Here is a 69707-nt window from a genome sequence, read left to right as displayed (position 1 = left end):
TCGTGTTACGATTATTGCGCGGATGCAGTCTTCTAATAAAGACAACACCCGTCCCATCGCGTGCACCCGTCTTTATCTCTGTCTTCCGCCTCCACGACGTTTAACGCCCGCGAGCTCGCAGGAAGTACACGTTCCTCCGTGTTTCTTCGCTTCGCGGAAAATCGATATAGCAAATAGCCCCCTCGCGACCTACACCTTCGCGTGCCACCGCTGATTGGAATGGTTGAAAATGGGATCGTTGATGAAATTTGAGGGGAAAATACGAAGGGGAGAATGAAAGTCCTCGGTGAGAAGCTATTTATCAGGAGGAATCGATAGGTTTTGAGTAGGTGCTACAAGAACTTTCATAATAATGAGACTGAATCGTCGGTATTTGAGCTTTTTGTTACAAAATTATTCAGAAAGCGATAAAAAGTTAGACTACTTTACATCGAGAATGAAAAATTATTTTAAAAAAATTTCACTTTTCTCGTGATTTCACTGATTATATTGCGAGTTTTTGTATATTTGTCAGATGTTTAAAAACACAAAAGTGCACAGAATGCGTTCACGCAAACCTACATAAAATATTCGAAATATTTAATATTTATTATATTTATAATATTTAGTGAATGCGAGTTCCATTCTTTCCTTTTCTTTTTTTTTTTCTTTTTTTTGCATTTATAAGGTACGAATTTGTGTAATAATTGTTTTTTAACAATGCGTACATATTTCTAGCGCACTTATTATTTTTTTAACAATAACTGTAAAACATAGAAAGAATGCTCTCCGCTTTTAAAATTCAATCAATATTAATAGAAAAGTCAATGGTAAGGCAGAGATGATACATGTGAAAAATTAATTTTTATGAGTCACACGATATATAAGAAATGCTAGTTACATTTGAATGTTCTGCTCGCTTGAACACCCGGTATATGAGAATTTTAGGGAGTAACTAAACGGGTGTTACTAGTACACTCTAGTAAAAATTCCTGCACAACTTTACGAACACACCTTTTAATTTTTTGAAAAATTCACAGATTATTTGTCAATGTTCTAAAAAAATTTAGAGATAAAATAAATGTTAAGTCACAAAAATTGACGTTATTACTATATGTGGGAAAAAATATAATGTTGAGAAAGTTTATTAAGATAATCTTGTTGAGTCATATTAAATTAACTTTTTAAGATATTTTTGCAACAACTATAAGAAAAAGAATAATCAGGCATAATATAATGTCTATCCTTAGTTTTTCGACAGCTCTAAATATTAGATAGACCAGATTCAAACTCTTTGGAGTAGTTTCCTCTCTATAATGTACTTTTATGGTATAAATGGGAATTTTGGCTTGATAAAAGCACATCCCTGATGTAATAAGGATTTGTGATAAGAACTGTCAAAATATTAAGATATTGACTTAAAAGTGTTTATAATTTTTACATAATGGACTTTCAGTAATCACAAAGTCACGTGAGTATAGTTCTGTTTTTCATTATAATAGTACCAATTATACTGATTTTTGAGTATTGCAATGTTGCAAAGTGTGATCTTAGTTAATAAATTAGTGATAAAAATATATTAAGATAAGTTCAATTTTTAATACTTTACAATAAAAATTTATCTCTTAATGTTGTAATTAATATTAGAATATTAGTTACTCTATTTACTCTGTCTGATTTTCAATTTTCAACAAATGTCTAGGATTTCATCAAAGGAGTACTTTACCCCGGCATTTATAATGTCATCTGTACAGCGGGCTTTTACTCAGAAATTGAGTAAACAGCATGCAGCTGATGTTAGACGTCAGATTGCTACCTCTACCTCGTATTCACGTGATCTGTCAAAGAGTGGCAGTTCATTTTCAGGCTTTTCTTCCACGGTACATCCCAAAATGCAATTTGTCTACATAAGTTGTGATTCACACAGTAATGTAATTAATAAAAATATTTTAAAGATGTCACTGTGTGAGGTGTTAGAGCCTCTAGACTATGAAGAATTTTTGGCTCAACATCAGTCAGTTCTTGACCGTGATCCTCTTAAATCAATATTAGATTTCCCACCTGGGGATGTTGAATTAAAAGTTGTGAAAAGAAAAATTAAAACGGAGGAGCCAGTTGTGCCTCATGAATCTATGTAAAATTTTGTTTTGTCTTATAACTAATAAAACCACTGTTTTTGGTATTCACATTAATTCTATTAAATCTTTTAGGGATACGGTATCTCCTTACGTCAGAAGATGTATTGAAAGTTTTACTTCAGATTGGGTAATAGTACATAGAAAATATAAACGTAGAGTTTCTCCCATAGCGAGAGACAGGCTTCTTCAAGATACTCCAAGACAAGATTTTGAGGTGCTCGAGTAAAGATAAAATACATATGTATGCCATACAATTGAGAAACACATTTAAATCAAATATAAAATAGGTGGATCAAGAGGATACAAATGGTTCAGGATCACCAAATGAAGAAGAGGATTTATCTAATTGTGGAGACACACCGAGAGGATCCTGGGCAAGTTTGGATTTAAGGCATTCACAACATGATCCTCTTCTTCCAAGTTTGCTGGACAGAGTTTGTCCAGAGACCATTGATCAAATGAATGAACAAAAACGATCAGAAGATCGTCAAGTAAGTACTATGTTTATATGTGCATGTGATAAGATTTTGGTAATTTTATTCTTTATATTAACATTAACGTGATATTAATTTTAGGAAGCATTATTCCCACTGTATGCACCTCCAGCTTCTCCAGATGATGAATGGCAGGAGATTGGTATAGCGCCAGAACCTACAGAACCTTTCTCACACAAAATTCTTGTGAAGTGTCTCCAACTGAAATTGGAATTGGAGGTTGAACCTATTTTTGCAAGTTTAGCTTTATATGATGCCAAAGAAAAGAAGAAGGTATTTGAAGATGGCAAATTTTAGAAGATATACAACACTTTCTTTTCTTAATATGTTTTGAATCTACAGGTATCCGAAAACTTTTATGTAGATATGAATTCAGAAGGTTTAAAGAGAATGCTTGGTGGTCATATTGCGTACAGTGATGCCAGCACCTTGGCGAGAAGCTGTGTTATGAGTATCAGCAAGCCTAGTCCAGACTTATTTTTAGTTGTTAGACTTGAGAAAGTATTACAAGGTGATATCTCAGAATGTGCTGAACCTTATTTACGGGAAGATAAAAATAAAGAAAAAGTAATCACACAATCCACAGATTGTTAAATTCTAAATATAGCGGATATGGAAATTAAATTAAAAAAATTAAATTCAAAATAGGTGAGAGCAGCTGCTGCAGCTGCTTGTGAGCGTTTGGGTCGATACAGAATGCCACTTGCGTGGACTGCCATTCACATTTCTGGCGTAATAGGAGGTGGTGGAGATACAGATAGCACAGGAAGTGCTGGGTCTTTGGACAGGAAATCAGGCGGATTAGAACAGTGGCGTAAAAAAGTGGAACCACCTGCTAGAAGAGGATCGTTAGAAAGAAGAAGTTCGGATAAAAGACGTAGCTGGTCGCCGGACGACTTTGCAAATTGTCTTGATACATTTAGGTATATATTTTTACAATTTAACTACAATTATTTTATACACAAATGTTTAATGTTCTTACATTCTAAATTACGCGTCTAATTTTTCAGACCCATCACATTGACTGTTTCAAGCTTCTTTAAACAAGAAAGTGAACGACTAAGAGACGAAGATTTATACAAACTTCTAGTCGAACTACGAAGACCTGGTTCTAACTTGAAACGACTAAAATGCCTACCAGGTATATTGAAACTGGATCTTAGCCCTAGGCCCGAAGAATTGCCCAGGTGCTTGGATCCTGATCTGAGAAGGCTAATGCCATATCCTGACGAAAAGAGTCGACCAGTTAAAGAGATACTTGAATTTCCAAGCGAAGTCATTTCGCCAGATTTAACGTACCGCAATCTTCTATACATTTATCCAAAAGAAGCAAATTTCAGTTCAAGAACTGGTTCTGCACGAAACATCGCCGTGAGAATTCAACTCATGGGTGGCGAACAGGAGGCTGATGCGCTCACGGCCATTTTCGGAAGATCATCCTGTCCCGAAATGACTCACGAGTGCTTCACATCTGTCTCCTATCACAATAAGAATCCAAACTTTTACGACGAAGTGAAAATCCGACTTCCCGCTGATTTGAGTGCAAAGCATCATTTGCTGTTTACGTTTTATCATATCAGTTGTCAAAAGAAGGTAGAACAACCGAACGTCGAGACTGCTGTAGCGTACACATGGCTGCCACTTTTGAGAGATGGGCATCTACAATCAGGCGAATTCAGTCTACCGGCAATGCTGGACCCACCGCCAGCAAACTACTCGTACATTGCACCCGATGTTCTTTTGCCCGGTACAAGATGGGTGGACGCTCACAGAGGTGTCTTTACCGTAATTCTGGAACCAGTCTCCAGTGTTCATCCCCAAGACAAATACATTGACAGATTCCTATCGCTGTGTGGTTTCTTGGAAACCGGCCAAGTGCCCCCACGCATCGGCGAAGCGGGAATGGAATCGGAATTAAAATCAGCTTTACTGGAATTGGCAAGAGCATCGCATTCTGCTCTAGTACGATCGCTACCTCAATTGTTGGATCAATTAATATCCCTATTGGTTCGACCGCCAACATTACCATCCCAGCCACTGAACGTGGCAGCTACGGTGTTCGAGGCTATAGGTTTGTTGGTACGAAATATTACCAATCTGCCTGATGGTCAATTAGATGCTCACGGGAGACACGCCCTTCTGGCTACCTACGTCGCTTATCAATGCTCTTTACCACGAATGACGCACGCTCCTGGCATCGTGCGGGCTCAGAGCAATCCTGACTTACCTCTAGAAGATCTAGAAATGGAGGTGCATTCCAGAGGGTTGGATCGAACTGCCTCGATGCGACAAGAATCACCTTCCATAAATAGCCAGCCTACCAGAAGACTTCTGCACGAAGAGCTGGCGTTGCACTGGGTTGTATCTACAGGACAGGCCCGAGAATTGGCTGTTACATATTCTTGGTTCTTCTTAGAATTGATCGTTCGTTCTATGGTTGTAACATTATCGGAAATAGGGATGTTGGAGGCTCCGCGAAAGTCCAGGTTCTCCCCGCAATTCTGCGACGACATCGCTACACTCACTGCGGCGTTAACATCAGAAGTGATTTCACGTTGCGGAAAGGAGAACAGAGTGCCTAATAATCTGACCTCGAGCCTGGGCAATTTTCTTTCTGATCTACTGTCGGTGATGGATAGAGGATTCGTTTTGTCCTTGGTTCGTGCTGCCTGTTGCTCTCTGTCAGATGCCTCTATGCACATTCCAGATTCAGCAGCACTTTACGCGCTGAAATTAGACCTCGTACGAACAATATGCTCTCACGAGCATTACGTGGCATTGAATCTGCCGTTTGGAACCGGATACACGTCGGGATCCGCACCAGCTTCACCCAGCCCGTCGACTGGTAGCTCTGGTAGCCTAATATCTACTTTAGTACCGGGAGATCGAGCCAGATTTTCCGAACTCAGTCAAGAATTTCGACAGCAACACTTTTTGGTAGGAATTGTTTTATCTGATTTGTCGAACACTCTAGAGATACCGAATCCTATGCTTCAAAACAAAGCCATTGGGACCATCCGACATCTAATGGCGTGCCATGACGTTGATTCGCGATATTCCGATCCTGCCGCGAAAGCCAGAGTCGCCGCTCTCTATCTACCACTTCTGAACATTATAATGGATGCCCTACCGCAGCTCTATCACTGGGATTCGAAGGACAAGAGTGTTTATCCCGATGAGTCTGGTTCTATTACACAGTCTGTGGCTTTAGCTATAGCGGGTGGAGTTTCCGCGGAGACGGCAGGAACTCAGTGTAGAGTTTCTTTGAGTTCAGAGGCTACGAGACATCTCTTAATGTGTGTCTTGTGGGTGCTCAAGGGATTGGAACAGTCTGCCTTAGCACAGTGGTGCTCGGAGTTAAGCTCCAGGCGTATACTGTGTCTCCTTCAAGTTCTCAACATTGCCACTGCGGCTTTTGAATACAAAGGGAAAAAAGCGTTGAAGAGACTACCACCGCAGGCTGCGGCCACAAGCGATATTCGATCTAGATTGGAGGATGTGATTCTTGGTCAGGGAAGTGCCAGAAGCGAGATGATGTTGAGAAGAAAGGAAAGAATGAGCGGGGACAAACTTAGATGGCGTAAAGATCAGATGCCTTACAGGTAGGAAAACGTTAGTACGAAAATTTAAAGAAATTGAATAATTTTGTGACTAATTTCTTCCCGTTTAAGATCTTGCGAACAATCGGAGGGAAGAGCTGTGGAGCAAGATGCTCATATAGAAGGTGCCTTAGCAGCGGAAGCCTCTTTAGTGGTTCTGGACACTTTGGAAACAGTTGTCCAGGCTGATGGAGGAGGAGGTGGCATATCTGTTCACTTATGCAACATTTTTACACATTTTGTACGTGTATGTTTATAAAATTTTTATGTTCTGTAGGTGCAGTTGTAGGAGCTGTATTAAAAGTGCTTTTGAGAGCATTAGCAAGAAATCAGAGCACATCCGTGCTACAACACATGTTTAACACTCAGCGAGCTTTGGTATTCAAGTATCACAGTGCTCTGTTTGATGAGGAAAGCGAAAGATGCGGCGATCTGTGTTTGACATTACTCACTAGATGCAGTTCACCTTTAAGTGCTATCCGCAGTCATGCTGCTGCCAGTCTTTATCTATTAATGAGGCAAAATTTCGAAATTGGCAATGTAAATATCTCAGTAGTAGACTGATAGATCTATGACAATTTACTTTGTAAATGAACCAACTCATTTAATATTTTTAGAACTTTGCCAGAGTTAAAATGCAAGTCACGACGTCCTTATCAGCCCTTGTCGGAAGAGGAAGGGCTCCTAGCGAAGGAGCACTCAGAAGAGCGTTGAAAACAGTACTGGTGTATGCTGAGAGAGATACAGAACTAGCAGACACAAGTTTCCCAGAACAAGTGAAGGATCTTTTGTTTAATCTGCACATGATACTGTCCGATACTGTCAAAATGAAGGAATTCCAGGAGGATCCAGAAATGCTTTTAGACCTTATGTACAGGTAATTACTTTTAGATCAGAAAGTACTAACAAAATATGAGATACAAAGAACACTGAATCAAAAATAATAACAATTTTACAGAATTGCAAAGGGATATCAAGGTTCACCAGATCTTAGACTCACATGGCTGGCAAATATGGCTCAACAGCACATGGAAAGAAAAAATCACACAGAGGCAGCTATGTGTTTAGTGCATAGTGCTGCTTTGGTAGCAGAATATTTACACCTTTTGGAGCCAGGAGGTGGAGGACGGCCAGTAGGAGCAGTTGCTTTAGCTCCTGTTACTCCAAATGCATTAGAAGAGAGTGCAGTAGGTGATGACGTACTGGCAAGAAGAGAGGAAGGTTTATGTTTAGGACCAGACTTCTCAGAAAGTGGTTTAGCTGGTTTGCTGGAACATGCTGCCAGCTCTTTTCATACAGCTGGAATGTATGAAGCCATCCCTGACGTGTACAAGGTGTTGCTTCCAATAGCAGAAGCTGCACACGATTATAAAAAACTGGCCAATATTCATGGGTATAATGTTTCTCATACTTTGAGGAATTTAATATGAAAATTTATCAATTTATATGTTGACTTGCGATTCTTTCTGATTTCAGGAAACTTCATGAAGCATACACACGAGTAGAACAACTAGCGGGAAAACGAGTATTTGGAACGTATTTTCGAGTGGGATTCTATGGTGGCCGTTTTGGTGATCTTGCTGGTGAGGAGTTTGTTTACAAAGAACCTACTCTGACGAAGTTACCAGAGATATTTTCAAGACTCGAAAACTTCTATGCTGAACGATTTGGCGCGGAGAACATTGTGATAATAAAAGATTCGAACCCTGTGGATTCCAGTAAGTTAGAACCGGATAAAGCGTATGTCCAGATTACATATGTGGAGCCGTATTTCGAGCCACATGAACTCAGGCATAGACCAACTATTTTTCATAGGAATTTTAATATTAGTAAGTATACTATTCTAAAGAACATTCAGTAATTTCCTAATAAATTAATTTTTCCTTTATCCTGCCGTCTTAAATTATGTTTAGAACGATTTGTATATGCAACGCCATTTACACCTGGTGGTAAGGCTCATGGAGAATTGAGAGAACAATGCAAACGTAAAACCATTCTGACAGTAGCTACGCATTTTCCTTACTTAAAGACAAGAATTCGCGTGGTTGCTAGAAAGCAAATAGTTTTAAGTCCAATTGAAGTTGCAATTGAAGACATACAAAAGAAAACTGCAGAGGTGTGTATGTGTTCTTGAGAGATGATGTAGCTTTATTTTTATAAATCAACTACGTTTATATAAATCGATTGAATCAGGTTGCAGCAGCCACTGCTCAAGAACCACCTGATGCAAAGATGCTGCAAATGGTTCTTCAAGGTTGCATTGGAACAACAGTTAATCAAGGTCCTGCAGAGGTTGCAGTTGTGTTTCTTTCTGGATTAAGGGAACAAAATGCACAGCCCACTAGGCTGCAACATAAATTACGCCTATGTTTCAAGGATTTCTCGAAGAAATGTCTGGATGCTTTGAGGAGAAATAAAAATCTGATTGGACCAGATCAAAGAGACTATCAAAGAGAATTGGAAAGAAATTACCAAAGATTAACGGAAAGACTTTCACCTCTTATTGCATGGAGGTATGAAAAATTTAATTGGAATAATTAATAGCTTAGTCTACCTTTTGTGATGTGTTTATTTTTCTTGTTTCTTTGTTACAGTGGGCCTTCATTAGCAACTCAACAAAGCATGCCATCAACTTCACCACGTTGGTAAAGTGACTGAATGCTACTGATTAACATTTGCCAAAGATCAGTGATACAAGTATTTAATGTTCAAAAAATATCAGCATGTGCTTTTATATAGGTATATATATATTGTATTTACATTCATTCATTTTTATAATGATGAAGCATTTTGACCTGCTATACAGAATGTCTGTCTTTGACAGTTTAAAAATATAAGACAATTTAATACTACGTTCATATGTAAAGTAAAATTAAGACTATATTGAAAATAATTACTAGTCGAGTAATTAGAAAAAGACAACTTGTTTGATATATCAGACTTTTTGATAATAATAAGATGATAGTATTATTTCTCATAAGAATAGTTAATTCTTTTAAACAGATGAAATGAACACATGGAAATTGAAATTTTGTTTTTTACACTCTTTTATATACAGTGCTTTTTTCGCTTTACGTGACCATAGCTAATCTAGGTAAGCAAAAATGTCAATACTAAAAAGTTATAAAAATTATTTTCTATGCCTTTTCAATAATAATGTAAATGAATATTATTTTCAACTATCTGACATATACAGTCAATTTTCTAATTACATAAATGAATTGATTAATTATATTTATATTTTGCATTGCAATGCATAACATACTGCTTAGAGTATAAAAGATAAATGTCTATTTATGTATTTAGCTATTAAAGATGCTGTGATTTTTGAATTAAACATGTAATTATCAGAATTGCAGAAACTTATAATAATAGCAGAGCTTTTACCAAAAAGATTTGTTTTGTTTCGAATAAATTTATTTATTAAATATGATTTATAGCTTTATACAAAGTTACTTTGGTTTGTGATTGATATTTTATCATGTTTTAGTTCTTTTATGACAATAATCTGATTATTGAAATTTTTACTCTGACAAATCTATCATTAAAAGTTTCTTCAAACATTTTTGGAACAGCAGAACTGTTTGGTTCAATTTTAGGAATGAAGAATGGGAAGTCTTGATATAATTGACAAATATGCTTTTTACAATGCTTTGACTTTTAAGCTATATAAGCTTCTAGTTGAAAACACAGGCAATCTTATTGTTTAGTTAGATTAATGTATAATTCATTAAATTACAAATTAATTAATGTTTGGTGATAATTTATATGTATACGTGCATACATACATATATGTTGGTAGTATGATTTCGCAAATTAAGAAATGAGATTGAAAAACAAAAGAATTCGCATATATCGTTTCGATAAAAATTATTTCACGTAATTAAGAGGCTGCTTAATTGGCGAAGCTTCTTCAAATATTACAAAATTATATTTTAAAAAATCGTTACTTACAGTGAGGCAATGCACGTTATATTCATACGAAGTAATTTAGCGAAACTGCCGTGAATGTAAACTTTTGTATGTTACAGAATATTTAAAATATATATCCATTTTGTACTTCGCTATTTTTGAAGTTTTTCTATTTCTATACACAAATAACAAACGTAATATAACTCGCGGAGAAACTCCCGTTGCAACGATTTCAAAACGCGGTGAATTAACCAAGATGGCGCTGATGGTTTCAGTTAGGATTGGTTATGGAGAAAAATTATTAAATAATAATGATGGAGAAACAAGAAAACGAAAAAAGACGAGGAGAACATTTATTTTATATTTTCTCAATAAAAAAAATAATTATACATGATACATGTGCCCTTTTTAGTATATACGTATCGCGAAGATTCAAATTTGAAAATGTGCGGGAAAACGCTGGCGATTTGAAAACAGTATAAATAGTCCCGTTCAAACTAGAACGTAGATTACTCTTGTTTGTATCCCATTGTTCGTTTAACGAAACTCGTTAAACAATAGTGATTCGATAAACAAAAAAATAGATAAATAAATAAATGAAAGAGGAAGAAACCAGTATTGGAAAACGAAAATCGCGTGTTAATTATCGAAACGTTGCAATTTACGTGTTTTTCTTTCATCAAAGGTAACCATTCATTATCGAAGGTTGATAGTCTTTATACTCTGGATACATTTGAAGCGAACCGTTGCTCTAAATTAAACGTTCAAATCCGATTTTCGGCTTAATCCCTTTGTCCGAAACAAAAGGTTTGCTAGTAGATAAAGATATCACGAGTTCAAAGGGGTACTTAATTAACACACACACACACACTTAAGTATTGCTAATTGCCGAATATCACAACGAGCACACGTTTGAAAATAGTCCCGTATTTTACATTTTGAAATTATCATTTGCAATTAACATATCGATTAACGTTTCATTACATTCCACTTGCGAATAAAATTACTGACTGTATTTCAAATAAAATAATTATCGATCCCGGTAATAATCGAGGTTTTGCAATTAAATTTAGAAAAAATGTTATTTTCTACTAAAAATTTCTTACAACACTCGCTGTCCTTACAAGCGAAGAAAATTCCAAAAAAAAAACTGCAATCACAGAGAGAAACTTAACTGGAATTTTCCTCAGATTTTTCACAGAATCGTTCGAAAATCACGACACGAATGGATTTATTATTGCACGACGCACGAAGGGAAAACACAAAGAAGAAAACGGTCACGGAAAAATTGCTCGAGCGATTTCGGGAAAAAATAATATTCTCTCGGACGAGCCCACTCGTGGGGAATTCAGTCGCATAACCGGCAGGCTCTAAACGGCGTATCGTCGGTCGCTAATCTGTCTAATCTGTCTCCGAAATGAAATAGTTGCGATTCTTTCAATGGCGTTCCCCGTCCTCGCGGCGCGTTTAAGTGGCTGGAAACACTTGACCCCCGTGTCTCGATAAAGGGGATGGTGGACGAGTAGTTTAAGCAAGGGGGATCGCGTTCGAGGGACAAAGTGACTGTCGAAGATACGATCGTCCTTCCCTTTAATCGGCCACGGCAACATGCTGGCTGACCTTTGATCCGGCACCCTCGCGCGCACAAGAAATGTTTAATGAATCCACGCAAAATTCCTGATGCTTTGCTGCGCTTGTTAACGCGTTCATCGCGTTACAGATGCGTCGGTTTGATCGGCTTTCGTGCATCGTAAATGACAAGGCGTAAATCGTGTGCATTTTCAGGATGAAATTGACCGCGAACTTGAGAATATTTGAGAAGACAGAGAAACAAAATGATCCGTTTCATCAGAATTCAAGGGGAAAAAGAAGATTCTCTTTCGAGAATCATCTCGAGACTTTATCGCATTAAATATATCGTGCACAGATAATCTGCGTACATGTAGGTACAGAAAAGATAGAGACTTGTCTGAGAGAAAAATTCGTGGACGGAGAACGTTACGCGATATTACGCGATAACGTAGGTCCGCGTTGTTGCTCCCTCGTCGCTTTTTGATTCACCTACGTGCCTCTACGATCCCTCCAGTTCTCCGAAAGTGGGGGATGTAGAAGAAAGAGCGGCAGGGAGTGGTGACTTTTATTACCTCGTCTGATGTTATGAATGCGAGCTGTACGCAACCCCTCTGCGTATATCCCCCGTTCTACCAAAGCGGTTATGCTTTTTACGACATGTATATTCGTGGTCGCGATTAGCGACGGCTATAAACGGCGAGAAACTCCACTTTCTGGAAAATGCCTAATAATGGCACAACCGTACATACAAATATATGAAGAAAGCAATAAGAAATAATAATTCCGTTGGAAATAATTTCAATAAAATTCAATAATTTTGTGGAGTATTTCAATTTTTCCAGAGATGGTATTACTTTTCTCAAAGAGGGTGTAACTGAACAGCACGAGATACAAGAGCGCGTTGTAACGATAGTCCAATTTTTGAGGCTGGCATTGCAAAATCTCCTTGCTCGCGAAAACCTTCAATCTTGTTTTCGGGAACGTGAGCGATCCTGCTTGTTCGTAGCTGCCACTAGGAAGCGTCTGAATGAGATTGCATCGTTATTGAAGCTTCTCGCGCGGTGGCGGGACCCGTGATCGAAGTTATGATGTATGGTTGTCGGGTTTCAGAGATGCAGGTGCAGTTGGACGGCGTCGACGACTAATCGTAGCGGAAATATTTGTATGCTTCTCGGCCCCTTAATAACAGAAGCATCGGTCATGCTGTTCGGTGACGGTGGACAACGAATCTCGGAAGAATATTGCAATTTGTCGCTTCGTTGTACGATAAATTAAACACAGGGGGCCACTTGTTATCGCATCTACAACGTTAATTGGAGCGGGGCCACTGTTGCCTCTTCCACGATCGTTGAACGACGCGCAATAATCTTCCGCTTTGCGGATTTTATGCTGCGTCTTCCTCTTCTTCCACTTCTTAATTGCTTCTTTCTGCTACTCCGTGTAAATTGATTCAATTAATTTGCGTATCGCTGTTTGCGAGCCCTGAGTTTGCTTTCGCGGGAAGCTTTCAAGCCCGAGACGAGCAGCTTGTCCGCTGTCGCGAGTTAGAAATTGCCATTGAAAGAAATTTGCCGAGGTAAGCAAATCTCTCTGCAGCGAGAGTTACGAAACAACCGTCCAATTGCGGCGAGATAACGAAACGCGAAGCGTGCAAAGTAAAATGATTGAATGATTGTTCGCTTATGCCCATTACAGATTCAGTCACTGGTTCGATATGAATCTAACGCGGCTTGCTCGCATGTTTCGCGCGTAGGAATGTTCTTTGATCGTACCGACATATTCCACGATCACGGCCTCCTACGCAGCGCTGCAATTATTCCCTTTGCCGTTTGAAAAATTCGTAATAAACGAAATATTAGGGAGCCGTATCTTTCGCGATATTATGCGGATCTCTGAAATTTCCCTTTGAAAACGTACGGATATAAAATGATTCATCAAATGTCGGATTCTTTATCGTTTCAAGCCCGAGTCTTCGAGAAGAAAATTTAAACAAAAAGCCTGTGAATATTCGAATTCAATTCGGGATGGTTCTCTCGTGTTCAAATAAAAATCCAAATCGCATATTCGCAGTAAATTTCTTGCCACGTCGAAATCTCGTCGAAGTTTACGCGGCATCAGTTCCCCTTGTCAAATCAAAGAACAAACGAATACCGAAAGAAAGAAAAAGAGATCGTCCACTGGTTTGGCCGGTCAGCTCGTTTCTCTCCTGAAAACGAGATCTACATGTACACGGACGCGCTTATACAGACAGACAGACAGACAGACAGAAAGAGAGAGATAGAGATAGAGAGAGAGAGAGAGCAGGGCTAGGGTCGCCAGGGCTAATTGAAATCGGAGGAAACCGCTCGTGACGTTCCCCGCGGCCGGCCGCGACGAAGCGGCAACACAAATTTTATTACGGCGCGCCTTTATCCACTTCGTTAGATACCACTTTGTTTATCATTCGCGGATATTAAAATCGTCCCGGTGTTCCGTAAACGTGAGCCGCACACCCCCGCGAGACGCGTGCGTGCGTGGACCGATTTCCATAAATCCACGCGATATTTCTTTCTTTCCTTCTTTTTTTTTTCTTTTTTTTTTTTAATTTTCCGTTCTCCCTTTTGGGATCCGCCAACCTTCTCTGACCAAAGTTCTTTTTATTTGGAGTACTCGCTCGCCGCTCGCCGGGACGAATTCGAGATTAAAATCCACGCTCGCTAAGGATTTCAACGTTCGAGCGAACAGAACTCTGCTCTCTTTTTCATCGAGCCGTGCGCCCGCCGCGCGGAATTATTACACGGCATTTTTTCGCTAATTGCCGCGCCATGGACGCTCGAGCGTCCTCGAGCGGCGGAAAACGATTGAAAACCGGGCCGGTGGAGATCGATGTAACAGCGGAATTATGTCAAAGCGCAGCTCCGAAGCGCGTTATTAAACGTGGATTTTTAAATCGGCCACGAGCACCCGACCAATCCCGATCAAATATTTGTAATTTTATTAGGCTCGATGGGGTAACGGCTCGAGCGCCGCTCGATTCAATCATTATAACGAACGATTTTTCGATATTTCGTCTGTCTAGTCCCGCGACAGGGATATTTAAATGTTTTATCTGAAGTAAAAAAGAAAAAGAAAAAAGATCACGTTTGTTATTATTTCTTCTTGCAGGGTATAATTTAATCGAGCAATTTAATCGAGGAAGGATAAAGGAGAAGATGAAGGTATTAGTTACGTAATTTACAGCGGGCAAAATAATTAAAATAGCGGTAAAATTAGAATATCCATCTGATTGCTAATTAACTGAACAACGTTACATACGTAGTGCTCTACACGCGAAGGTCTAACCGCCGCTCTAACCACTCACCAGGAAATTACCGATCGCCAACCGGTAATCGTCATCGACCCTCTTTAACTTTATCCGTTTAACTTTCTCGCGTCATTTGGAGCACCTTCGTGTGCAGTCTTCCGTCGTACAGCCGTGTCATTAAAAATATAAAACGCAAAATGTAAAAATCAAAATCAACCAATCCGCCGCTTTTGTCCGCACAAAATCCTCTACGTTTTCCAAAAAATTGCCGAAGCGAAGGACACAAGAGAATCATAGGATGTATCGTAGCGTAGCTCGGGAGGAGGGGGGGAAAAAAAAGCATATGCACCCTCCACGTGTTGGTGTACGCGTATGTGAAAGAGAGGGAGAGAGGAGAGAGAGATTCCGGGCAGTAACCAGTCGGAAAGCAGGAGGAAGAAAGGAACGATCGTGAGAAAGAGGAAGAGCGATACGAGGTGGCCGGAAAGAGAAGCGACGTTTAGCCAGACGGGGGTGGAAGAGGAAAGGAGACAGTTTAGCAGGGATAGGGGGTGAGACCCCACAAAGGCAGTGGGGCTCTTTTGATTCGCGAGCTAATTGGAATGCCGCGGATGCCAACGACGATGGAACACCGTGGGTTGGGTTACCCCCTCTGCACGGGGGTGGTGGGTTTCAGGGGGTTCTTGGAAGTACCGGTGTAACCCCAGGGATAGGCGGAGCTTATATCTAGCGCCGAGGGGGTGTAGCTCGAGATATCGAGGCTTATCACCTCCGCCGCTCTTTTCTCTCCCTCTTTGTTGCTTTCTCGCGCGGCGAATATCTGCCGGCGTCGTGATTCCTTCCGCGAAATAATCTTGCTTCTATCACACCTGCGATACCATTCGATACACCTGACTCTCCTATACGTAACGTAATGGTTTGTCCTAGGCTGTCAGTATCATTGCGAAATAGATCGCGTCTTCTTTCTCTTGACCATTTTTTTTTTTTTTTTTTTTTTTTTTTTTACCATTTTCTGTTCAATGTCGTAAAAGTAAAATCTGTGAAAAGTTTCACGGATTGTTTCACAAATATTTCAAAAGCAAAATTTGAACGCTGGACGCGCTTCAGGAACGTGAAATTTCTTACTTACCGTCGACTTACCACCGATCGAAGGAATTAACCGACGACTCTATTAACGATCATTGTCTAATGGAGACAAGAACGATGTATCGAACGAAAGCCGATTTGACAAACAGATTAGACGACGGAATATTTCTCGTTCCCGATCGATATCGCCAATGTTTCCAGCTTGATAGCGAAGTCCGTACGATTCTCCATCGAAGGTTTGCTTTCTTTGTGGCCCTTTGACATGGGTCGACGGCTAATTTATCATGCCGACAAAAGGGCTGCACGTAACGAGCGAATATTAGTTACCAACGTCACCCGCGTCAGATTTTTCCATCACGGAATTTCGTTGCTCGATGGAAACGCGATGTCCCCCGCGACGATTACAATTTTCTGCTCGTTTCACTGACGGCTGACGTTCGATTTGCTTACGCTACTTGGCTTCGTGAATCAGAAGAGAGAAAGAGAGAGAGAGAGGCAGACAGACAGATAGATAGATAGATAGATAGAGAGATTTCACTTTAATAACTTTTACAATTTAAAAATGTCTTTGGACATTACCCATTCTTAATTTTTTTTTAATGAATTTTAAATTGCTCAACTCTTTTTAACGAAACTTTTCGATGCTTTTACCGCGCAACAACGTAATTCGACTTATTGTTTAATTAAATTTGATCGACAAGTATTTAAAAAATAGTACTTCAATTAGAAAACAATATGAAATTCAATACTTCTACTTTTATTCTGTCACGTAGTTAAATTTCCAATTTAGATTAAAATAATCGGTTCGATCAAATGTTTCAAATTTGAGAAAATTATTAATGACTTTTTATTTTCTTTAAATATTTTACTTCCTTGCATAAATTTGAAACCATACGCGACGTTTAATTTCCTGGCGTTTGATCCACCGAAACAAGAAACAAAAAAAAAAAAAAAAAAAAAAAAAAGAAATAGACTGAAAGGCACAAGAGATACAGAAATATTCCTAGTTTAAAATACCTTGGTAATTTTTCTCTTTTTCTTTTTTTTAAACCTCGAGAAAGGTTAGCGATAAATGTTTTCAGTGTAAACTTCGATTTAAGATGCACTCTGGATCTGTATAGGTAGTCTGGAGCAGTGGTGCTCGAGCTGGGTATTTCAGCATTTTTCAGCGTCGCTCTTTGCGCCGGGTAGGAAAGTGAGCGCACGCGTATTTCTGGCGAACAGTGGGCAGACGTTGGTGAATGGAGGATTCTTAAATTAAATCGTCAATCTTGACGCGAATGTCGTGGCCTTTTCGTCGCTCGCAACGAGACCGAGAGAAAAGAAAGAGAGATGAACTCTCCCTCTCGTTGTACACCGTTTCGTTTCGTTTCGTTTCTTTCGTTTCGTTTCGTTTGAGCATCACCAACTTGTCGAGCCTTTAGAAATTGTTTCACTGACACTCGTCTCGGAAAACGCATTCAATTCTCGTCAGGGGAATAGGGAGCTTTTTTTTCTTTTTTTTCTTTTTCCTTTTCGACGTTTATGCCTGCCGGCTAGGCTATCGCCGTATATAATTATGTTGGAGATTATTGGTCGTCATTTAAAAATACTTATCACACGTTCAACGCGAGAACGCTTCGTTGTGCTTTTAGTTTTATTTTAATCAGTTGTTTACGGTCAACGTGCAATTAAACATCGCGCAATTTTACTAGAGATTTCAAATTGAAGAGTTTAGGTTTGATTATCGAATTTTTTTTTCTTTTTCGTCGAATGGGAGAGAATGGACGAATGAAATTTTTAGACGAATTTCTGAGTAATATTTATTTAGTATATTCCGTGTATGTGTGTGTGTATATATATATATATATATATATATATACACGAAACAGCTTTTAGTTTATTTAAGTTACGAATGGATATCGGGCCGATCCCCATTCGAAATAGATTTTTAGCAGGGCGAGAACTCGATTTTATTTACATTTGTATTTTCGCCTCGTTCGCCGATGCCGAGATTTCAATTTCCCGAAAAACATCATTTTTCGAATTGCGTGACAGTATTCCTTCGTCCGGGATGTTTTGAAAAATATCTGCAAATCACTTGCACATATTCACGAATTCCCTTTTAATTAAAAATATCACGATCGTTAAAGACACGCATATTTTTTTTAATATTACGTTTTCGCATATAGGTTTTTAATATACATTTTCAACGTTTCATAAAAATTCAGTGTTTCAGTATCGAAAAAGAGAAAAAGAAAGATACGTGCAACATTGAGAGGAAACACAGTAGCTGCTGCTGTTAAGAATAAACTGTAAACAATTTTTTAAACGTTTTGAAATCTCGGGGGAAAAAAGTCCGAATCCACCTAGCGATAGAAATATTTTTGTCTGCTCTTTGCGCGTGTTTAGCCTGTTGCCAACTTAAAAATATTAAATTTAATTGTGCAACGCGGTTAGTGAAGTAATTTACTCGTGCGACGTTTTTGTTCGTTTCGTTCTTTTTTTTTTTTCTCTCAGCCTTATATAGAAGAGTTTTCAGTGATCTCGCAAATCAAACGAATAAAACGAGAACGTTCGTTGTTGAATTAATAAATTAATAACTAATTAATAAACTTAATTTAAGCTTGGAAGTTAGAATTGTTGGACAGTGCGAGGTTGAGAAAAAACATTTATGGAACCGACGAACACGATTGAAGAGAAAGAAATTAGAAGCGTATAGATATTTTGCTGGGAATATGATCTAACTTGAAAACGCGAGACTGTCGGGGGAAATTTGATATTCTAGCAAAATAACACAATCGAATTGATGTTAAATTCATTTCGCTTATTCCGACCTTGTTTTCCTATTGAAAACGCTCGAACCGTGCCAAACGTGTTTCAAAATTGTGTTTTCGATAATCGCTGAACGAATGAAAAGCACGTTCGATGTATACCTATCTGCCATTCATTTATATCGTATTGTTCGCTAATGAGAAATCCAGCAAATGCAGCAAAATTACAAACGTAAATCGATTGTTCGACATTATCGATTAAATTGTAGCCCGCAGAGAAACATTTTTCGCCAATTCGATGTCTTTTCCTTTCCAAATTATTCCTTTCTTAATTCGTTTAGTTGATGAAAATGATCAGAAAATAAATCAAACTTGTTGGTTTGTTTATTTTCACGCAAAATCAATCGATGGTTATTAAAAAATTACTCTGCAATTTATCATCTCGTTCCTGTCGAGTAAAAAAAGAAAGAGAAAAAGTGAAAAAAGAAGATTTATATGTATATTTTTGTCGGGAAATTTAGACGTGGACTTTCCATGCAAAATCAACGAGAATCGTTAAAATATTATTAAAATCTGTCCGTCTCTCTTTCCGTTCCGCCGAAAAGAAACAAAAAAAAAAAAAAAAAAGAAAAAAACGAGCGAGTCGCGGCTTTGAGGGAAAAACTAGTTTCCTCGTCCGGTTTTCCCGGACTTTCACCGCAATAAATAATATCCGCTCTCGTCGCTCTCCGATATAATAAAGATATTAAGTTTAATTGAACAAAGCACGGTGTTCCAGCGGCGGTCAGAGAGCGACAGAGTTTCCGCGCGTTATTAATATTTAAACAAAAGCCCCGGGCGAAAGCGACCGCCTTTGTGGCTCGACAAAAAGCTGCGGCCCGCTCCTACCGCCGCGAATAAAATCGCGAGAAGAGCGTAAGACACGCCGCTAATTAATTAGTACCAATTGCTGCACGGAGAAAAACGAATCAGAACGATTGTTGTTCCTTTGAGAATTTCTTACCCTCGCCGTTCTTAACTCGGGAACCAGTCTGTTCCCGGTATGTACTTTTCCCATTGCTTTCAATTCTTCAATTGTCATTTGAATTTTTATTTTTTGGTCGAGTCGTAGGAAACCTCTTTAAATTAAAAAAGAAAAAAAAAAAAAAAACAGCAGTGTGCAAAGTTTTTTCAATTTCAGATGGCAGGATCATCCTTCTACTCTACGAAAGTCTACGGAGATCAATGTGTGAGAAATGCTACGAGGACAAGGTAAAGTAGACTGGGGCTCGGTGCACAGATTCGAGGTTTTATTCTCCTTGCAAACACGTACGCGTACATGTACACAGAATCGGTGGGTGTCTCGTATATACAGTCGATTTCGTGCCAAGGGAACGGTGACATTGCCATTTAGAAGATCGTCGAACACCGAAGACTTAAAGCAAAAACAGTTTTCGCCTGAGGGACACGTTCAAACTCTAATCAACTTCACCTAATGCGTATGTACATTGTGCAACTAGCGTTAATCTCGGACGAATAAGTACAGCGTAACATCTACAAGACCCGAGAGGACAGTTACAAAAATATATATTACACAACCAGTAGTAGGGAGGGGAACGATCGAATTAGGAGCGAATTTCTTCATTTTTTTTTTCTTTTTTTTCTTTTATTCTCTGCTCTACGATTATCCTCTCTCACGGATACGTTGCTCTCGTGGATGAGTTACAACGAAATGGACTTCTGTTTCTACCTTGTTCGACACACACATCCTTAAACAGTGATACAGGGACGAATTCCTTATCCGAAAATAGTCGCGAGAATCGTCTGGAAACGAGGGAACAATCTTCTTCGATCCTGAAACGTTGCTAGAATGTTCGTGGGATGCTTCAACGACTGAATTCTCGACTCGACTCGTGAGTTTCTTTTTTTGTCTTTTATCGAGTTCAATAGTTTCTGTAGTTTTGCTTGGTCTTTCGGAGAATCCGGTCGAGACCGTTCTCATTCGACGTATCGAGGAAGTGTTCGCGCGGTGCCGCGAGAAGTGTGCAACAACCTGTTCGAATTTTCCGTAGACCTGTCTGCAGGTTTTCTGCTTTGGTACCTCGACGGGGATCGCGAATAATCGCTTGAGAATTTCTCCTGGCTTTGCTCCGGGAGCTCGTAGAACGTCGGTGACTTTGTCTCGCGGGATCTGCGCGATTTCATGGCGTACGCAGACGACGGCGTGTCGACGATGCCGCTGGGATCGTTCGAGCCGTGGCTCACGTTGCAGCGGCCGCAGAACGTTTGTTCGTAGTTTTCCGGTTCGTCGCCTGAAAGCAGCAGGCATTCGCCGGTTTTTATTTACTTACAAACAAATGAAAAGAAATAGGAACGAGAAGAGAAGTTCTGAAACATCTAAAAGACGCAAAAGTCAACTAGCAGAAGAAGAATCTTACCAATTGGTCCCTTGATAGGAATACTCGCGCAATACTCGTCGAATCTACAGGTATTCTTAAAAGGCGGTACGTTCTTGCTGCTGGACAGGCTACCGCAACGATCGCACCTTCTCGTTCTATTCAACTCCGACTCCATCAGCCGGTCCACATTCGGTTTCGTACTGGCTCGTCGGTTCGACTGCATCGACGTCGCGACGTCGTCGTATCGATCAGGTTCGTTTCTCGGCGACGACCATCGACGATAGTCCGCAGGTTGCCGCCTCAGCGACGTTCGGACGAAATCTTCTTCTGATAAGGGCTCGGTTTCCTCGGGCTCGGCCACGCTGTGGTAATACCTAGCCGCAACTACGTTTCAAAAAACGCGATCTCCCGTCTCGAGACAAGAGTCTTCGAGTTGTCTCTCTGCTCGTTTGAACGTTTGATTGCCAACGACAGTGCTCTTTGCAAAATAGTTTAAACTTCGATCGATCTTGAATTGAGAGTGAAATTTCTGACTTTACCTGGAGGGTGGAGGACGATTTTGTACAGTAGACACACGTTGCTGGCAATGGAATTGCCACGTATCCGGCTCCGGCTGCTCCGCGCCTCTCCAGCGCTGTTGCTTCGTCAACAATGCCTCCGGTTTAGATCTTCTCTGACTGCGAGACCTGCGAGTCTGCGGTGACCTGTCGGACTCATCGTCTATTTCGTCTGTTTCGTCGAATCCTTCTCGCTCCTCGTAGTCCCTGTTCAAGAATTCAGCTAGCACCTCGCGATCGTCCTCTGTCAAAGAAAATTCCAAATTTCGTAAATCTCCTCTTTGTTTTTACTGGTACGCGCCATCGCGAGAACTTATTTATCTTATTAGAAATAAAACCTGCGACTTCCTCCACGACGTCTTCCACCACATGGCCCGTAAGGTCACCCAATTTGTCGTCGGTGAATTTGAAACTGTCGATGTTGCGCAGCTCATCGTCGTAGTGGGTGTTCCTCGTCGACGAAACGTTGAAGGAGTATCCAGAGCAGTGTTTATCCCGGTTGGGTTTATAGCGAGAGACGTCTCTCTGGAGATACGGCGCGTCGTCGCTGTCGTGAATCGACGTGTTCTTTTGTGGCTTGTAACAACAGGTCGGCGAGGAATAGTAGCTCGAGGACAATTCCGGATTCCTTAAGAAGATTTCTATGAGAATAGTGATGTGTCGAACTTTTTCGTAAAAGTCGTTGCAACACGATCAGCCGTTCAGTTGTCGGAAAAGGGATTTACAAAGAAATTTCCACGATGAAGTTTGAAATCAAAATTAAGTCGACTCGAGATACTCACTTGCTGCTCTTGCTAACCAGAAAGGACTGACTCTTTTTCTGCGTATGCTTTCGACACGAATCAGGGTGATCCCTTGCGTCGAGATACGAGTGGGCTACGCACTTGGATTTGCGACTGTCTACTTGTTTCATCGTTCAAATTTCAACGTCTCCGTCCACGGCGTCCGAGAAGAAAAATCGCCGAACGGTAATACTGCCACTTAACACTTATCGGACGATAATTCACATGTCTCGTTTGAAAAATCGTGTGATGGCGTTTCGATGCAACGCCAAATATCGAAACGGCAAAAGACGAGTCGATCGATCGTGTCTTCCTTTCAAATCGGACGTGCAACGTTTGACCTCGCGAATACCAACGAAATCGAATTTCCTCCTTGGATCACGTCGAACGTATCTTTATTTTGATTAGAACCTTCGTTTAGAACCACACGAATCTCATTCCCCGTTCAATATCCTCGTCGATCAAGATCTACGAGATCTTTCTCCGTTTGAAACTACCAACGGTTCTACCTTGTTGTTGCAATCTTGCCCGTCACACGTGTCTCGCGATCACCGATCGAGTCTCTCAGTCGTCGCGAAAGAATCAGAAGCTCGTCGAAGGTAACGAACAAGGTGAGAATCCCTCTGGGAGATGGCGGGAGCGCGTCGGAGAGGATCGTCCCTGGGCAAAATCGTCGACCAAGCCAAGCGCCTCGCCGAGCGCGAGCAGCCGAACGTTTCTAGGATCGAAAGATGGAAGAAGCAAGGGGAAAACGAGGAAACGAAGTGGCGCTTCTCGATCGAGGAACGCGGACTCCTTTCACCATTTGTCGGTCTCGTTGCTGTCCTCGTGCTCTAGCGAAGAGTTCATCGACCGCTGGAACTCGTGCACCCGTTGGCTCTGCTGCTCGTGATGATGCTTCCGCCACTTGATACGCCGGTTTTGGAACCACACTTTCACCTGTGCCTCGGTCAGCCTGAGTGCGTGCGCCAGGTACAACCTCTCCGGCCCGACCATGTACTGTTGTCGGGCAAATTCTCCCTCCAGCCGTTCCAGCTGCTCCGCCGTGAAGATCGTACGCACCCTCTTCAGCTTGCCGCCGCCGCCGCCGCCGGAACACGAGCTCGCACCGCCGTTTTTCGTCCCGCCTTCCTGACCTACGATCCCGATACCATTCAACACTTCACATTCCACGACATCTCTCTCTATATTGCGGAAATTTTTTTTAATTTTCTTAAAGAAGCTCGGCGTCACCTTCGTCTTGCCTGATCTCTACGATTCAACTTTTCTTTAGAAAATAAAAAACAGAATGTATTCTTTTCGAGGTGCAAGCTCGTATAGGTTATCGAGAACGTCAGATCCAAGATTCGTGCTTTGAAATCTCTGAGTAAAGACAATTCGAGGTGCAAAGGAACGATACAAAGTGCTCGACGACGTTTAATTTAATGGAAAAAAAAATCACCGAGACTTTTGATATTCCTCGACTACATTCGAGGTTAACGAGAATTTTGCGACTCGCGAGACGTTTGCATTTGTTTTCAAGGGGAATGTACGTGAAGTTGGAGGCAGGACTGATCTACGAACAACCAATTAATCCAACGATTCCACGCGAAATTCTTATCGCTGCCGATCTTAGAAAGACTCATGCAACATGCAACCACCTTACGAAAGCAAGCGGAAATCCAGTTTCCAAGTACCCTGATGCTTCCTGTACTGTTGCTGCTGGCTCCGTTTCTCCCTCGAGTTGTTCCTCAATCCGAGGATCGCGTCGATGGTGAACGACTTGGCCTGTTGCTGCTGCTGCTGCTGCGAGTGCTGCATTTGCGTGATAGAGTGCGGATGTGGCAGCTGCGTGGACAAATTCTGGGCGGAGAGGTCAGTTCCCAACAGATGCGACCGTCTCATACGTTCCAACGCGATAGCCTCCAAATCCTGATTCCTCGGCTGCATCTGCATGCCCTTCAACTCGCCGTGCTCCAAGATCGGCGGATTTTCCAGCAATCCAGCTCCACCCCGAAGTCTCTCCAGCGCGAAATTGCCAATGTGACTGTCCCTCATCCTGTCCAACGACAGATTGAACTCCTTCATGCGATCGAGGCTGTAGTTCTTCAGCAATCCAAAGTCCTTGATGTCCTTCTCCGACACGGCAAAGTTCAAATCCTTACCGTACCTGTCGAGAGACAACGTCGCCTGAGCGTTCTTCTGCCTGTTCTCGCGAAGATTGAACAGCAAGTCCTTGGCCGTCGGGCCGTTCTTGGTCCTGCAGAGGTTAGCCGTATCCAGGGATTCGTCGTTCTCGCTCGATCTGTCCAAGTGATAGGCCATCTCGTTCAAACCGCCGGTCACGTAGCTGAAATCCTTGCCCTTGTTCAGAGGCAACGGCAGATTTCGGTTGCTACTTTCGAACTCGTCGAACGACGAACGAATGGAGGTACGGCCAGGCTCGGCCAGGCCCAGGTGAAAGTCCTTGGGCTCGATCGGAGGATCTTCCTTCGACTTCTCCACAGACAGATTCAGCTCCTTGATACGCTCGTAGTCCTGGAACGCTCTCAACTGGCTCTCCGAGTGACTGCTCTCGCTCCTGCAGTCGGACAGATCCTCGACGGTCAGTCTTCCCGACGGGTCGTTCGGCTCCATACTCTCCTGTCCAAGACACTGCTGTTTTTATGCGCCTCCAAGTTCAACGTCTTTAAATCAAACTTCAGTGTCCAACTGCTCTCATGTCAAACAGCGTCTCTGTCGATTGTCTCGACATTCGCCAGAGATTTTACGTTGGTGAACCACGCCACGAATCGTCCATATTTCTCGAAATCGGTCCAAAGATTTTCAGGTCTTGTCGCTCGTACCTGCTTGCCAATAAATTTTTCCTATCCACCACGTTCACGTTCACGTCCACGTCCACGTCCACGTCCACGTCACAGAGAGGCAACACGATCGCAGAACCGTACCGACATCACTGAGCGTGCGAACGATCCCGACTATCGGGGTTTGCTGGCGAAACGCGACATCGACAAACACACACGGGAGAGAAGGGCGAAAACACGAGGAGCCGAACTGGAACGACGACGAGGGATGGCCTCGAAGGATGGCCTCGCCGCGCTGGCGCTGCACGGCGTCCCAGGATAATGATGTCAGGCACGAGGATCACCGCTATCAGAGAGGGTTGGCGAGCAGGACTAAGGATATCCGGCTAATGATCCCGTACGTGACGAGGGGGGTATTCACCCGGCGGTATCCAGCACCCTTCCCCCCCCTCCCCTCTCCCCCACCCCGGCACCCCCGCACACCGTTCGCCACTCCGTTCGGCAATCAGTCCGACGTTGTGTTTCACCTCCGCAACCCCCAAATGGACCGCAGAATACCCCCCTCGCCACGGTCAATATTTTTTCATTCGACCAAGCTGGCCGAGGCCGGGGTTGCTCGAGGAATCCCCATTGGTCGAACGCTGCCATCACCATACATCCGGGCCACGCCTACCGGCAACAACGTGGGGGTTATTTGCGGGGAGTCTGTTACTTTTTTTCCACCCTCCAACCATCCACCCTCAAACTCATCCACCTGCAACAGAAGCAGCGGAAGCCAGCTCGAACAGCAGCACCAGCAGCTCTCAAGGCCCGCGTTATACCCTGTTCTTCTTCTAGCTACTGTTCCTAGGCCTTTTCACCTACCACCCTCCCATTAATAAGCTTTCATCCCCCGTGTACAGCGGATCCGTCTCATCCTCTCTCTGACTCGCTCGTCACACGGATATAACCGGCTATAACCAGGACGGTGGTGGCGAGGAACGGTTGTCGTAGGGGTGAGCGGGGTGAGCGAGTGTCTCTGCGCGTCTTCTGTTCGGTGGCTCGATTGTCTGTGTTCGTCGACGATGTCATCCGCGTCTAAGACGTTCCCGGTAATTAGGTGGTCGCGTTCTAATGATGATGAGGTCGTTTAATTTTGTCCCGGTGATCTTTCTTACCTCTGACTAGCAGGATTGAGACAGCCTGAGAGACGTTGCCGACGAGGATTCACTCGGGTGGTTGATTCCTCCGGCACGACGATTATTTTTTTTCTTTTTATTTTATTACTTTTGTCTCTATTTTTTTTTTTTTTTTTTTTTTTTCTTAGGCAAAGATGGCTGCCAAATTCCAAGATTTAACAGAGAGCTGTGCGGCTGAGAGAATTTTTTCACCTAATTTCCTGAATAAACATTGAGTTTGGCGATCTCTTTGATTTGAGAAGATATTGCTCTACATGTGAACATCTATCTACAGCGTGCGTAGATTCTTCAAGGGCTGGATTCGCCTAATTGCTCCTTTCTAGCCTGAAACTTCATCCGCAATCCCCTCATTAGAGGTTGACGGGTATGCGGGAATTTCAGTGCCTCGGAAAACCTCTAAGGAGCTTAAGCTCAAGGGCAAGAGCTTAATTACGACAAGGTTTTATGTCGTCTCTCGACTTCTCTCTCCTCTCTGTCATTGTTTCATTGCCTTTTTTTTTTTTTTTTTTTTTTTTTTTTTCTTTTGCCTTACGTCAGATACAACGTAGCATACACAAGCATCATATATACGACACATACGATTAACTAGTCAAAGAGGTTGCGATTAAACGATCTGATTAAAAAGCTACGCTTTTCACGTTCTAATGAACGCAAAGTGTTCAGCCACTGCGAAAAGTTTCATTATAAGGCTAAGATCGTGCTATAAATCCGAAATTTACTCGAGCCGTGTCTCGCATATTTTAGAAACCGAACAACAGACCCGCGGAATTGCGTCGTACATCTCCTTGCGACGCCAAGTTTTCATCCACCGGCTCGAGTTGTTGAAGAACCGTCGTAAATCTGAAATTGGTTAATCGTATTCTCAAGTACGATCGTCCCAAGTGATACAACTCTTCAGCCAGCCATATTATCGATACGATAATGTAGTAATTTTGTAAATTTCATCCACCCTTGGAAGATTCCTTACGTTCTTCGCAAGTAAATTTATTCTTCCGCCAAGCAACGGGAAATTTGAGAGAAAAGTGAGAGAAAAGGGTAGGGAAATTACGTCGTTACACCCTGCCATCGCCGTACAATTTCACGACGGTATAATTTCATTTCGATAATAACGCGGCCCATCTTTTCGTACTTCGTACCCCACTTGCCAAGACGACGACATTCCGCCCGTTTCCCAAGTTTTTAGCCCCCTCTGCGCTACGCTTGGAGCTAGTGATTATTAGCTTTCGACCGGAAGAGACCAGAGACACGGAGATCGAATGAGATCGGCGACAAATGTTTAAATTAAAGGATGTTGCGCGCGCGCGCGCGCGCACACACTCACGCTCGCGTGTGTGCGAGCGAACGAGCGAGCGCCAACATCCACGACGACGGCGGGGGGGGGGGGGGGTTGGAAAGAATTTCTATTGAAGCTCCGATAACCCACCCTCTTCGTGAGCCCGGCCAAATGACTTGCGACTCACCCTTATTACAGGCGGAAATTTATCACGGAAATTTCGGAGAGTATTTTACCCGGATAATTGCTCCGCTTTATAAGAACCACCCTTACGAGCCAATATAGAAGACGAAGACGACGATCCGGCGAGCCTCGTGTTCCACAGCCCCGACGAAATTTCCCTTCGTCTTTAATTAGTCTTCTCGCGCTACCACGCTTGGAAAAATGAACACGCTCGGATGAACGAGTGATTTCATCTTGGGGATTATGGAGCTGTTCCTCCTCCCAGGGGAGAGGAATAGACGATTCTTCGTAAAATTTTTCGTAGGTCAACGCGCCAGACTTTCCGCCAAAGACGGGAGAAAGAGAAATTGGTTATCGATTTTGGGTCGAGTAACTTTGAAGTATATATATATGTATATATATAAATTTCTTTCCGACGAGCAAATCGACGACAAGTCTCGACAGCCGGCGCATAAACGCGCGACATCATCGAGTAATGACGATTAAATGGACTCGGCGTGGGTTCTCGTCGATCAATCTCTCAGTTACGCACCGGCTTCTCGATCATCGTCAGGATCATTAATAAACCAAACGAGCTATTGGCAAATTGGCCCCCCCCCCCCTTCACTCGAAAATCGCTTCGCGTACGCGCGTAAAGTCCGCAAATATGCACGCGCCCTCCTACGTCCTAGTCCGTTGTAGTCTGCTATACCCTCTGCCATAGTCCGCCTTCTGTTTTCTCCTGTTCGATGTAGATGTCACAGATGAAAGAGAGAGAGAGAGAGAGAGAGAGAGAGGGCGCAGTCTCCGTTTGCCTGGTGCTCTTCGGCATATTCTGCTGCCTTATCCCTGTCCCCTTTGCCCCTTCGCGGCTTCTCATTCCACGCGTGATATTAAAGCCAGGGCAATTAGCGGTGGAGGGGTTGCTGGAGGAGAGGGTGGAGGCTGAGGACGACGACAGTTTCAGCCTGTTCTTGCAGTCAGGGATGCACGTCCGTGGTGGGGCTGTCTTGGATATGATTGGCTGTCAGACGGGGTTAATCCCGGGTCCGGCCACACCCCGCCGCGTCTCAATCCACCCCCGGTGGTGGCGATTTTGCGGCGCGGATGGCCGCGGAGGCGTGCGGCGCGCGCGGTCCGCGTCTTCCGAGACAGGGATCCCCAACGGATTGATTGAGATGTTCGTCCGTGGCGACCCGGTCGCCGAGAGGGAAATCTTGATGGACTCGCCAAGGAAACATTGAACGTAAGCCTTCCTCCCCCTCCAACGCCGATGGGGTTGAGGTAAACGAGGAGTAAGTCGCGTGTATCTCGCTGGCCTCTCGATTATCGACTCTTTGTCTTTGGAGAATCATGCGGCCTCGCTCGTGTGTTTTGTTCAAATTACGCAGGTATTTCGGGATACAGATTTAGATTAGGCGACGTCTCACAATTCGACGTGAGATCATTACGTTCGTGAGCCGTTCGTCAGATAGGTTTTATCGCGAAGATTTTGTAGACTTTGAATGTTTTCTTTCTCCCGCTTCTTTGAGCAAATTTAACAAGAGGTCACGGGTAATATGACAACTATTGAAAATTGTGAAAATTCGCGGGGGAAAAACGTTAAATGGGAAGTGTGCGTAATGAATGTGACGGCGCGAGAAGAAAAGGAAAATGGAGAAAGAGAGAGGAAATGGAATCCAGGAACGCAAGGGCGCTTGATGAACAGGAAAATGAGGATTTTTCGTTCGAAAGATCAAAGGGGAGTAATAACGTCGTAAAGTTAGTTTCTTACGTTAATACTGTACAGAGATAATTGCGATTTCCAGTCGTGAATGAGTCTTCGTTTTCTGTCTACCGCTGGATTTCATCGTTTAGACGTTTAACACGTCAACTTCTTCATTTTTTATTACAATATTGGGCAATATTCTGTTACCATTTTTCAAGTATTTTGCAAAAATATCGAAAAATCGTTCTTTTCCTAGTCGTGATAAGAGATTACACTGATTACAATATTTCCCCTTCAGCCAGCGTATGCGTGCCGTCACGTCCAATTGCAGGTAATTGCTGTCCATTATTTCCTTCAAATAGTGGAACTCTGTTCAATGCTTCAACCTCTGCAAACCGTGACGCATTTGGTCGTTGTTCCTCGGCGTCTCTCGTCCGAGCTCACACATTGCGAGCAAGTATATTTTCACGAGTGACAGTCTCTGCAGGATGTTCGACTGGAAATTGTTCAAGCCGATTGCTCGATCAAAGACGGTGCACAACGCCCACGAAAATACTTGGATCAGGGTGATTCCAAAAATTTTCTACCAGAGGGTTACGCCAATGTGAGTACCATTAAATTTCTGCTACGAGAGAACCTTTGCCACAATATATCAACGCTAACGATGAGGCAAGACAAACGAGAAAGGAAACATCAAAAAATAGAAAAAATAAAATCAAGTTCACTTTTGGAGAATCTTTTTTTTTTTTAATTTTGTTTTGGTTCCTTTTTTTTCAACAATTTTCTTTCTCACCTTTTGTGGGCAAACAATTTATTTTATTTCATTTTGTTGATAAAAATTTCTCTACTGCAGAAAAAAGAGATAAAATAAAATAAAATGAAATAAAATATTGCACAATTTAAATATTTTTTCGCCACGCAACTTTTGCACATCTGTGATCTGGCAAAAATTGTGCAAAACATCCCAATCGTTCAACGATCATGGATGAACGTTTGATTGAATTTTCCATTCTGTTCGAAAATAAAAATTCTCTGGAAATTCCAGTTATGCTTAATTCTAGTTGTGCTAGCGAATGAAAAAATGGTTCTTTGGAACGTGATTCCTCAAGGATCGTCGTTAACAATAATTTATGTCTTAATTGTCGGTTACGTTCAATGTGATTTCGGTGATGTCACGATTGTTATTGCTGTTAATACAGAATCACGCTTTGATACACGCGATCGTATCAGCGTATTTTAGCAGCGTTGGAAGGTCGGAATCGCAGTATCATACTCCGGGGAATCACGTATATCTGCTCGTTCTTTAATTATGCATTTATGTATCTCTCAATTGTGAAGTGCATCGCAGTGGAAAAAATAGTGCGATGCAGAGTGAAAAATTCACAACGGGGGGAGAAATAATGACGACGCAAGTCGTTTCCATTTCAATCGTTGTAAAAGCAGCGTTTTTCCCATGTATGATCTCAGACTTAATATTCTAAGATTCATATGCAACGTGGTTGCACATCTACATCTTAGAATAGACAGACGTACACTATCCTTCAAAAGTATATGAATTGTTTGATACGGAATAATATAAATAATACAATTTATCTATTATATATAAAGTCTATGTATGAGAATATAAAACATTCGCTCGAATGTATGAATCACGTTTAAAAAATTAAATACTGTCACTGATAAATGTGGCACTGTACAGGAATTTCTCAAGCATGGAAACGTTCATACTTTGAATCGAATAAAATATATTTTGAATCTCTTGAGGAATGATAGAAACAGTCTTTGAAAAATGTGTTCAGAATTAAAGTAAAATCTACAAGTTAAAGCAAACGTCTAAGAAAACGTTCCTGTTCAACGTTTCACTTGTTTTTAAACTATCTTTGAAATAAACAGTTTTTAATTTCCTTCAAGATGACAATTTGTAGTTCGTTCGAGGGAAAATTGATGGGGCAAAAATAGGGGAATCTACAGCCAATAGTGGTTCGGGGAAAGTGACGAGTGCCCCTTCTCCAAGTAGAACAACCAACTATAGTACATACATACTTACTTCCATTCGGAGAATATTTAACGTGGCTGGAGCTCAGTTCTACGGTTTCGCGCGCGCCATTCGCACGAGTCACGTTGTACGCTAAACTCTAAAGAATTGTAGCGATATATAAATGAAACTCTCGTGTCCGAAAGTAGACATGAAGTCTTTGGCACTCGTCACTTGACTCTGATCGTGAACTTAAAACGAAAAATCTTTGAACGAAATACATTGCAAGCATTCGCAAAGTTGCACTTCATTCTCGTCCACCGCAAAAGAATGTTTGCCATTTTTGAAAAGTTGAAGCGTCGTCGTAAAAAGTCATCGAAACGGCTGTCTGTCAAATCGACCGAGCTTAAAGACCGAATTTCGAAACGCGAGAGAACGAAGGAGACGAGGACGTGTAAAAACAATGTCGAATCAACCGAGATTAAGAACAGAGTTTCAGGATACAAGGGGACAAGGGAAGAAAATGGTAGAAATTATGTCCCTTCCGAGTCAGCCGAGATTAAAAACAGAATTGCAGAACGCGAGGAAGCGAAGGACACGCAAGCGTATAAGGAGAGATACTTGACGAATAAAAATTTGTCGATAATAACTGACGACGAGTCTGATTCGTCTACGGGGAGAGCCTTTGTCGCGATAAAGTCGAGAGAGAGGAGACTCGAGAGGAGCAGTTTGGACGAATATGTAATCGTGGGTGTCGAGGAAAAGCCCGTGACCTTGAGCAAGAAAAGCGCGACCGATAACAGTGATTCGGAAAGCGTGAAGACGAGAACTGAGTCAGGAAGCAACTGCTGCCCAAAGTGTGGTAACAGCACGTGGTACGCTGCGTTCAAGCGAAAAGTTTTGAGAACGAATAAGATTTCTCCTTGTGTGATAACAGGGTGAGTGTGTCATTTACTTTGTACGAATATAAAAGATTCATTAATGAGATAAAAATAAATATAAAATAAATTGGTAGAAATAAATAAAATTCGAAGCGCATGAATGAACCATGGCAACTTGGTTCGATAAAAACAAGACCTGTTGTTACGTGCCCCCGAGTCGTATCAACCATTAAATCCATTTTCTTCTTTACGGATCCATAACAGATCTAGATGCATGCACGAACGTATCGATTATAATTATATAATTTATAGTCGAAGATGTTCCAATATTATATTGCAACGAGTTATTAAAAACTATTAGTTATTGATATTTCAATATTTTCGTTCTTTTCGAGCCATGTCACGCAATATGTGTCAATTTTAAAAAAAATTATACGCTGATTCTAATTATCAAAGTGTCAAAGTCTCGACTAGTCACAATCCGACTAGATGTGGTCAACACGGCTGTGATCTATAGCATGTATGACGAACGAGGATTCGCTATTCGTTACCACGGACGCACAAAGGCTAGTCGAAGAGGTCACGATCGTCGGATGGTCATCGTCTTTATCCACCGATAATAGATAACGCGCCAGAAGAGAAATGGACGGATGTGACCGACGATAATGCACTTCTCACGGTTAGGAAACACGGTGCACGTGGCAAGGGAGTTTAAAGACCCGCTGGAAAAGCCGGCAGTTGTTGTTTATGCGGGGAAACGAGCGTGGTTGAGTCACTCTGAGTAAATGACAGCAAGGTGTAACGCTTGCGTGCCCACCATCGCACGAAAAGATAGCCCGAAACGATAGCTGAATAGACTGTACGACGTGGGGAATACTTAATTCCAATTGTTTACGTTCGTTCGATCGACGAGAATTTCGAGACCACCTGTACGACATGATCGATAATAAACGCGCATACAGTTTCGATTCTCTCGTCGCTTTAGCGGCGAGTTTAGTGATTCAGTGATTCTTCTAGAGAATCTTTCATTCTTATGCACGAATACGCACGAGACAGTGCCACGCTCAGAAATAACCATTCTCGCATCATGCGTGCCGATAATACGAAACGCCGTACGCGCACAATAGTTTCTAATTACGTATTACCCAAGGGCCCTGTCCGAACTTCATTCAGCTCTAAGTACACGGTACGTGAGTCGAGTGGGCTGTGTGCGCGACAGGATCTTGCGCAGAACGTGCGTAATGGACTTCCTGCGTGCATCGAACCTGAACACTGGCACCGGTTCTCTGCGTCCTGGCACTGAACACGGCTTTTTCATCTTTCTAGAAACGATTGTTTTTGCGCGAGACGCGAGACGCGGATCACTGACCGACTGATTCTCCGTTTCACTCGCTTGGCTTTCGATTGTCCGACTGAACGACAACGAGGAAATAATTGAAATCGACAACGACGTTGCGATGTTATCTGGTCAAGATTAGACGACAAGATGATTTGGAGCTGCGTTTTTCAGATGAAAGAAAGTATGAAAGTAAACAGACGTCCAATAATATTTAATATTGGAGAGTAGATATGATATTTAATGTATCTGTCCATCGATTACAGATTTGTAATTCGTTTAATCCAGCGCCGGTAGTAAGAAATGTTTTCGTACACTCCCGACGCTACGGCGCAATGGTGACCGAAAGAAACGACACCGTAAATTTTGTTCCCACTCACCAGCGGCCCTCCAGAGTCACCGTAACAAGAATCTTTCCCGCGTGCCCCGTAGCAGAGATGGTGCTCTTTCTTCACGAGCATCTTATATTCTGGAACTTCGTTCACGCACCATTCGTACGGCGTGTAGTGAACGTAGACTCCCATTAGAAGATCGCTTACTGTTGCCTGGGGGGGAAAGTTTCGATCGCTCGACAATCTACTGACTTATAAATTCGCAAATTTATAAATTTTAGAATGACTCGAGAGTTTAGAAACACGATGGATTTACAACGTTGAAAACGATGACTCGTAAATTCTTTAAATCCTCCCGAATCTGCGAGTCGTGGAAATCGAGAATTTTCAACATTTTAAACGATTTAAATTCAAGCTCTCGCGAGCTGAAGGAGCGTCGAAATTATAAATCTAAACTGGAAACTACCGAGCATGACGATTAGAGAGAAAGATACTCACGACGCTTCGATTGTTGGTGTGACCCCAGCCACAAACGTACAGTGTTCGAGGTGGTCTGCTGGATTCTCTTGGCAATCGAGCCGCTCGAACAGTGCTCGAGAATCGAAAGGGGGGTCGTATTTCGAACAGCGCTATATCGTGATACGGCACGTTCAATTCCGAATACTCGTACGCGGTGCCGTTGTACGCGTGTATCTTTGTTAATTTGTGCAGCGATCCTCCTCGATAAAGTTTGCTCGAGCCGGCTCGAACGAAGTAACCTGTTGTTCTCTCTGAAGCTCTGAAAAAAATGTTCGTTCAAATTATTGTATGGGAAACGTGGAAACTTTTTTAATAACAAACTCACAAACAATGAAGAGCGGTGATGCCCCATTTCCGGGACAAGATACTAGCGCCGCACACAAGTCCGTCGAAACTGTGCAAAGAGAGCTGGAACAATGCTTTTACTATCTCGAAAAATATTTGCTCGATTAATTGCACTAACCATGAATGGTCGATGTTTTATACCAACGGGACGACCTCCGATGATTCTTCCAAAAGTTGTGTTACAAAATACGTCTCCTATATTTCCTGCAATAGCAAGGGTGTCTGGAAATATGGACAAAAGTTATTGATTGCTAACGTTCGAGAAAATAGTAATCTTTTGAATAGATGAAATAAAATTAAAAAAAGGATATTCACAAGTTAGGAAGAAAATAGTGGATATTCCGTGCATTTCTGTCAGCAGTTTCACCGACTGTGTTTAATAAATCTATGTGGCATACAGGATGCTTTCTATCTTCGGAAGCTATAAATGTCGTCCATTTTGCTTATATATCGTCGAAAATTATTGCTATCTACAAGTAGAGAGATTGGATAAGTCGGAAGGTTAGAGTAAATGGTTCAACTCCTCCAAGTGATAACAATTTTTAAAAAATATCATCTCATATCGTTGGAAGAGCTTCAGATTCGAAAAACTCTGATTCTTTTAAACAAAGATTCACACGTTTGCCAATAATTGACGAGGACAAGGGAAATAAATATATTTGTCGTGTTAGAGATCGAAAAATTTCTATTTATTACATTCACCCGTTACTTTCTATCTCTCATTACATTCGCGTAACGTAGAATTAGATTACTTGGAATTTTTATTGTGTTTGCGCTTTCGTTCAAAAATGGCCGAGTTTCTATCCAAGAGAAGATAATCACGCGAAATCAAATCGACAATTTCATCGTATTCCGCGGCAACCAATGATCTACGTTCACGGTTCCACTCGTCGTCAAACTCTGAAGAAGTTTGATCGTTCGTAGAGTGGCCGAGGCAGTACAACGAGGAAACGAAACCGATAGTTTCCATAAATATCATGACTAAAAGAAGATTGTTTGCAATACAGGTCAGCGTGTTTTTGTTGCTCGCGTTCCGATGTCTGGTTAGGTGATTCATCGATTCTATCAGACTGTTCATAGAGCTGTCCACATCCTTTATCATCTCTGCGAAACGAAACATTTATATATTTCATATCTGTACGTCCTGCGTATAAAATTAGAATTTTATCTCTCTATGAAGTCATTCAGGAACAGACGCATCATGTTTCTATTAGAAAATAACGATTCGTTGTTTCGGGAATAAATCGATAAAATATCCGGACAAGATATATAAATTGTAGTAACCTGATCTTGGACGAGTTGCTCTTGCAACAAGCTCCTGCATATTTTCGGAATTCGAATTTTCGTCGCTATTCCACTCGACTTGCGACGTGCTCGTGTCTGACGAGCTCGGCTCCTTTCCACTGAAACTCCCGCCGTTGTGAAGCTCCAGCAGTTTGGTCATCCAGTCCATCAGACTAGACAGAATCCTCACGTGACTCTGCCAAGCTTCCGTCAAAGTATCCTTCATCCCCTCGGCGAAGAATTTTTCAAAATCGATTGCCGAGTGGTGCATTTTGTTTATCGCTCCAAACGTTCTTACCAACGCTCCCCTTTTGTACAGTTTCAACGCCTTCGAGATTTCCCCGTGCCTGTGGCAGAGGATTTGACAATTCATTGAACAACTTCTTTCCAATTCCACCTGACTGTTGAGTCTCTTGAAATATTCCAAATTCGCTGCAACCTAGCTAAACGAAATTAAATCAAAATTCAGTGTAAACTGATACTGACTTCACCATTGCTCTTCTGTCCCTGTGCACAGACTTCGAAAGTCTTTTCAATTTCCTCTGGCCATCCTCGTAAATCCGAACGTATTGGCACAACTCGTCGACGAATCTTTGTCCCAGTTCGCTTTTCGACAGCGTGTCGCCGAGATCGCCGGCAGCGCGATAAAAGGGAGATCCCTTGGATATTTTTTTACCCAGCATCTTTTCAAACACGTACCTCGCCTTCCTCTCGATTCTCATCGGTATTTTCCGATCAGTGTGACAAGAAACCATCGTCTCCCCGTACTTGTCTACCAGGATCTTGCAGTCGCTCAAGCTTCGAATCGCCCTTGTCCACGATTTCACGTCGGAATTGCGCGTTCCCGCGCTCGATGGTTGTCTCGAGCTGTTCGCACATTCGTCGAACCGTTGCAACTCACGGACGCAATCGTTGAAATCGATTCCCTCGTTCAACATCGAAAGACAAAGATACACGTGCCAGGACTTTTGTCGCGGATGATTTTTAAGGAGATTCGCCTGCGAAGTGTTTCTCGCGGTAATTTTCAAAGTTTCAACGGTGGCTTTCGGCGATTGTTTCGCCAGGCGGAAGATCGCTCGATTTAGGCTTAAAGACGATGCTCCGTGCTTCCTCGTGTCCATCATTTCCAGGAGACATTGAAACAGTCTATCGCTATAGTCGGCTATATCGTGCACTACACCAAGGAATTTGAAGCCGTTGGCTTGCCTGCTTAGCTGCTGGAATTGTGTCAATGATTCAATTCGTGAATTTCCGTGAGAATTAATTTGCAAACGTTCGCGTTCGTGGAGATCTCTACAGAGATTTTTCACAAAATCTTGTACAAACCTTGCTTCCTTCCCGGGAAGTCGCGTTTCCTTCCTCAATATACAAACCAGTCGATGATCTAATTTCATTAATCACGTTCCCCAAGTCGCGTATCATGTACACGCTCTGCAACAGCGATTCAGAATACCAGTCGTCGGACATCGGAGCCGCGTTCGAGCTTTTTTCGTATCGTCGAACGGTATTAATCAGCCCAACGTCATGGGCGAGTTGCACGAGTCTTTCTCTTATGCTCTTGCATATTTCTCGAACAGTCGACAGCAGATTGTACGAGTTGGACGACTTAGACTTTAGCGCGGCCGGTTCCTCCGTAACTTCCGACATCTTTGAAAAGAAATTCCGAATCGTTCTTTCCAAACGGCGCACTTGGCTGGGATTGACCAAGACAAAATTGTTCGGATCTGTCCGAGCATCGTGCAGAACTGGCGAATCATTTCGAGCAACGTGCTCGGAAACTGAGAAACGTGCAGCTAGACCTGTGCGTGAAATTACGAAACTTCTACTAGAAAATCTTTAAATTTATATATATATATATATATAATATAGTTTATATATAATTATTATTATATGAGATATATAATATTATTAATATTTTAATATATTAAGTTTATATATAATTATTATTATATAATATAATATTATAATTATAATTATTACATAATATATATTATAATATTATATATAATTATATTATAATATAAAATATAATATATATAATATTATTAATATTTTAATATATTAAGTTTATATATATATATATATATAATATATAGTTTATACATAATAATTATTATATAATATGATATAATTATAATTATTACATAATATATATTATAATATTATAATTATAATTATTATAATATTATATTAATGATATATATATTATTAATATTTTAATATATTAAATTTATATATATTGTTAAGTTGAAGCTATTTCGAAAAAAGAAGGGAAATCTCTGTTTCTTCAAAGACTTACTTAAAAACACGAGAAACGAAATTAGCTTGAAAATCATGGTGAGAATAAGGTAAGTACTTGCCAGCAACATCGTTTCTTCTTCACTCTTTTATACTCTAGTACTCTGGTATAATGTTTTCGACAGGTAGAGCGTGCGATACACACTCTCGATAACTAATATGAAATATTGCGCTGTTCCCAAGCATATTGCAGATTAAAACTTCTTAAACCATACGCATGTGTCCTCGCATTGACAGCTTTTATGAATTTCGAATGAAATATTACCGAATGAGCGAAACGTGTAAAGATAAGCAATAGGAAACGAGATTTATAATGTTGAAAATAGGATCGAGGACACGCCGAGTAAAAATTCAAAGATCTCTACTTAAACTTCCTTCAATTTTTTCTTCTGTTATTCAACGATACAATATTATTCAATCGCAGAACTTTTAAGAATTGTGTGTAGAATCGGGATGTCAGAATTATCTGTTATTGACGCACCATGCTAATGACACTCGACGAAACGAAATCTAAAATCATCTCTCGGTTATTTAAATCATTCTTGGCAACTTTACAACCTCCTTTGATATATATATATATATATATGCACCTGCCACGCGAACTGCATGATGTCATTACGATGACAATTCTCATCTCTGAACGTTGACTCACCGATCTGTTTATTCGAGAATCGTGGCGCCATCGGGAGTACCGGGACCAAGATCTGGCACCAAGGTGAACAAATCTCAGTTTCCACGAAAGCACAATGCTCGTGCGTGAAACGTGCACTTGTTCTTCTGCCTTCAGATACCTATACAGAGTATCTTACATCTCGTAACAATTTGAAAGATAAAAAAGGAGATCGCAAACGTGATCAGATATGAAAGAAGAAGCGCTATCAGCCAGTGATTAGAATCTAGAGGATGTTATCGATGCGTGGCCCGTGCGCATCCGCCATCTAGCGGCTGGAAGGGAAGCACCGATGAATGGCAAGAGTCAAGGCGTGTTCGCGACAAGTGCTGGCTGCTTTCAGCTGACCTACCGGCGTTAACTCGTCGTTGTTCGCTGGAATTTCTGGCAATACTCGTCGAACGTTGTGTGACTTTAGCGATGAGCGACCCGTAACTTTCGCACGAGTGCCGCAAAAGTGACGTTTCGTCAACGAGAGAGAAAGAAAGAGAAAGACAGAGAGAGAGAGAGAGAGAGAGCTAGTTTTATCGATTAAGGAAGGAGTGAATTTCACCTGGGGCGTGAAGAACGTACCTGCCAGAGAATGGACGAGGAGGCGATGTGGAAAGATTTCTATCACAAGATCGTCGTGGAGAAGGAGACAAAGGAGAAGGAGCAGCAAGAGGATTCGGAGCACGAGATAAGGTAGAGAGAAAAAGAGGAACCTCCGCAATCGACGTCTCGTATAGACTGGAAATTACAATATTAATTTTTTTTTTTTTGTATGTTTTTGTACGTTTGTACGGATGTTTAACACGCTGTTTGTGCTACTAACCGAGACATGGGACTCGAAGAATATATTAATACTGTATCTACACACGTGTTATATCTCTTCTACTTGTCATATTGTTGTGACGTATCTTTGCGCATCATTTGCAACTACATGCAGCTTCTTTCTTTAATGAAATTAATTACACAGCTGTTTAAAACGCAACGTCAATTCCTCTGACTCGAGTTGCTTCGTTTAACATTCCAAGGCGAGAGTGAAAGCGCAAGAATGAGAATTTCTACGATACGGGCAAAGTGTGTCATCGAGTAACCAGTCACTTTTTCGCAAAACTGTAACCGTCTTTGAAACAAGACGATTTGAAAAAAAAAAAACAATTTCGTTCGATCAAAAAGTATTCAGATGCAAATAACGAAGACGCTTGTTTAAATAGACATTGTGTACACGTCAATCTTCTGAATCATTGCGATTACCAACGCTAAAGTGTAATAGATAAAAATATATGAGATGACTTAACGACTTGTTTGTCATCTGTGGTCCCAGTCTTATCGTTTTTCGAAAGAAATTAGGCTTGACTGCCGTATTTGTAGACGCCTCCCTCCGCGACAGAATGCCACGCGCGAGCCGTTGTTGCCGCGATTTCGTCGCGGGAGCACAATCGCTCGTTGGAATGACAGAAACGCTCGTACGTGCCGCATACGAGCGAGCTATTATTAAAACCAAAGTAACGCGCGTTCTCCGGAACACATGCGAGGAAATTGCTTCTGCTCCGGGTCGCGCGAATGCGCAACGAGTCATGGAGATCTGTGGCTCAAGGTCGCGCGCTGGTAGCCACCGAAAATTCATTTTCTCTCTTTTCCGTCTTAGTTGCATCTATGTAGTAATTGCGCGGAAAAGCTCTTGTCTTTATTTCTGTCAACAAGCCATCCACGAGAAACAGAAGAAAGTTGGTAAAATGTGCGCGTACAAATATTGTAAAAAGTACAGTCAGCGTGTAAACTAACGAAACTGTTGCATACCATCCGGGCGACCATCTTGAACAGAAAAGAAACAAGTGAGATACACAGATTAGCGTAATAGCTTGCTAATTAATTCTTTCAGCGTCTTAATTAATTGTTTCAGCGGCCGCGTTTCCAATGACGGAAACTCCGCGAGACAAATTAAATGGCTGTAACAATCTGTTTGACCACTAAAAATTACAAACATGTCAATTATAATAAATACTCTAAATTACAAAGTACTGTTTCTGTCAATTGTCTAAACAATTACGCAAATATTTTAAATTACAACAAATACTCGAAATTACAAAGTATTTTCTGTCAATTGTCTAAACAATTACACAAATATTTTAAATTACAACAAATACTCTAAATTACAAAGTACTTTCTGCCAATTGTCTAAACAATTACACAAATATTTTAAATTGATAGTTTCTAGATCAAGCTAATCATTTCTCGTTGAATCAATTCTCCAATCACATACTCTAGAATATTTATAATCAACTGAATCGTAAATTGAGTATAACTGTATACTTGGTATAACTATGCGTCTACTCGGCAGAATTCGCGATACACATTTTCCCATAGTCGTCACCGTTGAAGACGTCATCGCGATTACAGCGGGAATTCCTTGTTTTCCTGGTCGGTACGTTAGCAATAAAAAAAGAAAGCGACGCTGCACATTAGATCATCAGCGCGGTGATTGACCTTCGAGGCAAAAACAGGTTTAACACTGAAGTTAATGCGAAGCTCTGTTTCAAAATGTGCACTTTACGAGCGTGAAATCACATAATATAAATCGTCCGGCACGAGGAGATTCGCGTGGAGCGGATTCAGTCAGTTGGTTTCGAATTTTAAAACCAGTAGAGATCGCTGAAGGTCGTTCGTGACTAAACTCGCTGAAGACCTTGTTCTAGCTCGTAAGGCAATAGCGTCTTACACTCGGTTAAGAGCTCGTGAAATTTTAACATGCACGCGATGTCTCGTAAATCTATCCTCTGAATATATTTATTTTTCAACTCGTTTTTCTAAACATAGAAACAGGAATGAAACTCTACTTTCTATTATTAGAATTAACACTTAAATTGATTTCAACTGCTCGTGTATAAATTCAAGTATAAATTATTCGAGTGACGTTCACTAACTTCTGAAATCGTTACAACTGTTGGATTCGAATTGGGTGAAACTAATGAGCAATTATTGCAATTGTTGACTAAAATCGAATGATTCTGAAGTCGATTTCTCGTAGTCGTTTTCAGCGTAGTATATCGAATTAAATTATTACGATAAATTTTTCGTAGTATTGTTTCCATTACCGTAGACAAATTTTTCTATGTTACAATAGCGTATCGAATTGGTCTGTGATTTATGTACTTCCACATCCTGTTTGATGAAAGCAAAAAATTGCAATCTGCCGTGTCGATAATCTCGTCGATGCGTATCGTGCATATTTATTTAAGAAACAAGTACTTTACAGGTTATAAATCACTTGTTACTATCCGATATACTCGTACCGATCGGAGTAACTGCAAAGTGAAAAATAAAAGCAAATAGTAGAGACGTGTTTGAAGAGACGAGAAGACTGTGACTCGATGAATCACATCTCTTTTGTCGGGATAAAAATAAAACAGACTTGTGCAAAGGTGTATCGTGTGTATAGACTAAAAAGAATAGAGATATCGAAAATGAAATTACGTAAGGGCATGTGGTTCTCTTGCTACGCGAAAGCTGAGAATAAACGGACAAAATAAATAAACTGTCTTGGAACGCAACATATTTCTCGGAACGGAAATAGCACCTTGAAATTAAAAGTAAAAACCTCAGAAAATCCAGTGAATTTTGTACATGCATTCAGTATGTTATCTATTAGTTCAGAAATAAATCGTGAATCATCATCCATGGACAGAGAATTCCGGTGAATTATTAATTCTCTGTAAATTGATATAGGAAAGTTTGTAAATAGAGAAGTTCTACTAATAATGCTCAAGAAGAGTTCATCGTTTCCCAAATATTGCTACATGTTGTTATTTATATGCTGTTTCGTGTGTTGTTATATCGCATCAAGCATTTTGATTGTTAGAAACGTTTTATCGTAACAAAATAACAATTCCCAAGTACGGAGCAGCGATTGAAACTAGTACTGCTTCATTCTCTCGACGAATGATTTATTCGTTCAGTCAAATTATTTTCCTAAACAGTATACGTCAATGGTGTGAAACTACCTAATTTTCTCACAGTACAGTTTAAATAAGAATTTCAATGAGCAGCAATAATTTTAATGATCTTAACAGGGAAACATTAAAAATTTTTTTAAAGATATATTTCGTATATACGCTTGAATTGCCAGCGTAATTGCCATTTGGTTGTGAAATCTGTGAAATATTTGTAAATAATAATACGATTAGAATCTAGATATGTGATGGATTTAAATTGTGGGAGAGTTTGATCTGATATTAGCATTGATATTGCGTCCTGCTACCACCTACTTCCTTCTTCTCCAGTCCTCTTGAAGTCCTGCGGCAGTTCGTTGTCAGACATAACACGTCCTACATCGACGTCTCATTCTCCTGTAAGTAGATCGTTTCGTTTAACGACAGTCGCAACAGTGCAGTGAACTGACGTTTACATTATCGCGTTATTATTTATTCAACGAAACATTTATTTCTGAAGTTGAAGATCAATATCATTTAATTAAATTAACTGAAAATTGAAAAATAATTTCTACAACTATCAATAGTTTCTGATTCGTTTCTCAACGACACTGAAACAGTTGAACAAATCATTTTATTGGTTTCTTATTAAATGTAAGGACTAGGTAAAATGATCGATACGCGTGTGTCAAGTCAATTCCTCGCTTGTCTCAAGTCGAAGTTGTGCATAAAAGTTGTCAGTTTTCAATCAGAAACAATCAAGCTTCTTCGTGAATTGTCTCGATGTTATTTCGCGAAATACGTGTGAAACAGAGAAATTTCTGCTCTCTTCAGAAAGAAAGGGAATCAGAGAATGATGCACTTCGGAAATCTGGACGAGTCACATCCTTACTACATGATCGCCGCGGCTCGAATGTCGCAAAAGCCAGAAACAAAACCAGTCACCGTAGGCAGAATCTATTGGAAATTCGCTGCGTTCAACTTCATTCATAAAAGGTGAATCGTGTTGCTCGTTAGTTTAGCAACAGTGCGTGAACGTATTGTACGACACATATTCTGCTTTTAAATTTTCTAAGGATTTAGTCAAACGTAGTTGCAAGACAAAAAGACGTTAGCGCGCAATGTTGGCCGCAATTATTCAGTCGGTGGTTTCGATCAGCCTGCTTTTTAGCACACTTAGCGATATCGATGCGAGTTGAAGGAAACAGAATCTGCGTGGCATCGCAATGACATTGAATTTAACGCAGCTTCACAAGGCATTCGTCGTCATCGTTTATCATTGGCTTCCTGTAACTCGCTCTTGATATCTTCTTCATTAATTACAGCTCTTTGATTAATATTGCCACGCAATATTTTGATGCAGCAATTGACGCGAGCACGATACTTTGACCAATCGTCTTCTAAAATTCACTTCCCTTTTTTTTTTTCAATTTTCATTTACAGAATACAGGAGACCGATGGCGGTTTCTTCGAGAACCTTGGAACATTATTGGCCGAGAAGGTTCGAGCACAGGAACAACAGGAAGGGCCGCTTCCGAAGAGGAAGGATGAGAAAACAGAGGAAGAAGAGGAAGAAACTGAGGACGATTTGAGCGAGGAAGGAACCATCGAGGAGCCTGTCGAGGCACTTTTGGAGACCGACAGCGACAGGGACGAAAATGAGCATGCCACGAATTTTCTAGCAGAGTCTATGGGATGGAACGTGAGTCGTAAATTCGTCAATCGATATATTTGAAAGCATCATTTGTTAACAGTTTAAATTGCGAACGTCAGGATACATACATCTCTAATGAACTTCTAAACAAATGTAGATTTTATTGTTATTTGGGTCAAGTTGGATATTTAAAAATTTTAAGGTTACTATCTATTTAAGAAAAGTTGGATATTAAAAAATTTTAAGATTATTATCTATTCAAGAAAAGTTGGATATTAAAAAATTTTAAGGTTATTGTCTATTTAAGAAAAGTTTAAATTGCGAACGTCAAGATACATACATCTCCAATGAACTTCTAAACAAATGTAGATTTTATTGTTATTTGGGCGAAAAGTTGGATATTTAAAAATTTTAAAGTTATTTATCTATTTAAGAAAAGTTGGATATTAAAAAATTTTAAAAGTTATTATCTATTTAAGAAAAGTTGGATATTAAAAAATTTTAAGATTATTATCTATTTAAGAAAAGTTGAATATTAAAAAATTTTAAGATTATTATCTATTCAAGAAAAGTTGGATATTAAAAAATTTTAAAACGCATTTTCTTCGAATACTCCAGCAAAATTTCAGTTTTCCTCGTTTGCAAATTTTCGGCGCTCCATTTTGACGAGAATTTCGTTTCAAATTCTCTTGAAAATTCCAACGTATCGGAAGAATTACGTCGAGATATTAATCATGGAAGAATCATACACAAACCAAAGAGTTGTTCTTGCTGAATGTTCCTTCTAAATTCTCTGAGAAATTTTATCGAGCCTTCAAAATCTCCAGCTCTGAAAACATTCGCCGAGAGAAAAAACATTCATAGTGTAATTTTTCTACTGGCGAATCGACCGGTAAAATCCAAATGTTAGATGTTAGACACCTGCCACGCAGATCGACCGTTTCGAGTGCTTCTTTTCTTGGACTGACGAAATTTCAAGGATCATCGGATAACTCGAAATATCAGTCTGGCAAAATGAATCGTTCGACGCCTCATCGAATCGCTTAAAATACTTTGATAGAATCGTCTACGTCAATGCGATGGATAAGGGATGGTCTGTTCGTCGTTATTTACGCGAATGCTTGGCTTACGTAACTATCTGTTGGGAGGTTATGGGAAACAGATGGAGAAAAAACGTGGGAAAATGTCTTGAAATACAAGGCTTAGATACATAGCAGCTCGATGGTATTAATTTTGCATTCAATTATCGATTTAATTCGTGGATAAGAAATTCGAGCTCTTCAAATGATATTTCATGGAGTCAGTATTAAAATTGAATTTTCTCTTAAATCTTCTGTTCGCATGTTCGCAACCATGCTTGGAGTACTACAATCAAATATTCCATAACTAGACTCATCCTTTATTTATTGCAATATTTGATTGGATATATTCACGGCGGTATCGTGGTGTGGTAACAAGACGATATTGATCTCACAAAGGTCTCAGTTCGAATCGAATGTTCGGCTAAGGTACGCGTTCTGACGTACCCGGCAGCATTTTCGTCGTAAGAAAATGTGCTAACTAGGTTCCCTAAAATAATAGCGCACCCTCCGTTATATCTCAATCCCGCGTTGAGAATAATGCGATTGGGGAAATACGACTGGCCAGTCTCTCTCCGACTCGATGAGAAATACGTGAGTATGATACACGTACGTATGTCAAAGAGGACAAAAGGATAGTGCACTCTAAAGATTATTTAGTTTCTTCTCATTGAACAAACGATCCAAAATCTTTCTTCCGTAATGCCGTACGAGTAACATAAATTAAACTTTTTGCAATACATTTTGTTATTAAAAACAAAATAGAAACATCGTACTGTTTAGTATTTTAGTCAAAGCAAAATTGTTTGATACTTTGTATTTAACAAGGGGCTTTCTAATATTTTGGCCTGGTTTTTCCCTCTCCTCTACAATACATTTTTTTTTAATTCACTAACATTTGCGAATTGTCTTTCATACTGGTATATGGCCCTCGCCAAATTCTCTCAACAATTTTCTATGATATTCAAGTCCGGAGATTCTAAAACACGAATTTTTCTGTTCGTCAAGTTCGATAAATGTACACATTTTCTGGCATAGGTGTTAATTTGCTCGTCAATCGTTTTAATATATTTTTTTTACCACTTAATTGTCCTGTAATAAATTCTGTTTCCATCTTACCTTAGTAACCAATATCTCGAATCGTCATATCACCGTTTCCCATGAGTCGACAAACTCCTTTTCGTAAATCACGTATAATAGCAGTAGAGGCCTAAATTGAATCTCTTTTCATCGGTGAATGCGACTCTTTGCCATTTCTTATTCATACAAATACGTTTCTCTGCAAATTGCAAAGTCATTCTCTCTCTTTAACCAAGATTTTTCTTGCAATTTTCGTCGTTTCAGACGTTCAAAATTTTTTAAAACACATCGAACACTCTCGACTCCTAATTTGTCGTAACTTTAGCTTTTTCTGCAATTTGTCTCGCAGCGAAGCTTGAATTTTTACGTATCACGGCACGTTTATCCCGAGCAGTTAGACACTGAGGTCATTCACAATCTTTTCTTCTTCCATAATTATCGGCATCTTTTAGTAAATTCATTGTCACTTTACGACTTTTGTTAACTGTTTTGACCATTTTCGTCGCAGAATAACGCTCTTTGTTTCAATTTCAATATCGCGTGTATTTCAGATTTCACTTTTTCTCGCGACTCGTTTTCATAAATGTTAATGCGCACTGTTACGTTTTCGATAGCTTCTGACCAGCAGGCAAACATTCGACTTGTTCCACTCGCCTCGCGACTCTGGACGATATTTACATTTCTTTTTGTATCTGTTTGAGAAATTGGTCTCGGTAATCATCGTATATCCACGCTCAAGAATACTGATATAATAATCTATGCGTTCTCTCTACGTTACGATACGCGATATAAGAAAGTACGGAGTGTGAAGCGGTCTTTTCATTCCACAATCTTACCTAAACACATACCTATGTCTTAACGATCCGATCCGAGCGGATAAAATAAAAAAGTAAAAAAGGGAAGAGAACAAGCGACGTGAATGCCTCAATTATGTCACCGATAGGACGGGACGCTGGTAGGGTGTTATCCTCTAAGCTCAATGAGCAGTTAAGCTCAATTTGAAACGCGACTCTGGTTTTGTAGCGTAGCCAGCGTGTGACGCTAGTTGAATCGTCGACGTTGTCGACGACGACGACGACGACGACGACGACGACGACTCTGATCTGCCGGTCCATCTATTCCTGGAGCAGTACGCTGCTTGCCTTCGTCAGGTTCCTTAGTAGCTGATGGACTCTACCTACCGATTATCCTGTCCGCGTACTTCCGTCTGGATCTACCGTTCTTCTTACCGAAATCCTGGCGCGTCACGTGTAAAAAGTGTAACCCACAAGTGATTGCAAAAATTCTGCAGATATTCCTCGGTTCGCAGCGAAGAATGACAGAAGACGCGTAGAGTGGACTTTGCATCGCGCCCAGTGTGTGTGGAGAAAATGTTTCGAAATGAAATTTTTAGGACCCGTTGAACAGCATTCTTTATTGTGATTTTCTTTTGGGGGGGGGGGGGAAATTTGAATTGACGAAATATCTCAATTGAAATTGTACAGTTGTCAGTTGCAGTTGTTAAAATTATCTGTTGGTCGGTAGGAAACAATTATAAATAATTGACAAATTATAATAATTTGGAAATTGTCAATTTCCAAATTTATAATAATTTAGAAATTATCAACAAGCAGCGATTAAAGGGATTAAAGGTACGTAAGAAATTCGTGAGATTCGTCGAGGACCGAGGTGGTTCCTGCTCGATTTGTATTGTGTAGCAATTGGTCTTATTGGCGATTAAGACGCAAAAGCTTGCTCGTCGGAAATCGACGCGGTCGTAAAAATAAATCAAACCTACCGAGGGAACTGGATTGGGCAATCGTCTTCCTCGAGTGCTGGCAAACCGGCAACATTTTCTCCAACCTGCCTTTCGTCTGTAACTCTTTAAAATTCATCCAGCCGATTGCAAACTTTCCACGATCGCGTGGAAAGCGCGCACCATTTCGTTATTCGAAATGTAGCCGACTGGCAAAAGTAGTTCGCGAACGAAGGCGAACGACAAACTACTAAATTAATTTGTCGGTGGGAAAATAAATCCGGACGGAATGCGTGGGCAGTCGAATTTAGACGAACTTGCATAATCGCATCGGACGAGATACATCGGACCGGGAGCGACACGAAGGACGGGAACGTGGATGTCGGCATCGTCGGCTATCTACGCGTGCCTCCTCGGTCAATGAGCTAATTGCCTCTGGTATATCAATTTTCATTGGGCGCAATTGCGCCAGCCGTACGAATACGCATTGTGGTTGCACTTGTCCCGTGGGTCGCCTCAAACAGGATACGGCATAGTTTCCCTTTGTGCAGATTCATTGTCTTGTTTTCGCGTTTTCCATTGGCCCCGCTGTTAACCGGGCGACCAATGCGTACGCCAGGCCTGGCGACGTTCGAAATTGGCCGGGGTCGTGCGCGGGGTAGAGAAATGGGCAAAAGAAATGCGAGACCGCGCGCGACTTTGTTCCGTTTCAGATTGTATGGCAGCAACTGGAACAACGAGTAAAAGAAAGTCGTTGTTCCTTTCCGTAATTGGTATTTGACGATTGGTTTCTGTCGTCCTGGATTCGAGAGAAGAAGAAGAAAAAAAAAAAAAAAAAACATACGCAATTGCTCGGTTTGCTCGTCGACAAACAGCGAGACAAATGTGTATCAACTCCTCTTCCCGAAGAGGACTCGATCGAGCCAATAGGGCCAATGTTACGGGCGAATCGCGCCTAAACTTGTACAAATAAACGGAATCTCATTGTCAGAGTCAATTGCTCTTGGCAGACACCAGTACGCGACGACGCTAAAGGCTATGGCCCAGTTTTCGCCCAGTTTCCCAGTGACCCGCTGATCCAATCTCATCTTCCATCTTACGTTCTCTTGCATTCTCGTCTTCTCAGTATATATCTGATCGACTTTCGTTCGAAATCGTTTCTGCCTACTTTGAGGAGGACACTGATCTGTGCAGCCGGTAAAGAAACAACTATTTTCGCCAGACGTCGTCGCGTTCTCGGCGATCTTTTCAAGAGGTCGATCAAATGGAACGCGCTAAAAAAAGAGTAACCTCAGAAATTTGTCCGACGAGCGAAACGAACGGCGTACAAGTGGTGGTTACGCAACGGAAAATCCAGAAAAAAAAAAACTGAACTGCAAGTGGGAGGATTGAGTTAACGAATTCCCTGTAAATCGTGCTGGCAATTAGATTCGAGCTAAGCTTGAAAACTCTCCGAACATCGGACGTTGATAATGAGAAATCAATCTTGTTGAAATCAGAAAAGTATAATAGCGTCTTTCATAAGAGATCGATCGTGAAACGTATGAAAATGATCGGAAGTCAAATAAAAATTAGAAATCATTAAAACGAGAGATCCTGTAAGATTACTAAATTCATAGGGAACACTGATAGAAAGTTCATGAATGATTCATTCGGGAGTTGCGAGTAATAACGATAAAGTATGCACGAAGCGAGATTTATTTAGATTCAAGGCGATCGTTGCGTTATCCAGTGCAAGGCTTAATTATTCTTTTGTCTGTTTATTTCCAAGCATTCTCTAAACAGGAAGGCACTACTCTCCCTTTCGCCGAGTAATTAATTAAATGAACGAATTTAGCTGCTCGGAATGCTGCAATTGGGTCAATGCCGCAGAGTTCGTCCATAGATCTCGTAGCAAAATAAACGTCCGTCTCGATCGTGCATCACTGATATCCCGAATCAGTTAATAAAATACACTGCTTCAAACGATATTCCACAAACGATGTTTCGGATCTTTGTAAGTGTTTCTGACTGTTTCTCCTTGATTATGTATACATTCGGTCGAATAAATATGCGCGGCACCGATAACAAAGGTCGTCGAAGTTCATCAGTGGCCGACAATGCCGTGGCATGGGAAATCCTCAGTTTTTAGAACAGTTTGACACTGGTCGCTTGGACAGCACCTTCGAAACTTTGCCAGTCCCTCGATCGTTACTCCCATTCCGACAAAATATCCGACAGTCTCAATATTTCATAACTCTTCGATTCCATTCAATTAGATTTTTCGTGGAATTTCACTTGAGGAAGAGTCAAGAAGCATTCGTTTCGTTCTAGATCGTAACGCTTGCGATTTACGAGAAGATTTGCAAAATATTGCGATTATATTCTGCCTGAACTTCCGTACAAGCGCGTAAATGTCTGCAGTATCTCTTTGTAATGATCGCGAGTGTACGTACGTTTCAATTTGAGAATGAAAGTGTCGACGAAAGGGAGTGAGGTCTTGATCGAGCGTCGATGCACGAGCTATATTGTTCTTGGCTGACAGTTTCTTCAGACTCGCTCTTCTTTCGAAATCGCGTTTCGAAATCCCTCGGGAGACAGACGTTGACAGGCAGTTGATCGCGGCAATGAATGAGAGATCATCTTCGAACGGACGGTGCTCGGACAGCTCCGACGAATCGATGTTTACGTCGGATGTTGAACGTAGAAAAGTGTAGCGTGTGTCGCGATACCATCTCGCATCTGGTGGTGGAATCTGTTTCTTCGAGAAAGCGAGGTCTACGTGAAAGTGAAAATCGAACGAGATGAGTTTGAATTGCGAGTAAGAACAATGGTGAGCACCAACCCACCCCTAGGGGTGGCTACGATGAATCGCGGGAGGAACACTTTTCGCGGCGTGCCCAAAGCGGAAATCGAACGCAGAACTAACACCCTGCTACAGGCTATGACGGTGAGTCCATTTCTCGTCGAGTATACAAAATATACAAAAAAATATCAATTTCTATGGAAATACGAAACATTGAAATTTGAAATTCGCCGCGTGAAAGGAGAGTAAAGAATGTTCAGTCGTTGACAATGAATATTCGAAGGCACCACGGATGAAAGTATTAGATAAAATTATCCACGCAACAATGCCTGTTGGCACCCAATATCGGTAGCTCGATTGAGGTATGTACGTCTCAATGTTCCGGCTGAAGAACTTTGAACTGCGAGTATCGCGAGCGATGCTTCGACAAATGACTTGCAGCTAAAAATCTCCTCGCGTGCTTCTTATCAACGCAGGTCTTATGACCGGCAGATGTTACAATTACGCGTGACGTAAGCCGATTGCACACCATTTCTAAATAAATTTGATTGTTCGACTGTATCGGTTGGCACACCGATCGAGGGTTTTTTGAAAAATGTTCGGCAAATATTTTCGCTTCGGGAATATTTTCAGGAAAGTAAAAGCTTCGGTTTCACTCTGTTGGTTGATTCTCTGATTGCACAGAAAATTCGATGAAAATGCGTCTCGCTTTGTTCGACTGCGTAACGCTTAGTCACTCGCTCGGATCGAATGTTAAATTAGCTCGGGAAATTTGACGTTTTATCTGCAGATCGAGGAGCTCTACGCCGCGCTGGTGTTCATGATCCAGCACCAAATCGGCTACGACGTTTCCAAGGAGTGCGAGCTGGAAACTCTGCTGAATTACCTCCAAAATGCGTTCAAAGTCGACAACGACGTGCACGAGAGGGTTTTGGACGAAACGAGAAACATGGAGGTAAGCATTATGCGAATAATTTGAATTTGGAATTGTACGTCACGTCGTTCGTACTTTAAACAGCCGCCGGAGATGCATTTGAACGTCGAGGTGATCGAAGCGAAGGAACTGGTGTCGAAGGACTCCAACGGCAAGAGCGATCCTTTCTGCGCCCTTTACCTCGAGTCAGCTCCCACGAGGAGATACAACACTGCCGTGAAAACGTTCACGCTAAGCCCCGTGTGGGAGGAACACTTCGAACTGTGAGTTGAGAGTTGCGCACAGACTAAAGGATAAATAATAACGTAAAAACTTCAAACGTGATCTCTTGCAGCCCTCTGGAGGACCCAGAAAACGACGTACTGTGTTTAGAAGTGTGGTGAGTTCTAAAATTCTACGAGCCGCGACGTTTGAATATCGTCTATTTTATTCGTCTCGATTCAAGGGATTTCGACGCTGCTGAAACAGTTCCCGAAAAGATGAGCAAAGTGAAGGACGTGAAGGGTGTTCGAGGGCTGGTGAAACTAGCGAAGGAGATTGCAGTCACTGCCACTACCGGCAGCCACGACAACGAGTTCATCGGTCGCTGTAGGATACCTCTAAAGGTACGCGAAACAAAAATAATATAAACAGAAACGATTCCCTTGTTACGAGAGATTGAAATCAGACCGATGTTTCGAATCCTGCCCCGTCAGGACATACCGACAACAGGCCACACAATGTGGTACTCCCTCGAGAAGAAGAACAAGTCGAAACGACGCGGTGTGGTGAAACTGAGGCTGGCCTTCAGCGCGGAGCACAATGCACAAGTGGCCGCGCAAGAGTACCGACACTTGATCAGAGTGCTATTGTTGCATGAAATCGAGACTCAAAAGATAGAGAAATACTGTTGGTGTGGCCGATGGTCAGCGCCAGCGGAGGTACTTCTTCTTCAGCACAGCGCTCAACGGGGCTTGCTCGCCAGGAACGTGACGCTCGCTCAATGGATAGAGTACGCGAGAATTCATCAGGAACATCCGTTGAACTTCACCGTGTTCAATAAACTGGCGATCGATCTTCTGCGGCCGATGGAGAACGGCCTTTTCTCGCCGGACGAAACGAAACTGTTTTGGGACGCAACGAAGAAGTTGTTGTACTCGTGCCTGAACAGTGTTCGCAAGATCAGGAGGCTCCCGGCTGGAGACAAGAACGCCATGACGCAGTTGTCCGCGATTTTAGGGTGATTGGCAAATTTTTCGAGTTTTATAAGAACACGATTTTTGTTTTAACCAGATCACGATTATCGAGAGAGATATAAATCTAGAAAATTGCTCGTTTCGTCTAATTTTATACGTGAACTTTCTGTTGCGTTAGAATACTGTCGTCGATCTCGTCCCTAAAAGTGCCTGCAGACTGCAATCTGTTTCCCGCGAAGATGTACTCCTGGTTCCTAGACCCTGACGAAGCACCAAGTGTCCTTCAAGCTCTCGAATACACAGTCGAACAGGGTGGCGTCGAGTGGTAAGCGTTTCAATGGTCCGAGAACGAAGAATCCACAATTCACAAGCAGTAAATTGAGCATTTGAACATTTTCTTTCCACGTTATCCCAGGTTCGAACATATATTGAACAACAATTTCCCAGAGAGCGAGTCAGACGAGGATGCGTTGAAGCATCACATCAAAGTAATTCAGCTGATCAGAGCAGATTTGCAAAATGCCATCGACAATTACGACAAGCTATTTATCAAGTAAGAATTCGAGATCTTTTCGGGGGAATATTTGTAAGAAATGACACAAGTACGATGTGTAAATGAGTTACATTGCAATTTCAGACGAATCAATCTTCCTTACGCAAGATGTCTGTACATGACGTACGAGAAGAGGATCAGCGACATGTGCATGATCATTACAGAGGATATCTGCGGCAGATTGAAGCGGATCGAAATCGAAAACGCCGACGTGGAACTGAATTTGGGGACGACTCTGTTCGAACTGTATCTCGCGTTGCAGAGATACGCTATGTAAGTCGAGTACAATTCGAAAGTGAATTGGCACGAGTTGTTAAAGTGTAGAAAAGGAATTCTTTGGAAAAATTGTGATTCTTTCTTTTCTTTTTTTTTTTTTAGTCTTGGTCAAGTACTGTGCGCTGAGGGACAGCTCGAGGGTATGAAAGTACAGAGTTACCACGAGTGGTTCAGGGCTGGCGTGGCGCACTGGCTCGATATAGCAGTGTACAAGGCTTTGAAACGAATCGACAGAGCCGTGGAGTTCGACACACTGCAAGCGGTCGATAACTCCGTCCAGTACAGCTCGAGCGCTGTAGATACATTAACGATATTCTATCAAATCAAAGTTTTCTGGACGCAGCTCGCGTGGCCGGACATAGAGGGTTCTTACACTTTTATTGCCAAAATTATAGACGTAAGTCCCAAAGCCAACAAAATGGATGGCAACTCCCTCTAACAATAGACTGCATCATCGCCAATCCAAAACCCAAAGACATCTTCACAATCAGCGCATTTCTTCGCCAACATGTACCACAAAAAACACCCACAAAACAACAATATCAAACACCCCCTCCAACATTACACACGCATACATGATCAAAAACCCTCACACAACTAACACAAAAAGGACCTAATCACCGACCCGACACACTAACACTATAAACATGTAACAACCAAACCTATTGGCTAAAACTGTAAAGCTTATGGTTTTAATCTTTTCAATAAATTCAAGTCCCAAAGCAAATCAAAAACATTCACACAAACCAACACAAAGAAAGATACCAGCCGATAATACGATTAATTCAAGACCCAATCACCGATTCCGTGCATAAACATCCTGCACATGTAGCAATCAAACCTATATGGGCTAAAATTGTAAAGCCTATGGTTTAATATTCAATAAATTTTCAATTCAAGTTCCAAGGTGATTTCTCGACCGAGAAATTTTTGATTTACGTTGGCGCAACTATTATCACCAAATTGAAAAGAAAATCCAATCATTGAAAATATTTCCTATTTTCCGAAATGTGTGTCATATCGCTATGATTTTTCTAGGACATCTGCAAATGTTCGATCGCATACGCGGACAAAATGGCAAAGAAGGCAGAGCTGACCACAGATTTGGAACAATTGTCAGAGAGCAGCGTGTACGAGAAGAAATTTGTCGTGTCGACGGCTTGGTGTTTCGCGATCAACAACATCGATTACATTCGAACGTCAATTGGACCGTTGGCCAACGATCTGGGACTTCAGAATATCGTGGATGCATTGGCGGAGAGCAAGACTCAGGAAGAGGCAGAGAGATGCCAACAGACGCTTCAATTAATCATCGACAACGCCACAGACACCGTTAGGAACAAGATCATAGAGCTGCTACAAGTTGTCGCGAATAAAATGGCCCCTGCCATGAACAGGTAACAACATACGACAAAATGATTCGGTTAATACTTTTTTCATACAAAGGTTCAACTAAAATTTGAATGAAGGTATCTGATGGAGGGTGCAGAGTTAATAGACACGACCAGCAATTCCATGGAACGACTTCTACAATATTTGGACAGTAATCTAACGACGCTGCACGATTACCTTAACGAAGACAATTTCGAGAGGATTTTACTCGTCATCTGGGACACGATATCGGAGAGTTTATTCCAATTGGTGCACAATAACCTAGAGGTACGTGACGGAAATTTTTTTTTTTTTTTTTAGAAAATATTAATAATTAGGAAACAATGAAATATACGCATTAGAAAAGCTAAGTGAAAATTGAAAATTTTCGTGCTACAGAGAAGGAGGCCACCGTCGTTTTACTCCAATCTCCATCGTTCCCTACATACCCTCATTCGGTATTTCAACATCGGAGCTGACGAGGCGGCGAACGTGAGAGTTTTAGAAAAAATCGAACACCTGCTGGAGCTCCACGGTCTGGAGACGGCCGAACTGATACACCGTTACCATCAGGAGAGAATAAAGGAACAGAACGAGTTGGACGAGTCCGAGTACGGACAGATCACTGTCAAGGCACAGTTTGTGGATAATTCTCTGAACATTCAGATACTGAACGCGAGGAAATTGCGGCCAGTCGACAGTAACGGTAAGGCGATAAAAGTATAACATCCCTTTCGTGACGGATTTCGTCTCGAATATAGTTCGAAACTGTAACTTACTGCTAGAGATCGCATGATTGCTAGAAATGAGATTTTAGGCGATTAGACGTTACTTTATTCCGTAACGGAAATATGATTTTGTGAAAAGTGAAAAGTGAATCTCATAGCTCGCTAATCATTCACTTTAAATCGACGACGGGTGAACGAGCGGGTGATCCGCGGCGCAAGGAAAATGATATTTTCTTTCGATTTTATAGGCGATTTGGTAGGCAAGGTGTCTACTCTCAAGCGCAAGCTTCATGCAAAATCTAAACAAAGACCGAAAGAACGGAAGACAAGTATGTAAATCGTGGATGTCAAGCAAAACAGAAACAAACGGGAACACTGTTCTTCTTCTTCATCATTCTCTCGATTAGATCCTCTCATGCCTGCCCTCATGACAATTAGAAACTTCAGATTTGCATGAACAAACCGCCGGCCAAACTGTTATGTTACGTTTTGTCTCACTGTGTATTTGTACCTAGAGAATTGTACGAGCATTTTCGCACATCGCATAACTTTTTCCCCACCTCCGACTTAGAAATGTGAAATTGATCGCGAGTGACGCAGACTTCTATAAGGTTCCAAGTTACGAGATATTGTTTATAAATTCAAGCGAATGTTACGCAGTGATTCGATGTGTTGTTGATGAAGCTGTGGAACCTTGTAGACGAAAGACCCATCGAAGAATAAAGATAGTCACCTTTCACCGTGCATGAGCCCATATTGGGGTCTTTCCGGTGTCTCGAAAGGATGACTTAAGCGTAAACAGTGTTCCTCCTGTTTTCCAGGTAGTTGCGACTCATACGTGAAGGTGAAGCTACTTCCGGAAGAGAAGTTCGCTGACGTGAAGCTGCCTAAAACGCACGTGCAAAAGGAGAATCTGTATCCGCTGTTTGACGAGATCTTCAACATGTGAGTAATGGCTAATCTTGTTTCCGCAGCGAGAATGGAGCTTCAATTTGAACAATTGCAATCACTTGCAGCCCTCTGACAAACGAACAGAGAAACATGGAAAACGCGATCGTGGTCTTCGAGCTGAAAGACAAAGATTTCCTTCGATCGAGATTCATGGCGGAAGCTTTCCTGCCGTTCAGCGAAATTGCTAAAACAGGCTCGGACCAAAGAATCGAATCTCTGGAGCAAATCCACTTGATGCTATCGCGTCCAACAAGAAAGAGCAAGTTTCCTTTGCTATTTATTCCTTCAGTCGTAACTAATCGATTGTTTCTATCTACTTGATCTCTTACTTTTTTCATTTGTTGTTTCACGTGTTCAGGTACGGACGTGATCCAAGCGTTGGAACATAGGAAGGGAGACAACCAGGCGACAGAGTTTTTATCGAAGCTCAGTTCCAAGGCTGAACGAAAGTAATCGTTATTACTTACTGAGAAAATTGAAAAGAATTGCTCACTGTGCAATAGAAAGGAACAACGTTTCAACTTCAATCGAACGAAGATGAGATTGTCAATTTCAGTCGTTTGTACGATAAGCAATTAACTTGATACGCGAGCCTTTAGAAAACTGCCTTACGTTGAGGCAGTTTACGTCATCGCTATTTTTCAATCTAATTTATGTCAAACCGTTTCGCAATTAAACTACGCATTTCAACGTCCAACGTATAACGTTACTTAAAACATTTTTGTAACTTTAAATGCGAGCGTGTGCGAGCTATAAATTTTGTAATTTATTCAAATCGTCGCTCTTCGTTTCTCGCGTACAGACTAGATTTGTTCACGAGAAACAGAACAAAGGAATAGACTATTTTTATAAAATTTTGATATGCGAGTATACAAGCTGTTTCTAACAACCGAGACCCATTTTCCAGGCTGTGTATCGCTTCAACTATCGAAAATTGAACGTATTTCCCTACGCGGAACACGAAACGTCGCATTTCAAAACTAGAAAAACTATAAGGCTGAGTAAGTGCTACTTACGAGCAATATCGTTGATTATCATTAAGGTTTACAGTGTACGCTTAGTTGCAATAAATCAAAAGTAAAATAAAATTGCCAACATAGGTGTACAGTATGCAAATAATTGCAACTACAGATCGAACGCGTGTATGTTTCATATAACGAAAGTGTTAGTGTTGTTATCATTGTTGGAACGAAAGTAAATCGCGGTCAAGAGATCTGCTATCGAACTCTTTGTTTGCAAACTATCTCTCGCGACGCGACAATTCGAAAATTACTATTTTTCTTTTTTTCTTTTTTTTTTCATTCTGAAACAAACACTTTTGAACACATTTTGATTAACTTGAACGATTATCGTATCCAGAACAGACAGAGAGTAATCATATCTTACTTTAAATATTACATGTATTTATGTAAACGCGAGGCAATTCAAAATGTAATGAACGTCGAATAAATTATTAAAATGTATCAACACGAAGCATTGTTATTTTGTAAGTGCTGCTCAAAAATTCCATAATACGCGATTAATTTCTCATCATGTAACACGTTATTATTAGATTCATTCGTCATTTATGGAAGGAAGTTCACATTATGCACATGCGTGCTAATGTTTTCTCGTTTCTCATTCCTGTCTCCATGGAATGCGCTCTGTTTAAAATTACACGCACTTCATTCCGTTTGCGTGCGTTGAGGGAAACGCAGTTTGAATCGCTTATTCCCTCTCGGAAATTTCGACGTTACGCTATAGTTACCTACTGTATCATCAGCCGCGCACAAAGATTCCAGGAAAACAAAAAAATCCATAAATTCAAAATATATATCTTCTCTCATTTTTCAAAAATTCTATTCTTCTCTGACTGTTTACACAATTCGTTCAGTATCCGTTCTTTGTGTCGCTGTTTTCAAATTTCATTTAACATAGTAAATTTCACGATTGATTGAAACAGGAAGTTTATTAAAAATTGTGACATGAATCGTCATGATTTATCTATTGTGAATAGACTGATTACGGTTTTCTTTTTGATACACAATTGAAGATTTTTATCTTACCAGGCTGTAATCGCGTTATCGATACTGACGCTGTTGAGAAAACAGGCTGATGCGTCGTCATCGAAGACTGGAAGAGGGAGCTGGAATATCGAAAACGACCTTTGCTCGAGATTATACCGTTTCATTTTCTTTTTTTTTTTTTCTACCGCTAATCTTAAGTGTAGCTTGGACAATTTTTCTTTGATATTATGCAGTGAATAGAAGGAATGACAAATATTAAATATTTTTTTCCAAATTCAATTAACCTAATACCTAGGTGGATAAACGTTGGAGAATAGAATTCAAATTGTAGGGCTTAATAATAAATTTCACGAATAGTTGTATGTTCCTTATTTCATCAAGAATCAACGTTGGAAAGTTAATGTTGCGTGGTAAAGGCATGTAATTTCGGATTACTTAATTGACTCTATTCCTAACATGTTATCTTGTTATCGCAGTCCCGTAGGCTGATGATTCAGTGGCGTGCAGAAAGTCATCTACGCAATGCTTGTAGCTACAAGTGCACGCAATGCGAACTAATCTCGCAATTTTCTATTATACTTCCATCCCCCCACTCCCTTTCTTTCATCTTTTGTATACAAAAGATAAAAAGAAAGAAAAGAAAATAACTAAAGAGGTAAAAAGGCGTTCTACCTTTCACAGAAGAACAATTTTTAGCAGGAAGATAATTTTGGGAACGTTACTGACGACGTGTTTCGAAGCTCAGTAAGAAAATCCGCAAATACAAACTCTTGTATTTCTTTCGTGAAATGTGAAATGATAGCTTCCTCCCGATCAAAACGTATACGACGACAAACAGAAAACGAATATGACAATTTCATTGATAAGATACTCCATAAAAATATCGTTCCTTCCAATTGAAATGTCGCAGAAAATGAACAGGACAATTTCATTAATACGATAATTCGTAAAAATGTAACGTTGAGGTTGAAAGGATCGAGTATAGGACGAAGAGGTGGAAAGGATCGAGTATAGGACGATTAATAGAAAGAAAATGAGGTTTGCCTTTTGGCGTATTAATTAAAATACGCAAACAGAGGTCCCTCTTGGCGATCACGTCGATAGCAGATAGACACTGTGTCCCGTCTGGACCCTTGTAATTACGCGTAACGAAATCTATGGCATCGTTTTAGAGAAAGATCGGGAAAACTGTTTAAAATTCAAATGAATGCGACCGGCCGCGGCCCGATGCAAACGGCGCAATAACCGGCGCTCACTTCGCGATCGAGCTTCGGAAGTTTCGTGCGCGAGGCAACGACGGCTCTCCGCTTTAATTGCCTCGCAATTGATTTCATATTGCTCCGATTGAGTTTTCCTTTTCTCTCTCTCTCTCTCTCTCTCTCTCTCTCTCTCTCTCCCTCTCTCCAGGCTACGGTTCTACGATTGCGTTTCGAAAGGCGCCTCGAAAGCTGCGTTGATTGAACCAGCAAATTGCGCGAACAGTAAAATCTCCGACAAAGTGACAAACTCGCTGTTAGAACTGCGAGATAGCTGGAATTCCTCAGATTCGAAGAAAGGAATCTTCAGATCTCGCAACAGTAACAGAAATTTTAGCATTAAACGGGCGTCGACGTTGCGAACGCAATCTTAAACGAATGTGAAAACTGCACCAGAGCTACCTCACGTTTCGTTATTAATAACTCGAGGCGAAATTCTGCGACGCGTTAAACTTTCCGCCCCTGTCCATGACTCGACGATGCACCGGATACTTTTACCTCGTCTCGATGTTTATTAAAATTTTCGGTGTACCGCCGGAGACGAAGTGCCCTTTTTGTCATGCATAACCTCGGCTTGCGGCTCAAAGGGAAGCTTGCAAAAAGCCAAGATCACGAAAAAAAAGATGGAAAACGGGAGGGGGAGGGGGGAAAGGAGAAAATGGGTTGCCACTTTGGCGAAGGAGCCGTCTCCTGTAACTGGATGCGACAGAGTGTCCTTAAAACGGAAACTTTTCGATCGCTGGAGATGAACTCGGATTATTACACGGAGGTTTCCGGATAGCGCAGATAGCGAGAGAAGAATATACCTGTCCATACCGATCCATATTCATGCTAGGCATGTATTTCTACAAATCACGTCGTTACCCGCTCGCAACCCAACTTTCGGCCGCTTGAAATTCCTTCAAAATATTGACACAAATTATCGCGCTCGGTCGTATATCGTATATGAACGATATTCAAGGAGTGTTTTGTCAGGTGCTCAGAGAGATCGTTAGAATGGAGAACGTGATTTCGAATGCACTGCCGCCTTTTATCTGGTCGTTAGTCATCAATTTTTTTCCACCGCTTAATTGACAGTCGGCAGTCGCTGAACTCGCGTGTAACAGATCCAGTTATATCAAGTAGCTTTCCGCGCGATCGATTGGAAATCTTGTACATACACCGCTCGGATCTCGATTCGGTTTGCAACACGACTACTGAAAGTGACGTTACTCGCTTTTGATAAGGAAGATTTTATCGGCTCTGATCGTCCGCGCGTTTTTCCGACCTCGTTCGATTAAGAAACTTTTCGCGACAAGCAGAAGAGATACGAGACGATAGAGGCTTCGTGCCTGATGGATGTGATGAAACAGAGATAGAGCCGAGCTCCTTGCAACGACATTTCTGTATTTTTTTTTTTTTTTTTTTTTTAAGCCGGTGCACGATACACGCAGATAAGTCGTACACACTCGGCTACCTTCGGCTCTGATACGCGAAACAATAATAAAGTATGTCAAGAACGTCACGGTGCAATCTTCCGCGATAAATAATCTCCCGGGGAAACGACGATGAATCGCCGAGTAAAACTTGCACGACGGATACATCGCGTCTCGAAGAATAAGAAAACTTCCTCAACGGAGTTCTGTATCTCGCTGAATCTCTGTTATTTACACGCGTTTTGATTACCGCACGCACACCAGTGTTACCAGCACCAGTGATGTGTACATACGTAGACCGTGCAAGCAGTACAAATATGAGACAATTAAGGAGCTCGAGACGTACAGATAAAGTCGTAATTACAACGATAGTCGTAGAACGGTCGCTTTCACAGGATGTCTGTTTCCACCATTAACTCGGGACAATTTAACCACGTTAAACAGAACTTTAGATAACGTTCCTTTTTTTTCTTTTCCTTTTTTTTTTTCTTCTCATGAATTACATCGTATAGACCTGTCTGCATCATCATTTATCTATGTCACCTGACTATCAGGGGAATGAACAGAGTAGTTCGTTCGATACCAATAATCCGAAATAGCTACTCCATAATTCAATGGATATATATATATATACGTGTCGTATAGGAGTCGTATAAAACATATAGTTGCAGAATTGTTAAAAGTTAGATGAAAGCCAGACGAAGAAGTTCTAATTAAAAGTATATCAACGGACAGCGTGCTACAAATTCGGGCGAAGTCGGTGAGAGAAAGAGAGGGGCGGAGTGGCTGTCGCAAATCAAACTGAATGCCGCGCGCAGCAGTGGCCAATTTTTTTAGCTGTATCCCGGAAAGAATCTAACCCGGTCGCCTCTTCCTGCGGCGAACGCCATTTTATCGGTAACGTGGAACGTGTTTGTGACACGTTTCACGGAACTGTCGCGCACACACGCGAGCTCAAGCCTCTGCGAGGCGTTGGTGCGCGTGTTTGCATACGCGTCCGTCAACGTGCAAGTGTACACGTATACGCGACGCTACTGCACGCACGTGTGTACGTGTGCGAGCGCATAATACCGACACGGCAGCGTTCTACGGACAATACGTAATTACCGGGAATGTCGATCGATACGAGGCGACTATGTAAACTGACCAATGATGACTGTTGACCGATAACAATCGTTTCGAAACGTGCAATCTAAAACGACTTTAAAACAGCGGGACACTGGCTATTTACGACGATGCAGCAACAGCAGCAGCAGCAGCAACCACCACACCGCCGCCTCTCGGTTACATCCTCTCTCTTTCCACTCTTTTTTCCACTCTTCTTCTCTTCGTTCTCTGTTCTTTCTTTCGTTCTTCTTTCCCACTCTCTCTCTCTCTCTCATTTTTGTTGCTTTTGTAATTTCATCGTATCACGTCATGCAATTTTGAGCCGTGTAATTACACACGCAACACATATGCATAATGTTTACCCGGTGGAAAGAGAGAGATTCTACGGGCGCGACGAGAAAAATGAACAGTTGTTTGGCCAATTTACCGTTGTTTAACTACGCCGTTGCGTCGCCGCGTGAATCAAAAACAAAAAGAAAAAAAAAAAAAAAGGAAAAAGAAGAAAAAAATTGGTGTATGGATATACGCACGGAGTGTGCTATTATCGGCACCTGTGTGGAACCATTTTTCCGAAAACAATTGTTGAAGGACAACGTGTCGCGGTGCAGGAACGATTTTCAACGTTTAAACACTTGAACGTAATGCAGCAATAAAACGAAAAGTGTGCGGAATTTTTTTTTAATGATTAATTAATTTTACAAACCTATGCGCTTCGCGAGCATGTATCACACATAAGATAAAAATAAAAAGAATATTGATACAAGATGACAGAGAGACCAATAGTAGTAGTTAATCGTGTCAGATAGGATAAAGCAGAGAATGATCAAACGACTATATTTGTGCTATTATTATATTGTAAGATTAGATTCACATTGTTTGCGTAGTCTATCAGTATCGTACAATATACCGGTACAGTGTATTAATTACACAGCGGTTAATAAACAACAGAGTTTGTAGTAGATATCATTATAATAAACATCGATTGCATGTAGCTGTTTGCGTATATGTGCATAAGTGTGTATATATGAGTAAAATATATTCATCGCATGGAACTTTGTCTTGACGTAATTTTAACCCTTTGCGATAGTGGCATTTCAATTTTGTTCTAGAATACGGTAAATAATCGTTTATAATTTACCAATATGCATTTCAAATGTCCCATCAATATTTACGTATAATCGTGAAACGTATAAAAAAAAAAAAAAAAAAACAATCCGTATAAAAACGATTAAAAACAGAAATGCAAAACAATTTCAGCCGCTATGTTTTTCACTTCGTTTTATCTCGACGATTGAATCGAATTCGGACAGTAATGAAACACGCGGCGAAAACCCGGTTCCAGCGCAACGCGTGTTGATACGTTCAATGAAAAACTTTTAATCTGACGCTCTTAGTGCGCAGTTTCGCTGCCAGAATGAAAGGATCGTCGGTGACAAAGAGAGATCCGAGGCCTATTGGAGCGTCGGTTATTATTTTCATTGAGAGGTACGCGCGAATCGAGAACCGGATTTTAATCTGGCGTGACAGTGACGAGACGCTGACACGAAGATCCGTACGAACAATCCGTGGTTGGTCCCCCACGCCCCTCGGCAATTTCATTCAGCCTTTGAAATTAACATAAGCACTACGCTACGCGGTTCACGCCACGCCACGCCAGCGTAAAACCAGGCATACATGGATTATGCTGTTATTTTACATCAATCGATTCATTCCACTCTGTTCTACATTTACGAGAAGCTACTTAATAAATACAATTCGCTTTTATTCCATCGAACAATTCCACATTTTCCGAGCTCTTACGAAAGAATCCTCAGAATTCTAAGAACGAGTCAAGTAGATAAGGACGTTACTAGACAGACGCGTACGTGTCTGACCATTTACAAGTCGGCGCAGTTGCTCAACAATTAAATAATTTCATTTCTTTCTTTTTTTCAAATGCTGTACTCACTATTTGCTATTACTTGTTTGTATTCATTATTACGTATTTATATCGTTTTTACTATTTTTCACTCCTTTCAAATTTAAACACAGGTGGATCTTATAAACGCAGATGTTCTAATTATTCATCAGGTTCGATGATTTTATAATAAATCCTTTTAAATATTTATAAGAATCCTCACCTCAATGGACGACGATTGAACTGGCGAATTCAAATTTCAGTGAAACGAAATTTCGTATGCATCGGACTAATAACGTACTACCTGTGTGTATATATGAAGCTCTTTTGAGCCAGTTTGATACAGTAGCTATAATAATACTTTTGATCGATATTTCATTCTTTTTTATTCGCCTTTCTTTGTTTTCTTCCTTGGTGGAGTAAACTATGAGTGTTCACGGAACACTTGCATCGTCGAGACAGTGGAAAATGTGATCGATTAGGGGTAAAATTGTTTAGGGCGTGTTCTTTTGTTTGTGCACCTATTTTTCTTTAAATAAATACAAAACGGAGGGAAAGGAGAGAAAAAGAGAAAATGACATTTTTCTAACGGACGAGGGAAAACCTTTGTCTGGAATCTCCAAAGGCTGACCGTAATTTGCGGTTTCTAGCCTCAAAGGATTAATAATTAGCCGACATACGATTATAGCTCAATCGTTGTTTTATGACAACCAATCGCTTTGTTTCATCATTATTATAATTTCTTTTTCTTCCTCTTCTTTTATCGAATCGACGTTTTTATCCTAGTTCAGCGAACATATCTTTTACTCTGACCAAATCACAATGCTTTGACCAGTGAAATCGAAAAAAAGAAACTAGAAACAAAGTTCGCAAAGCTAGCGATGATGATGTTTACTGGACAACAGCAGTTGGTACAGTAAACACACTGATTTGAAATTATTGTGGAATTTTGTACTTCAAGAATTTCAATCTGACGTGAAACAAATTATCAATCGTTGTCGAAGATTGAGAGTCCAACAATGTAACGATCAACCGTTTTAGTAGATTTACTTACAGGAAGTTAACGCAATTTGGATCGGTGTAAAAAAGAAGAATATAAAAATTCCTCGTGCCAACGGATATCCCGTCCTATCAAAAACTATAACGTAAGAAACAACAAAGCCACCACTTGGTAAGGAGAAGGTAAGAAGAAAATCCAGCAATCCAGATTGAAAGTACGGAATAAAAAGCTGGCGAGCGTCAGAGTTGCACGAGCAACTATCATCAATACAAGGATGTCGTGGCTGAGCGGTGCAGTCGATCCAGATGGTGGCAAAACGAGGCTTAAGCCGCGGCCCGTTTGCCATGGCACGCAGAAACGCCAGCGACACCCCCGGTGCGATCGTAATTTCGACTTAACGGCGATTTATCGCGCGACCGCGATGCGAACCACCAGCCGGACAGGAGCGCACGTCCTTTTTTCTTTTCTTTTTATTGTCCAGTGTCGTAATAGCGACGAAGGTGCGCCGGTCACGTTCGTTATATCAATGGCCGGTCGTTTCTCAGTTCTTCGACTTGTCCTTTTCTTCGACTGGTCCGATCCGTCCGCTCCGATCCCTTTTCTTCGTCTTCCTCGAGACCGTCAAAGCCGCCGGAGCAACCGCTCGTGACAAGTATCGGCGGCGCAGGATCGGACGTCGAGCGATCCTCTTTCTTGCGTCTTCCCCGTCCAGACGTCCAGTGAGAGACCAGTTTGCTCGCGAAGGGCAATCCGCTTCTTCCACCTCGGTTTCCTCTTTCTTCGCGGAACAAGGCCATCGCAGGAAGTGCGATCTCCTCGTTCGAAAACTCGCAAGAACTCGTCGCGTCTCGAACGTCTTGATGCTAAGTGGAACACGGAGATGATCTCCGTGAAATGACGGGATGAAAAATATCATTCCGCTCCGCGGAGATTCCCCTTGCGACAGAACGCGAATTTGCACACTTTTGTAGATGTTTCTCTCTTTCTCTGAGAGATCTGACGATCGTGTTAGATGCTTGAATGTCAGGTAAATTTCGTAAGAATTTTCTGCGAGTACAATTTCATTTCGACGGTTCGAAAATTTTGCGTTGCAGGATCGAGGTTTGCTCTTCCAGCGGACGATGTATTAAAGCAATAAAAATTTTCACGAAATGAATATCTCATACCCGTGAATTATTACTTGCTGTTACTTTTGCCAACTAGACATTTGCTAATTCACGTAGCGAGATTTGCTAATCGAAGGAAACGTTAGTTCGTCGTACGTGACGTTACGACACGAAGATTTGATTACGTGCGCTGTTGCGTACGATCAATGGTACAGACCGTAAATGAAAACACGGAATAGCGAGTGCTTTGACGTGAAAGTAACTCGACCTTTGCAGTCCGGCCAGTCTCTCTGTTATCTCCGTGTAACGAAGTCGAATCTCGTTCTCGCCTTCAAGTGTTTCAATTAATACCTACGCTTTCGTCAAACAGAATCGCTCAAGCTCCCCAAGTATTCAAAAATAATTTCAACTTCAACTCGAAGCTCTTTCACTTCTCGAAAATTCAGAATAATTCCCTTTCTTTCTCGAAATATTCAAAAAAAGAATTTGAACTTCGACTCGGCCGGAGTTCTTCCTTTTCTCGAAAATTCAAAGAGCTTTTTTTATCATATGCAATCCTTCCGTTCCTTTCTTTGTATTCTTTTCTAACTCTTTGACTTTGTACGTAAGTTAACAGCACGAACGTAGACGTAACGTGGATTTTTGCATGCTGGTAATGTTAATCGTTCGTGGGAGTGCGTCGTGAAATTATATCGCGGCAACGATGCCGAATGATTATGATATTTCGAGTTGTACACAGCTCTTCGCGTTTGATCCTCGGGAAGCGTGATAATTGGCACATACACACACACAAAGAAAGAGAGGGAGAGAGAGAGAGAGAGAGATAGAAGCACATTAATGCGCATAAAATAGGAACAGGGTACGGTGAGTAACGTTACCTCCGCTACCACAAGTAAATAGCAAGACAGTCCTTTGATCGTACGTACAAAATAGCACGCCTTTGCCATAACGGCGCGAACTTCTGTTCCGACGAGCACCAAGCGAAATTAAATCGTCTCTGTGGCGTTTGCCGCTTTGAGCCAAACAGAACGCAAACTTTTTCGCTCTTCAACAGAGGGAAAAATATATCGAGGCGGCCAAACGCGTTCAAATAACGCGGCTTTGTCTTTTCTTTGTTCCCTCCTTGTTGCTTCATTCGATTATGCGACTACATCGTGTACGTATTAGGCCCGCTAGTCTTGAGAACGTAAAACCATTCGCGCATTCATGTATATACAGTCGAACAATCTAACTTGTATTATGACACTTTCACCACCTGTTGGAAGGTGGAATAAAGGATTAATGAAAGGAGAAATAGAATACGCGTCTTACACAATGCATCTCGCGATTCTCGTGCATACGTAAAAATTGCGAATTCCGACATCGGCGGCTTGTTTTCATCACATCGCCGGAGAAATATTAATACGTACGCGCGAGGGAACGGAGAACCATCGATTATATGACCGGTGAATACCTTGGCAAGAGGTAAGTTTTATCCGCGGCCGGTACCCGGCTTGATAAACTGCGATCGTTAAATCCGAGTCCCAGAAAAGTGGCTTCTCCCGTGGCAAACGCAGCGTAAGCGTCGTTAAAGCATAGCTGACGTTTCTCTTAAAATTAATAGTACGTATCGTTAAAACCGGTATGCGGAGGAAACAGAGCGCGCGTTCCGAAATTTTACGACACAGCCCGCCGTCTTCTAAAAGCTTGTTGCGAAACGAGACGGTTTTGGGCCTCGAGCGAAGCGAAACGGACGCTCCCGGGGCGATTCTACCGCAAGAATTTCGCAAATGGAATTCTCTATTGCCATTTGAATTGAAGTAAGCATGAAACGTTTAGCGTTCCACGTGATGTTAAAAGATGGAATTTGAAATATCGTTTGGTTCAAGATAATAACCCGTAAAAAGGAATTTCTAAATTAATACGATTTTGCATAATATTGAAGCTCGAGTTTCTCGCGTACTTTCAAGCTCAGAGCATTTAACAATCATCGAGATACTTCGATTATTTCAATTACGAAGGGAAAAAAGAAAAAATTAAACGTGAATCTCTCTCTCTCTCTCTCTCTTTTTCTTTCTCGAAGTCGAGCGAGCAGATCGATTCTTCCCGCCCCGTGCGAGCCTCTGTTTGAAGAACAGAGGAGCGCAGGTGAAGGGAAACTAGTTTCTAGATCCGCCGCTCCCGTTCCAGAACGAGATTCCCGGTCTGGTGGTCGGCGAATGAACAACGACTTCCGGTGTCGCCTCTTCTTCGCTGTAAAGAGGAAGGTGCTGGAAGGTGGGTAGCCGCGGTGCGCAAGAAGCAAGGTGCCCTCCGATAAGGAGCGACCGTACAGAAGACGTCGCGGTGGCTGTGCTGGAAAAACAAGTTAATCGTAACTCGTTTAGGGAGTTGGTTGGCTGGAGGAGGAATTGTTCCCCCCCTGAGGT

General features: G+C 41.4%; 6 protein-coding genes across 17 annotated transcripts; 2 read left to right on the top strand and 4 right to left on the bottom strand.

Moving 5' to 3' along the window:
* The first annotated feature begins 1298 nt into the window (after positions 1-1298).
* On the top strand, positions 1299-10277 carry LOC122534062 (dedicator of cytokinesis protein 7). The gene is made up of 17 exons (XM_043664348.1): positions 1299-1450; positions 1682-1859; positions 1935-2113; positions 2190-2331; positions 2405-2608; positions 2693-2884; positions 2954-3178; positions 3260-3534; positions 3622-6213; positions 6283-6410; positions 6488-6750; positions 6828-7087; positions 7169-7603; positions 7687-8039; positions 8124-8326; positions 8404-8723; positions 8805-10277. Exons 2-17 carry the CDS (start codon positions 1719-1721, stop codon positions 8857-8859), a joined length of 5967 nt encoding a protein of 1988 aa, XP_043520283.1. The 5' UTR covers positions 1299-1450; positions 1682-1718; the 3' UTR covers positions 8860-10277.
* A 9807-nt stretch (positions 10278-20084) lies between these two features.
* Positions 20085-22677, bottom strand: LOC122534066. Its single transcript, XM_043664363.1, has 5 exons — positions 22534-22677; positions 22090-22379; positions 21734-21995; positions 21234-21568; positions 20085-21107 (listed from the first exon to the last, which is right to left on the bottom strand). The coding sequence occupies exons 1-5, from the start codon at positions 22662-22664 to the stop codon at positions 20794-20796; spliced, it is 1332 nt and encodes a 443-aa protein (XP_043520298.1). The 5' UTR covers positions 22665-22677; the 3' UTR covers positions 20085-20793.
* Positions 22678-23320: 643 nt separating this feature from the next.
* On the bottom strand, positions 23321-25149 carry LOC122534067. Its single transcript, XM_043664364.1, has 2 exons — positions 24210-25149; positions 23321-23669 (listed from the first exon to the last, which is right to left on the bottom strand). The coding sequence occupies exons 1-2, from the start codon at positions 25147-25149 to the stop codon at positions 23332-23334; spliced, it is 1278 nt and encodes a 425-aa protein (XP_043520299.1). The 3' UTR covers positions 23321-23331.
* A 4961-nt stretch (positions 25150-30110) lies between these two features.
* Positions 30111-58975, top strand: LOC122534063 (protein unc-13 homolog 4B). Of its 10 annotated transcripts, none has more exons than XM_043664352.1 (19): positions 38629-38657; positions 44026-44187; positions 44635-44893; positions 52315-52479; positions 52543-52721; positions 52793-52837; positions 52904-53063; positions 53154-53677; positions 53812-53958; positions 54049-54186; positions 54271-54459; positions 54565-54859; positions 55501-55859; positions 55932-56121; positions 56233-56539; positions 56810-56890; positions 57383-57506; positions 57578-57771; positions 57871-58975. In XM_043664352.1, exons 1-19 carry the CDS (start codon positions 38644-38646, stop codon positions 57963-57965), a joined length of 3627 nt encoding a protein of 1208 aa, XP_043520287.1. In that variant the 5' UTR covers positions 38629-38643; the 3' UTR covers positions 57966-58975. The 10 variants fall into 10 exon arrangements, with proteins under 10 accessions (XP_043520289.1, XP_043520284.1, XP_043520285.1 ...); XM_043664351.1 differs by lacking the exon at positions 38629-38657 and adding an exon at positions 39524-39961; XM_043664353.1 differs by lacking the exon at positions 38629-38657 and adding an exon at positions 43502-43610.
* LOC122534068 (trypsin epsilon-like) lies at positions 34089-35620 on the bottom strand. Its single transcript, XM_043664365.1, has 5 exons — positions 35341-35620; positions 35144-35247; positions 35006-35088; positions 34660-34939; positions 34089-34374 (listed from the first exon to the last, which is right to left on the bottom strand). Exons 1-5 carry the CDS (start codon positions 35372-35374, stop codon positions 34090-34092), a joined length of 786 nt encoding a protein of 261 aa, XP_043520300.1. The 5' UTR covers positions 35375-35620; the 3' UTR covers position 34089.
* On the bottom strand, positions 35733-39454 carry LOC122534065. Of its 3 annotated transcripts, none has more exons than XM_043664359.1 (5): positions 38609-39454; positions 37636-38108; positions 36796-37526; positions 36310-36656; positions 35733-36129 (listed from the first exon to the last, which is right to left on the bottom strand). In XM_043664359.1, exons 1-5 carry the CDS (start codon positions 38676-38678, stop codon positions 35774-35776), a joined length of 1977 nt encoding a protein of 658 aa, XP_043520294.1. In that variant the 5' UTR covers positions 38679-39454; the 3' UTR covers positions 35733-35773. The 3 variants fall into 3 exon arrangements, with proteins under 3 accessions (XP_043520294.1, XP_043520295.1, XP_043520297.1); XM_043664360.1 differs by having other exon boundaries at positions 36796-37523; XM_043664362.1 differs by having other exon boundaries at positions 39260-39454.
* Positions 58976-69707: the final 10732 nt, after the last annotated feature.

The sequence above is a fragment of the Frieseomelitta varia genome, unplaced genomic scaffold (assembly GCF_011392965.1).
Source record: "Frieseomelitta varia isolate USP_RPSP 00005682 unplaced genomic scaffold, Fvar_1.2 scaffold_574, whole genome shotgun sequence".
Taxonomy (NCBI): domain Eukaryota; kingdom Metazoa; phylum Arthropoda; class Insecta; order Hymenoptera; family Apidae; genus Frieseomelitta; species Frieseomelitta varia.
This window is presented reverse-complemented; position numbering and strand designations above follow the sequence as displayed.

What these genes read in the sequence shown, in the direction of transcription:
- LOC122534062 (XM_043664348.1), top strand. Translation starts at nt 1,719, where the DNA reads ATGTCATCTGTACAGCGGGCTTTTACTCAGAAATTGAGTAAACAGCAT. An exon ending in CTTTTAGACCTTATGTACAG is followed by an intron (nt 7,088 to 7,168) that starts GTAATTACTTTT and finishes ACAATTTTACAG; the next exon opens with AATTGCAAAGGGATATCAAG. An exon ending in AAACTGGCCAATATTCATGG is followed by an intron (nt 7,604 to 7,686) that starts GTATAATGTTTC and finishes TTCTGATTTCAG; the next exon opens with GAAACTTCATGAAGCATACA.
- LOC122534067 (XM_043664364.1), bottom strand. Translation starts at nt 25,149, where the DNA reads ATGGAGCCGAACGACCCGTCGGGAAGACTGACCGTCGAGGATCTGTCC. An exon ending in ACAGTACAGGAAGCATCAGG is followed by an intron (nt 23,670 to 24,209) that starts GTACTTGGAAAC and finishes TCGGGATCGTAG; the next exon opens with GTCAGGAAGGCGGGACGAAA.
- LOC122534068 (XM_043664365.1), bottom strand. Translation starts at nt 35,374, where the DNA reads ATGCACGGAATATCCACTATTTTCTTCCTAACTT. An exon ending in TAAAACATCGACCATTCATG is followed by an intron (nt 35,089 to 35,143) that starts GTTAGTGCAATT and finishes GCATTGTTCCAG; the next exon opens with CTCTCTTTGCACAGTTTCGA. An exon ending in ACACCAACAATCGAAGCGTC is followed by an intron (nt 34,375 to 34,659) that starts GTGAGTATCTTT and finishes TTTCCCCCCCAG; the next exon opens with GCAACAGTAAGCGATCTTCT.
- LOC122534065 (XM_043664359.1), bottom strand. Translation starts at nt 38,678, where the DNA reads ATGTTGCTGGCAAGTACTTACCTTATTCTCACCATGATTTTCAAGCTA. An exon ending in TTCGTTTCTCGTGTTTTTAA is followed by an intron (nt 38,109 to 38,608) that starts GTAAGTCTTTGA and finishes TTTCACGCACAG; the next exon opens with GTCTAGCTGCACGTTTCTCA. An exon ending in CTTCCCGGGAAGGAAGCAAG is followed by an intron (nt 37,527 to 37,635) that starts GTTTGTACAAGA and finishes ACACAATTCCAG; the next exon opens with CAGCTAAGCAGGCAAGCCAA.
- LOC122534063 (XM_043664349.1), top strand. Translation starts at nt 31,943, where the DNA reads ATGTTTGCCATTTTTGAAAAGTTGAAGCGTCGTCGTAAAAAGTCATCG. An exon ending in TACGACAAGCTATTTATCAA is followed by an intron (nt 54,187 to 54,270) that starts GTAAGAATTCGA and finishes TTGCAATTTCAG; the next exon opens with ACGAATCAATCTTCCTTACG. An exon ending in GCGTTGCAGAGATACGCTAT is followed by an intron (nt 54,460 to 54,564) that starts GTAAGTCGAGTA and finishes TTTTTTTTTTAG; the next exon opens with TCTTGGTCAAGTACTGTGCG.
- LOC122534066 (XM_043664363.1), bottom strand. Translation starts at nt 22,664, where the DNA reads ATGAAACAAGTAGACAGTCGCAAATCCAAGTGCGTAGCCCACTCGTAT. An exon ending in CTGGTTAGCAAGAGCAGCAA is followed by an intron (nt 22,380 to 22,533) that starts GTGAGTATCTCG and finishes AATCTTCTTAAG; the next exon opens with GAATCCGGAATTGTCCTCGA. An exon ending in AATCGTCCTCCACCCTCCAG is followed by an intron (nt 21,569 to 21,733) that starts GTAAAGTCAGAA and finishes AGTTGCGGCTAG; the next exon opens with GTATTACCACAGCGTGGCCG.